General features: G+C 52.4%; 2 protein-coding genes across 3 annotated transcripts; both read right to left on the reverse strand.

The window, feature by feature from the left end:
• Positions 1-13,031: 13,031 nt before the first annotated feature.
• Positions 13,032-16,521, reverse strand: SRXN1 (sulfiredoxin 1). The gene is made up of 2 exons (XM_054573930.1): positions 16,304-16,521; positions 13,032-13,633 (listed from the first exon to the last, which is right to left on the reverse strand). Exons 1-2 carry the CDS (start codon positions 16,511-16,513, stop codon positions 13,430-13,432), a joined length of 414 nt encoding a protein of 137 aa, XP_054429905.1. The 5' UTR covers positions 16,514-16,521; the 3' UTR covers positions 13,032-13,429.
• A 10,012-nt stretch (positions 16,522-26,533) lies between these two features.
• On the reverse strand, positions 26,534-40,143 carry SCRT2 (scratch family transcriptional repressor 2). Of its 2 annotated transcripts, XR_008529137.1 has the most exons (3): positions 39,935-40,143; positions 27,648-29,293; positions 26,534-27,500 (listed from the first exon to the last, which is right to left on the reverse strand). XR_008529137.1 is itself a non-coding variant. In XM_054573460.1 (2 exons), the coding sequence occupies exons 1-2, from the start codon at positions 40,065-40,067 to the stop codon at positions 28,503-28,505; spliced, it is 924 nt and encodes a 307-aa protein (XP_054429435.1). In that variant the 5' UTR covers positions 40,068-40,143; the 3' UTR covers positions 26,534-28,502. The 2 variants fall into 2 exon arrangements, 1 of the variants encoding a protein (XP_054429435.1); XM_054573460.1 differs by having other exon boundaries at positions 26,534-29,293.
• Positions 40,144-69,892: the final 29,749 nt, after the last annotated feature.

Raw genomic sequence — 69,892 nt, forward strand, 5'->3', positions numbered from 1 at the left:
CCAGGCTCACGGCTCTGTTCCCAGCCTGGCTTCTCCTCGCTGCCCCCCCACCTGGTTTGCTCTCGTTAGGGACTTCCCTGCGGCTTCCTGCTGGGCCGGGGCTTGGAAGCCCCATTGATCCTCTGACAGCCCAAGACAGATCGTTGGAGACTGTGTATTCAGGTGCAGGCCAAGCACATGGAGGCCAGATGAGAATGGGGTGGTGGGGTGAGGGGCCCACTTGGGTGGGGGATAGAGAGCTGAGGGGGGCGAGGGCAGAGGATCCCACAGACACCTGCCTCCTCTCCCCCTTCCCGCCATTCCCGCCCTCCTTGCAGCTTCTACTCCCCCAGCTTCTTCTCACGGGGGTGGGGTTCGCCCCTGTCCTCTCCTTGGCCTGGGAGGCCTCTGGGTGTAGCAGAGAGAAGTTGGGATAAGGAGTAAGCCCTGCTTGGTGGTTTGAGCACAGCCCGGCCCCCCCGTGAGAGTCAGGCAGAGGATAGCTCCTCCTGAGTCTCAGTTTCCTGGGGACAATGAGAAGGGCTCATGCTTTGCATGGGTCCAGCAGGCAGTGAGGTGTGTCCCGGAAATGTCTCCATGGCCTCTTAAAACTCCCACGGCTAGGCCCCTCTCTGGTTATGGAAGCCCTTAGCTGTTTTCCGCAACGTATCCACCCCCCAGAAGGAATCAGGGTCGAGCCGTTTGACTCCTGGATTCCTGGAACAGGCAGGCGCCTGGGGCTGCTGAGTTGTCTGCTAGCTGGAGCCTGGCTGCTGCCCCTGGGCCTCAGGCGACCGGTGCTCACTCCCTCTCGAGGTGGCCCTCAGCTCTGCCTGTCGCAAGTTCTCCCTGCTCCTTCCAGAAATGAGTTCCCTGAGGTTTCTGCAGGGTAGTGTGGTCCCCACCGTGGAGGGCTCTGCCTGGATGCCCTGTGACTGCCCCCTCAAAAGCCTTTAGATGGCATGTGCATCTCCAATAAGTACCTGAGCCTTGCGTGGTGTGCGAGGGGGTAGCGGTGGGTGAGGGGGAGGTTGGGGGTGTGTAGGCTCAGAAAGGGAGGCAGGCTGAGTGGGAGTCTGCTCAGAGAGGGGGACGGGGGTAGAAGAAAGGGGCTTGCGCGGGGAGCTCAAAGGAGAGGTGAGCACCAGAGGGAACAAGGATTCAGTGAGAGAGACAGACTTGGTGCGTGACAGTGTCTCAGAGAGGCTGGCGGAACGGAGAGAGGAAGGGCTTCAGAAGGGGGAGGGCGCAGACTCAGACCAGGGGGATGCAGGCTCAGGTTCGGGGTGAGGGGCAGAGGGGGGCCAAGTTGGGGAGCGGTGGTGCACCTAGGCCGCTGCAGCCAGAGAGGAAGAGGAGCGCTGTGCCTGCGAGGTGGCACCAGAACAAAGCCCCAGGAGCAGCCTGGGCTCCTGCAGCTCCTTCTCAGCTGACAGACCCCAAGCTAATTATCATTAATGAGCAGCTGGGCCCAGCTTCCTGGGATTTGTATTGGCAGCGACAATCGGCACAGGAGCACCTCTTCTGCGGACGGCAGCGGGGGCCAGCCTCCCAGGGGGTGACAGGTCAGGGAGCTGAGGTTCCCTGGCCTTGAGTGGGTCTGAGGAGGCATAGTTTGCCTTCCCTGCAGATTAGGAGACGGCTGGAGGGCGGTCTCCACCAGAGGCAGGGGGCGGGCATCAATCCCTCATCCTAGGCCAGGGCCAGGGGAGAGGGCCCTGGGGAGGGGCAGGCGTTGTAGCCCTTCAGAACTCTAGGACATTAGGTTTGGAGCCCCTCAGAGCTTGTGGCTAGCTGACCATTGCAGAGACGAAGGAATAGGCCAGAGAGGGGTAGTGTGTTTTTCAAGGTCACATAGAACGACAGAAACACTTGTTGAGCCTGTCTGTGCCAGAGGCCTGCCATCGGAAGCACTTCACTCCATCCTCACTACCAACTCCAGGTGGTGACTACTATTATTGACCCCATTTTACAGATAAGGAGATGAAGGCACAGAGAGGTCAACAGCCAGGAAGTCCCACAGTTGGGCGGTGAACCTAGCCCCCGGGCGGGCCCCTGCAGGGGCAGCAGTGCTCGGGAGCTCTCAGACCCGGGCTTCCCCTGGCCGCAGGGGCTGACAGCGCCCCTCTCCCCCCATTCCCCTCTCTGCAGGGATGCCGGTTTGTTTGGTGCCCCCGGCAGGGTTGGGAGGTGAGACTTAAGTATAAATAAATAAATAGGGAGCAGATGGTGGTGGTGGGGGGGCGGGACAGGGAGGGGCAGGGCCAGGGCCTCCCACTTCTGCCTGGGAAAACATTGCTGGCCGGAGCAAATGGATTCCAGACTCGGGGCCCAGGGGCTCCCTCCCCAGGCCTGCGCTGCTGTCCGCTGGTCTGGATGTGGCCCAGCACTTGGAGAAATGGTGAGCTCGGGCCCTGAGTCCTAGGTTCTGCCCCTCTCTCATTTCCTTCTCTTCTTCCCACGCAGCCTTGAGCAAGTCACTTTACCCCCGTGTGCCTCCATTTCCCCATCTGTCCAATGAGGGGAAAAAGAATGAGTGGAAGGAGGTGGTCAAGTGTCTGCTCCAGGGCCAGCTCTTCAGGGAAGCCTTCCCTCATTGCTCCAGGAAGACTTTGTTAGAGCAAGAGCTTAGGGTATCAAGGAGGATATGGGCATTTGTGTCTTTCATTTCACAGCAACGCATTCAACAGGTATTTGTTCCGAGTTCACTATGTGCTGGGCACTATGCCACCCTCAAGGCTGACAGAGTAACCAGGGGGTAGTTTTTCTCTGCAGCTCCAGCAGCTGGTCCAGAGGAGCTCCTAATAAACACTTGTCATGTGAAGGAATGAACGAACGAGTAGGTGGATGTTAGAGGAAATGAGGTGCTGCCGTGTGGAATCTGCATCCCTGGGGTGAGGGCAGAAGTGGACAAAAGATAATGTGGGTGAATAGCAGCAAGGAACAGCCAGCCTTCTGTATCCATGGGTCCCGCATCCACAGGTTCAACCAAATGCAGATTTTAAAAACTTCCAGAAAGTTAATCCCTAAACAATACAGTGCAACAACTATTTATAGAGCATTTACATTGCGGTTAGGTATTATCAGTAATCCCGAGAAGATTTAAAGTGTATGGGAGGGTGTATGTAGGTTATATGCAAACACTATGCCATTTTATTTAAAGGACTTGAGCATCCGAGGATTTCAGTATCCTCGGGGTCCGGGAACCAATTGTGGATACTGAGGGAGGACTATATTAAATAACAACAAATCCAAAGTGAGAAAGTGATTCTTTTTTCAATATTCCCAAGTTCTTCCAATAGGCCAAGCAGAGAGTCCCCAAGGATGTCAGTAACTCCTTTCTAATACTGGTGGGTTTCTCTCTCTTTTTTCCCCTTTAAAAAATGGTATTTTTCAACTACAGTTGACATTCAATATTATTTTGCATTAGTTTCAGGTGCACAACATAGTAGTTAGACAATCATATGCTTTACAAAGCGTTCCTCCCAAAATTGAATCAATTTCCTTTTTTAAAAAATTGAATTTATTTTTTAATAAATACATACAAATTCTGAGTATACAACTCAAACTCAATAAACCATCATCTGCATACCGCATCATGCGCCCGTGGCCCCAAGCAAAGGCTCTTTTCATCCCCTTTTTTGCTCCCTTTGCCCACCTCCACCTACCCCCACCCCCTTTCCCTCTGGCGGTCACCACACTGCTATCTGTGTCTATGTGAGATGTGTACGTGTTTTTTGGCTCATCCCTTTTTTCACCCCTTCCCTCTGACAGCTGTCAGTCTGTTCCATGTATCCATGCCTCTGTTTCTATTTCCTTTATCAGCTTATTTTCTGTTCATTAGATTCCACATATGAGTGAAAATCTATGGTATGTCTTTCTCTGACTGGCTTATTTCACTTAGCATAATGTTGTCCAGGTCCATCCATGTCATCGCAAAAGGTAAGATTTTCCTCTTTTTTTTTTTTTTTACAGCTGTGTAGTATTCCATTGTGTAAAATGTACCACAGCGTTTTTTTTATCCACTCATCTATTGATGGGCACTAATGTGAAGAAAGCTAGTCTTAGGCTCAGAGCTTCTACAGGCAATGATACCAAGCTAGAATTTGAGGATATTATTTTGTTTCCACTTTATTCATTTTGGTCAGTTACTTTTTAGTTGTGGGAATTCTGATTTTTCGTGTATGTGTGGACATTGCTGGTGGGAAGCAAACTGGTCTTGGAGAAAGTCTGGAGATGCGTTTGGCACTTTCTGATAAAGTGATTGTTTGGCACAAGGGTGGCAATGGGGGTCTGACTGAAAAAGGGCACAAGGCAACTCGCGGCAGTGATGGAATGTTCTATGTGTTGATTGAGGTGGCGGTTACGTGGGTGTGCATATTTGTCGAATCATAATGCACTGTACACTTTAAATGGATTTACTTTGTTGTATGTGAATTAAACCTCAATGAAGCTCACATAAAAACATGTATTTAAGTCAGACTCTGAAGGCTGACTTAAGACGTTATATACATATGATGTACATACTTAAGCTATTAAGTACAGATGCCATGTGCGTGTGATCAAAATCATGAGGCTGTCCATGACACAGTAAATTTGGGAAACACAGAGGCAATAAACAAATGGATAGATAGGAGACAGAGTGAATGAACAAATGGGTAAATGAGCAAGTCAATGAACATCTGCCCCACCTATGGTAATAAGTTCATTCTGCACAGCCCCAACACATTGGGGGGTCCTGATCGAGGGTTGCCTCAGCTTCCATAACACCTGTGATGGGGTCCTCACTACCTCATGACATAGTCCTTTCCATTGCCTGGTCACTAGGACTGTGTCAAAGACTTTTCCTTGTATTAAGTGGATCTTCCTGGTGACCCCCTGCCCTCTGCAGCTCCACAGGCACATCTGCTCCCCCACCTGGGGACAGCCCAAATGCTGCCTCCCCAAGTTGGCTTTTCTGTGGGATCTTCATCCCAGATGCTTAGCTGCTCTCTCCACCTGGTTCTGGTTACACAGGCCTTACATCATGGTGAGGCAGTAGGAAAAAGGACAAGTATACAGGCAAATAAGCAATACAACTGCAAGCCATGAGGAAACAGGGTAAGAATAGGCGGAAGACCATGGGAGGGATGAGGGAGCAGGAGAAGCCTAAGGAGTTGACATTGAGCTGAGTACGGAAGGATGTAAAGGAACTGGGAGAATCAGCAGAAGAGCATTCTAGCAGAGGCAAGGGCAAGTGCAAAGGCCCTGAGGTCAGAAAGCATTTGAGAACAGTGAAGCAACCAGCCTGGCTAGAGTGGGCTGAGCTGGGGAAGAGCAGGTCATTCAGGGCATTGATGGTGAGGAGCTTGGAACTTTTAACTATTATTATTATTACTTATTTTTAAACCTCACCCGAGAATATGTTTATTGATTTTAGAGTGCAGAAGGGAGAGAGAGTGTGAGAGTGAGAGAGACAAACATCGATGTGAGAGAGAAACATGGATCGGTTGCCTCCTGGACACACCCTGACTGGAGATTGAACTTGTAACCTAGGTACGTGCCCTGACCAGGGATCAAACCCCCAGCTTTTTTGGTGCACAGGATGATGCTCCAACCCACTGAGCCACCCAGCCAGGGCTGGAATTGTTTTCTAAATTTGATCCTTAGACATTTGTAAGCAAGGGGTGATAAGATATGACTTCAATTTAAGTAGAAACTCAGTAAATACTTACTGAATTAAGTGAATTGAAGGCCCTCCTTGTTCCAGTAGTTTGGCACTTCCAAAATCAAAGTGATGTGCTTGACTGGGTTTGAATCTTGGCTCTGCCTCATCCCTGCTGTGTGACTGTGGGCAAGGGATTTCATCTCTCTGAGCCTCAGTTTCCTCATCTGCAAAGTGGGGGGAAGAACCTCACGGGGTTGTTGTAAGGATCAAATAACTTTATGTTCGGGAAGCATTTAAATACTATCCTAAGTGTTTTGTGTTTGTTAAATAAAATATAAAAGGGTGAGGATGCAGAGAGCAAGATGATCCTGACTCCTGCGCAGAGAGTCCCGAGTTGGCGGGGGTTGGGGACGGTTCTCAAACATTTGCTAAATAAAGAGAGAGCCCCCTCAGCCCGATCTGGAGGAAATTCAGAACAGTGTTATCTTTACATTGTTTATATTGTCAGTGGCATTTATTTATGTCACATGATACTGATTTTCCACTTGGGCTGCCTATCTCATTTCCTTAAAAAAACTTTAAGCAAAACAAAAGCAGATAAATGATTCAAAACCCATGGTCCCTGAAGTTGGTACCAGGCCCGCCTGTCCCAAAAAGTGGCCCAAATTGTGAAGGAAGCTCTTGATGGGATTTTTAGAAAACTTTTTCTAAGCTCATTTCCTCATTGTGCTCTCAGGGACCTGGGGCCCTACTATGAAATTTCTGGTGAAGTCCCAAATCTGGAATCCCGTTTGGGGTCCCCCTCTTTGTCATCTCTCTGATCCAGTTCCATCCACTGGAAAATTCTGGAGCTCCTTCTTCAGATTACATCTGGGTTCTGATCACTTCTCACCACCCTGGCCCAAGCCACCAACCATCACCTGGGGCCCCGGTGACAGCAACAGCTTTCCCCTTCACCCTCCTTCCTGTCCCTCTCCACTCTGCAGCCTCACCTGTCCCCCAGGTCACTTGGAGGAAAAGGCAGAGTCCTCACCACCTAGCAGGTCCCTGCCAAATTAATGCCCACCTCTCCTGCTTTGTCACCTGCCAGCCCCAGCCCTGTCTCACCCAGCCTGCCCCACCACACTGGCCTCTTTGCTGTTTCTTGGACGCTCCACGTGGCTCCCACCTTGGTGCTCTTGCCCGTGCCATTCCTTCTGCTTGAAACATGCTTCCTTCTGAAATCCAATGGACTCCGTTCCTCTCTGCTGAGGTCAGTGCTCCCTCCTCACAGAGGCCCAACTACCTTAACGGAATCAATATTTCCTAAGTCGTTCTTTCTCTTTCGCCTGCTTTTCCCTCAGAGTATCATGTGATACTGCCTTTTAAATTTTATACATATTTCATGTGTGTGTGTTTCTTGCCTGTCCCCCCTGAGTGGATGCCAAGAAGACAGGAGTTTCCATCTGTTTTGTACTCTGATGGCCCCAGCGCCTGGTCCAGTGCCTGGCGCACAGGAGACACCTGGTAGCAGTTTGCAGAGTGAACAGCCAGGGAGGCATGTGAAGGGTGGGAGGGGGCAGACACTCCCACCCAGGCCTCTCTGTGGCCCCTTGGTCCCCTACCGGGGCATGGCTTGTCTCTCCTCCTGCCCTCACGCCATTAACCCTTATGGGCACAACAGGACAGAGAAGGTGGTCTCTCAGGGGAAAGGTTTCCAGCTGTGGCAGACCCTCCTCCTCCTCCTTCCTCCTTACACGCTGGGTGGGAGCCACGGCCGCAGCTGCCCCCAGCAGACGAGGGCCCTGGCTGCAGACGCATGCCGGGTGTCCCAGGGCACGCCAGGGATCTGCCCCCAGTCCCTGCACCTTCATCTGGACAGATGTTAAAACTAACAGGGTGACCAGCCCTTGGGAGGCTACGCTGCTTGTCTCTACACACAGGCAAGGAAACAGGCTCAGAGAGGTGAGTTTGTCTCCAGGACAGGGGGAGCCACGGTGCCCTCCTCTGCAGAATGAGGACAGTAACCTCTCCCTCCTAAGGTGGTCGTGAGGATTTAGTGAGTTAAATGAAGTCTTTAATAAGCACTTAGAGTCTGGCACACAGTAGGTGCTCAGGAAATGTTGGTTACTATTGCTGTTGTTCCCAGAGGTGAACTTACCTCCCAAGGTCCCACGGCCAGTAGGTGGCAAAGCCAAGATTCAAACCCCGGTCTGTCCTAAAGTGACTCCCCTTTGCTTCCACAAAATAATAACAACAATAGTAATGACAACAACGACGACAACAGTAACAGCACCATCAATAACAGCATTTTCCACCCCGTTTGGTGGCACTCAGGGTCCGCACGAGGGTATCAGGTGACAGCACCTGCCCTGCGCCCAGAGCCAGGGCCGCAGCGCCGATTCCTCCTGCCCTCTGGCTTCCTCCACAGGGACAGGTGGGCAGGCGGCACAGCCTCCTGTTGGGGCGCCCCCAATCTCGCTGCCTAGGGGGCCAAGCGGGGACCTGGGGGGCCCGGAGAGCCCCCCGGGGGAGGCGAACGTGGCTCCGGGCTCTGGACGGAGCTGCGCGGCCTGGAAGACATTACACGGCTGTCGGCCGGGGGGCGTCGCTCGGAGTTCCGGAGGGGGTCCCGGCGGCGGACGCGCCGGGTGAGGGGACGGCCCCGCCACAAAGCGCGCTTTGTTCTGCGCTCCCCCCGGGAGCTGGAACCAATGGATTGGCGGCAGCTGAGGTCATCTGTCAGGCAGAGCCGGGGGTCAGGCCCGGGGAAGGGGCCGCGAGGGCGGGCGGGGCGGAGGAGCCGGCGGGGTCGGTGTGTGCGGGCCCATTAACCGGGCTGCTCTCGCCAGGGGCTCTGCAGCAGGTCGCGGCTCCTCTAGAGGCCTCATCTTATTCATCTGTCCCACAGGAAGGGTCATTTCTGTCCTGCCCACCTCTCGAGACCACTGTGTCAAGGATGGAAGGGACAATGATGATGGTGGGGGGGGTGGGGGAGTGAGAGGGGCTCTGTAAGGAGCTCTCCCCGCCTTCCTATTCTGTTGAAGTGCTACAGTCCGACCGGAACCCCGAAGGTTGGAAGCAAATGTGGTTTGCAGCACACAGTGCCTGTGTCTCAGGGCCTCTTCCTGGTTCCCTGCTTTGACCCGGGACGCCAGACTGGTCTGCCTTTTGCCAGGGCTGATAGGGGGAGCGGTCAAACCTGAGTCCTGGGACCCCCTTGATGAGCATCCTGGTGGGGGGGTCTGTTCCAGGGAAAGCAGGGCGAGGACCCTTTCCCCTGGCGCCCACCTAGATGTTGTTGCTGCCGGGAGGTACATCTGAGTCCCAATACTTTTTCCACCTCCCGTAAAACTAGATCTCCTTTATTCTGTCATTCACACCCCCTCAGCATGCACCTCGGTGTTCCCATCCATATCATGAGGCTATTAGGCTTTTTGATACCCTACACAGGGTCCCCTGGGGGGCAAAGCAGTCAAGTCCAGGGAGCCTGAGAAATTGCCCAAAATATCTGCATGTGTGCATTTATGGAGAAAGGACTCCTTAGGATTCTCAACTGTCATCATGACCCAAAAATGGTTAAGAAGAAGCACTGGTTGGGTGTAGGGGAGGCAAGAAGCCCCCCAAACAACTCTGCCACTCTGGACAACAGTTTGCCAGTGTCTAGAAGTTGCAAATTGAGCCATGTGTTGGCCAGGCTGTCCAGTCCTAGGGGTACAGCTGAGAGAGCACAGAGAGTGATGAGTGAAGGTGTTCACAGCAGCAAAATAACCGTAAACCCTCCAATGTCCATCAACAGGAGAATGACTAGTAAGTGATCATATTCAGACCATGGAAGGCCGTGCAACAATGAAAAGAATGAGGTCAACCTATATGGAACTCACTCATTCAACAGGTATTTTTGAACACTTATTACGTACTACTCATTGTTTTTGGCACTGGGCCTGCAGTGATAAACAAGACGGATCAAGTCCTGTCTCAAGGAGTTACATTTTGGGTGAGATAGTCGTAAACAGACACAGAAGATGATGTCACAGAATGTGATAAAGGCCAGGAAGAAAATGTAACTGAGTAAGGTGACAGAATGTTGGGGGACGGGGCTGTTTTAGACAGTATGGTCAGGGAAGGCCCCTCTGAGGAAGTGACCAGAATGGGAGACTTTGGGAGACCAAAGACACTAATGAGATAGATAGCTAGGGCACGTTGACAGGGAGGAAATGCAATCTGAGAAATAAAGTGAAAAAGAAAAACATTCTTTACTTACACACTAACACTACTAGAAAAGTTCTGGGAGGATATATGCCAAATTGATGATGGTAACTGTCCCAGCCAGGTAGGCAAAGGGACAGCCAAGACTAGGACTCATGGCAGACTTCAGCTTGCCTCTAATATTTTAATTTTTAAATATTTAATTACTTAGCATTTTAATATCTCAAAGTTTTAAAGGTGAATATATTCATGTATAATTTGTGAAATTTAAAAAGTGTTTAAATCTACCATGGTGAAGAGGTTTGGTTCTAGGGCAGTGAAGAGAAAAAGGGGTCCCTACACTACCTTCATTGGGCCCAAGCTCCTGGGGACAGTGGTTTGTTTGAGGAGGGGACCCCATAAGAGACATGTGGCTCAGCCTAGAGGATCAGGAAGCTTTTTGGAGGAGGTGCCACCTTTGCTGAGCCTGAGACTGGCTGGCTCAGCATCCCCAGACTATAAGACAGGCCTAGAGAAGTCATGACGTGTCCAAATACACAGAGCAAGAGTGGTTAGAATAAGGAGAACCGGAAACTATAAACTCCCAGCTTAGTCTCCTCATGCCTGGACCCTCTGCTTCTTCTGGTACCCGATGGGCCTTCTCTCAGCCAGGCCTCTCTGCCCACCCCACTTCCCACACACAGGCCTGTGGCCTAGAGGCCCAGCCTGGCTCCAGCAGGCCGGGAAGCATCGCCACCTGCTGGCCTAAAAGGGAAACGCTGCTCTCCGCCTCCACTGAAAACAACTAGGTCTCACCCTTCAAAACCCACCTCCTCTTCCTTAAGAATGACCAACCCCTCCCCGTCCAAGTCTGTTCTGCACCCCCAAACAGTATCTAGCAGGGCTCCTAGTGTTGCTTGCTTGAGTCTTATCTGCAAGAAGAGAAAACCCTTTCGGGAAGGGGCAACCATTGTGTCACTCTAGCCAATCCGTGCAGGTCATTACTCCAGTGAGACGGTGGCACCTCATGACAGCATAGTCTACAAATCAAGTCCTTTGATTCCTGACCCTTGCTACCAACCTTGGGGATAAACAGTCCATTCGACAGCTTGGAAAAAGCCCCCAGGGAAGGGCTTGTCCAACGCCACAGTGGAATGTGTGTGCAAGCTGGCCCTAGAACACGGGTCTGCTGGGAGCCAGCCTCGTGAGGGTGGAGGGGTGTCTCCATGTTTGAAAATAACTGACTCCCTCTAGATCAGGAATTCCCAGCCTACGGTCCCTGAACAGCAGCAGCAACAGTACCTGGGAACTTGTTAGAAAAGCAAATCCTCTTCCCTCAGTGGTGTGGCTCACAGCTGGCTGGGCATTGCCCCGCAAAGCAAAAGGTCACTGGTTCGATTCCAGATTAGGGCACATGTCTTGGGGGTTGAGGTGTGCATGAGAGGCAACTGTTCAATGTTTCTCTCCCTCACTTTCTCCACCCCTTTACCCTCTCTCTAAAAATAAATAAAATCTCTCTTAAAAAAAAAGCAACCTACCGAAATAGAAACTCTGGGGGTGGGGCCTAGCCATCTGTTTTAACAAACTAGTTTGAGAACCTGAACCACTGGTCTAAAGCAATTACACCCCTCTTTTTATTAAATAAACTTTTATTTTGGAATGATTTTCGATTTACAGAAAAGCTGCCAGGATAGTACAGAGAATTCCCAGCCTCCCGCAACGTCAATATCTTACATGGTACTAAGTTGTCAAAGCTAAGAGACTGACATTGGCGTGTTATTATCAACTAAAATCCAGGCCTTATTCAAAGTTCCAGTTTTTCCCACTAATGTCCTTTTTTTGTTCTAAGATCCAATCCAGGATATTACACTGCATTTAGGACTACATTCCTCTTAAATTCTATTGAAATTGTATCTTTCCCTGGGAGAGGGAATGGGCAGGAGAGTTGTTGTCTCCATTACTGAACTGGGGAGACTGAGGCTTGAAAATGCCACGTAACCAAGATCCCTTAGCAGGGTAGGGCCTGCCTCAATCTCTGCCCTTCCTCTAAGTCTTTCCTTCCCCCCAGGATTCTTGGCTTTCAGATGCCCCTTTGGGAGGTCGCACTTGACCTACCCCATCTCACCAGCACAGATAACGAGATGCCCCTCCTAGAGTGGGCCCCGCCCTGGGAGCAATCCACCCCACCCTGATCAACTCTTCCCCTAGATCTGAGGGCTGGAACAATGTCTAGTGACTTCAGCCTGGGCAGAGCAAGAGAGAGAAACACTGCTATGTGCCCATGCAAATCATTTAGGATAGATGAAAAATGCCACCATTTTCAGTTTCTCTAGGGGGAATAGTCTCTCTCCCCACCCCTTGAATCTGGGCCAGCCTTATGATTTGCTCTGACCCAAAGAACTTAGCATAAGTGATGTTGTACCAATTCTGGACCTAGAACTCAAGGAGCCTTGCAGCTCCTACTCTCATTCTCTTGGAATCCTGAGGCCACCCTGTGATTAAGCCTGAGCTAACCTGCTGGAGAAGCCACACAGAGAACTAGTCACCCAGCCGACAGCCCGCCAACTGCCAGGCAAGTGAGTTAGACCATCCGAGACCCATCTGAGGTGACAGCTGACTGCACGCGGTCCCAGGAGTCACCCTAGGTGACATCAGAACTATCCAGGTGAACCCAGTCCAAAATGCCAAACCACAGGATTGTGGGCAAATAAATGACTTGTTTCTAGCTGCTACGTTTGAGGATGGTATGTTAGACAGCAAAGGCTAACTGGTAACAATTACTCATTTCCCTCTCGGTAGTGGGATTCCAATTTTATTTCAGGAGGCAGTGTGCCAGTCCCAGGAGATGGGATGTGATCAGTCCACTCAACTGTGACAGTTTTGTTCCCTGCTGTCTTAGCTTTCTTTACTTCTGGGTGTGACAATGGTAGCTGGTTTGTGTCAAGGAATCCTAAGTGGAAATGTGTAGGGAATAGATCAGGAAAAAGACCTCCGAGAAAGGTTTGACTTTAGGATAGAAGTTGACAGGTCCCGCTGGCTCAGCCCTTCCTTCTCCCCACTACTTGCTTCCTTGAACATGGCCATGATCCCTAGAGGCACAGCAGCCATCCTGTGACCGTGAGCAACAAGTAATGAGGGAAAGTCTGAAGGGACTACAGAGATGCGCGCCGTACCTTCGCTGAGTTGTTAAACCAGTGCTGTTAGTCACCTGTCTCTAGAATTGATAGGAAAAAAAAAACTTCTCCTTGTTACACTACATTTTCCTTTGCTTAGAGCTCAATGTATTTCACATAATTGGATATACAAAGATGAAAATGCAAAGGATCTTGTCCTTGAGAATCTGGAGCCAGCAGCCTGTGGTTCTCCAAACCCATCTCCTTTCTCATTTCATCCTCTCAATAATCCCTCAAAAGCAAAGACATGACCCATTTTCACAGTGGTGGGAACTGAAGCTCCCGCACCGTTTGGCAGTAAATCCAAGGTCTTGCAGCTTAGCAAAGAGGGCGCTTAGTGTCAGACCCTCTTCCCTCCAGGCAGAGAACGCTCCCCTGCCACACCGTTGGCATGGTCCAGCTTGCTGGAAGCGAGGTATGTCTCCTGGGCTTTTGGGACTGGTGGCAGGTGCCAAGGAGCCTGCTACTGCAAGTCTGGTGTGGAAGCACCCAGGTACACCCTTAGGTCCGAGATGGTGGACTGGACAAGCTTGGCAGGGATGGTCTCTCGCTGTAGCTGCTGGTAGGCCGCATACCGGTGGCAGCCCCCGAAGGAGTAGAAATAGTCACCACCCTGGGCTCCTTTGATCCAGAGGACATCGATGGGGGGCACACTGTCTGGGTCCTCCTGGGGAGAAGGGGGCACAGGGTAGATGAGTACGGAACAACGCTCGATAGTTTACAAAGCAGACTTTGTTAATCTATGTTGAGCTCCTACACGGTGAGCACACTGGCTCACGCTAGCTTGTGAGACACTAACAAATGTTCAGGAATTTTGTGAGTTGGTTGACATCACCTTGGTAGCTTGAAATTCAGCCATGGTGAGGGTATTTACACCAGGGAAATGGGCAGATGCTACAAATCAGGGCTCTTCCTCCCTAGATTCCAGGTTGTTGAATATTTATCAACACACCACATGCATATATATCTGCATATATATACACACATACCATATAGCTATGGCACTGTTCTAGACTCTGGGAATAAAGCACAACCAGAATGAGACAGACACAGCCCCTGCCTTCATGGGTTTTGGTCTAGTGGGACAAATGGAATGCAGAAGTGAGTGTTAGAGAGAGAAATGCTAGGAAGACAATAACACCATGCCATGCCACGACAGGGATGGGGGCCCACAAGGCCTCTCTGAGGTGACGGTGGAGCAGAGAACTGAAGACAGAGAAGCCCACTTGGAAAGGAAGAGAATTGGAATAGCTTAGAGTAAAAGCCTGACTGCCAGGTTTAAATCTCAGCTCTGCTACTTAGCCCCTATGTGACCTTGGACAATTAATCTCTTTGTGCCTAAATTGCCCCATCTATCAAATGGGGATGAAGAAAAAAATATATATACACCCCCCCCCCCCCAACACATTGCACTTCAAACAATGCCTGGCGGTACAGGCAAAGCTACGAGCCAGGGCTCTGGAACCAGGCAAACCTGAGTTTGAATCTCAGTTCCTCCAAAGAGCAGCAGCGGACCCTGAGCAAGGGGGAGTAAGACACTCCACAGGGCTGCTGATGAAGGGTTAAGAAGCTGATGCACAGAAGGCACAGAGCACAGCCCGCCCGGTAGTGGAGCCCTAACGAGGGGCAGCTGTGCTGGGTGCTGGTGGCACAGTGGTGGGTGGATGGGCAGAATAACAGCCCCCCCAAATGGCCACATCCTACTCCCTGGAGCCTGTGAATATGTTACTTACATGGCATAAGGGACTTGACAGATGCAATTAAGGATCTTGACAAGGGAGATGTTGCTGGCTTTGAAGACTGAGCAAAGATGCTGTGAGCCAAGGATTGTGGTGGCTTCTAGAAGCTGAGAAAGGCAAGGAAGTGGATTCTGCCCTAGGGACTCTAGAGAGGAATGTAGCCCTGCTGACAACTTGGTTTCAGCCCAGTAAGACCCATTTGGACTTCTGATTAGAGAATAACAAACTATATTGTTTTAAGCCACTAAGTTTCTGGTACTTTGTTACAACAGGCACAGAAAACTAACACCTATGGTGAGGAAAGACAGGTCTGATTCTCACCCTCATAGAGCATATGGTTCTAGCATGGAAGACAGGTTTTTAAATAGCTCATGAAAAGCCAGTGGGTTCAGAACTATGCTGGTGGGCATGCAGGAGGCCAGGGGCCCACGGGAGGCCCCTAACCCAGAGGGGAGCCATCAGGGAAGACGCTGGCCTTAAGAGAGGAAGACTAAGGAGTTGAAAATAATGAAGAGATGGCAGAGTGTCCCCACCAGGGTAAAAAGCCTGTGCAAAGGCCCAGGGTGGGACACAGTACGCAAGACTACATCCTCCATAAACAGCCAGGCACTGGGCTAGTGTTGAGGGAACAGCCATGAGGTGGGGCAGACAAGGGAACACGAACAAATAAATGTATCATATAATTTCATGTGGACATAAGTGCTTCATGGGGAAATATCTCAGGTTAAGGGGACAGATGGAGAGGCCAGGGTTCCCTTAACCCAGATGGACAGGGAGGCGGAGGCCTGAGCCAAGCACCAGCGCGGGCCCTGGAGCTACCTGGGGAAGCAGTTCAGGCAGCGGAGCAGCAGTGCAAACTCTAGGACTGAGAGACATTTGGGGGAGCTTATAGAGGTGTTTGGTGCAGCCCCGGGTCTCACACAGTCACCTTCCAAGGGCCTGAGGGAAGGGGACAAGCTGCCATGCAGGCTTCACCTGACACATACGTCCCCTCCCTTCTCAAAAGTTCCTTCCAGGGTCACGCCTGCATTCTCGAACATCCCCCTTCATTGATGGGGCCGCCCCCATCAAGGGGGCTGTCCTCTCCCTGTTCTGATTCAAACAAGGCCCTCCCAGCAGACGTGACATGCCGGCATCCCCTGCCACTCACTTGTACAGCCAGAAGTGACAGCACAGCTTATCTCCAGATAGTATGGTGGCCATGCTGCTGGGCACCAGGGCCGGGCTGTGTCACTTTTTAAGTGTCTGACCTTGAAAAAGTTGCTTAAATCTTCCCGTGCCTCAGTTTCCTCATCTGTAAAAGAGGAACAATGGTAGTATCTACCTCATAGGGTTGGCATGAACAAGCTAAGGCACTTAAAACTGCTCTTGGGACACTGAAAGTGCTATCGTTATGTTATCGATCCTTATTTTAATCATCCTGTCAATCCCCTGCTTGCTCAAGTAAGGCAACTGAGGCCCAGAGAGGCCCAGCCAGTTGCTCAAGGTCACACAGGAAAGGCAGTGCTCCAGCGGAGCCGGGAACCAGCCCCCTCTAGCGTCCTGTGAGACTTGGTTCCTCCGGCACCTCCCTCCGACGGACGTTCCCGGGGCCTCACCCGGATCGTGTCCACAAGGCTCTGCACCTTGGCCGGATCCAGCACAGACGGCAGCGGCCGGATCAGCACGCTCAGCGGCACGTTGTGCACCGCGGAGATGCAGCCCGAGTGGATGCTGCCGCCCTGTGCGCCGCCGCTGGGCCCGGGTCCCTCGGGCGTCCCCCGGCCCGCCCCGGCCCTACCCAGTGCTCTTCCTGCTCGCAGGCCCATCGCGCCGCCGCCGCCGCCGCCGCCGGCCGTGCCGCCTCCGCCCCCACCCTCCCCACCCGGGACTTTAACCCGGCTGGGCCATACCATTCTGTGCAGGCGGGCGGGGGCTCGGGCCAGGGTGCCTTTCTTCCCAGACTCGGTTGGTGGTCCGGTCGCATCCCGGAGCCCCAACACCCGACGTCGGCTCGGCTCGCGGGGAGCGGCGGAAGCCGTGCGGGTCTCCGGCTCTCCGCTGGGGGGCGCCTCGTCCTCTCCCCTCTGCCGCGTGGAGTCCCGGGAGTGGAAGCGCCCGGACCGGCTGACTCAGGGTGAGTCTGCAAGTCGTGGGGCGGGAGAGCGCGGGTGACGCACAGTCCGGGGTGACTCAGGTCCGCGGGGTCCGGGGCGGGGACAAGGGGGGGCGGTGACCGAATATGTGGAGCGAGGATGAGTCGGCAAAACCCACAGTACTTGGCTTCCCGACATTCAAAATCCTATGGATAATAGCCCTGGAGGTGGTAATGACGCCGACGACAGTAAAACCACGAATCTAGTACTGTATCAGACACTGTTCTAAACACTTTGCTTGTATATCAACTTACGTACACCTCAAAACAGTCCTGTAAGTTAGGTAGGACTATTATTCCCTTTTTCCATGTGAGGAAACTGAGACACAGTGAGTGATTTGCCGAAGTTCATGGAGCTAGAAAGTGACTGAAACAGGGTTCAAATCCAGACAGGCTGGCTCCCGGTGCGCTCCCTACACCACCGCTGGTTGCCTCCGTTCAGCAAAAGTGACTGTCACAAGGAGCCTTCTGGGATCGTGCTGACAGTGTGTGGACACTGCCCTGAAGTTCCACATTGTCTCATCAAATCCCGACAGCACTGCTAGTGGTTATTGTACCCCTTGTCTAAGGTACAGCAGTCAAAAATGGAAGGTCACCTGAGGCCAGAGCCCCGAGCCACTGAACCACAAACGCCTGCTTACAGAGGAGGACCTTGAACCTTCAGAGGATGGTGGTAATGACTTAGATCCAGACATGCTGACTGCCTGACCCATTCTCCTCTCTTTAGAGTCCTCTGTCCCCTTGGGCCCATGTTCAGCATTGAGTGTCCTCTGGGGCCAAGGAGAGGTATGCAGAGGCTCCTGGTTTAAATTCCAGGTTCTTATCAGCCTCTATGTTAATATTAAGACTTTGGCACAGATTCGGCTCTTCTGTAAAGTAGTTGTTTTGGGGACACGCAGAGATAATGGCTGATGGAGGGCAGCGTGGGGGTTAAATTAGGGCATAGTAGTTGGCCAAGTACATAGTGATAACCAAAGAAGGTGACTGGTTTTATCATGAACACCCAGGATGCTTAAGGAGAGGCTATGTTTGACTGAGAGCATCAGGGAAGGTTCCCTGGAGGAGGTGCATTCAGACTGGAAAATGGCTTGGTCCTGGAGAGGGAGAGGAAGAGGGAAGAAGTGGGTGATGTATAGGCTCCAGAATCACTGGAATTGCATGGATTTGAATCCTGGCTGGACCACCAGCTGTGGTATCTGGGGACAGGGGTGGTTATTCAACTTTTCTGTGCCTCAGTTTCTTCCCTGAATTTCCAGGGGGAGTAAATGAGAATAGCACAGTAAGTATTTAGAAAGGTACCTGACACCTGACACTAGAAAGTACTGGATGAAGGTAGATGTGAAGGACATTCCAGCCACAAGATCAGCTGAGCAAAAGCAGGGAGGTGGGACCATTGCAGATCCGGTTGAAGACAGGCAGGTCTGGCTTGGTTGTCCTCCTCACCCTGATCGGCACCGGCCTGGGGAATGCATAGCCACCCTCTCAGCTGGCGAAAACAAGGAATGGTACCCACTGGGCCGGGGCGCTGCTACATGGGCCAGTTGCTGACACTTTCTGAACCCTCTACAAAATGAGGTAATGTCGCCCATCACTCAAAGTTGTTACGAGTGTGAATTGAGAAGGTGTACATAGTAAGTGCTCAGTGTGTAATACCCATTTTACTGTTGAAGATTGTTTGTGTTGGGTTCTTAGTCTCTTGCAAACCCTGGAATGCTGAGGCCATCAAAATGGAACCCCTGTGAACAACCTAATCATACTTTGCTTTTGGAAGGAGAACCAACACCCATACCGCAGCCCCAGAATTACTGAGAATTAGAGAATTTCATCAAGAGGGAAGTTGTCCCTTCTAGAATCACTTCCTCATTACTTCCTCAATAAGAAGAGGCAGGAGAACAGCATCTGGAATGGGAAAAAATGGAGATTTGACCCAAATCTCTCATTGTGGTAGGCCCAGTGAGGCCCCCACTCTTGGTACCAAGTTCTGTATGGTAAGATGCCTGTCGTTCAACTCAAAAATGGCTTAAACAGTAATTAAAATTTGTTTATTTCCAAAAATGTTTGGTGGTAGGTGTATCCATGGTTGGTAGAGTAGTTGATCAGTGTCATCAAAGACCCAGGTTCTTTCCACCTTTTCGTACCGTTGTGCTCCACACTCTGGTTTTTATCCTCAGGCTTGCCCGCCGTGGTCCCAAGATGGCTGCTGTAGCTCCAAACATCACATCACTGTAAAACAACTTTCAAAGGTAGAAGGTAGGATATCCCGTTGTGCCTCTTCAGAGTGAAGGAACCTTTACTAATCACTGCCTTCCCTCCTACCCGCTAGCCCAGGAGCCTTTTCCTCATAACTCACTGGCAAGAATTACATCATGTCTGTGTCTAAACCACTCCCTGGCAAGGGGAGTAGAGTTACCAAGGCAGGCTTGGCTTAACTGTCATTCACCTACGGACTTGAGAAGGTTTACCTTCCATGGAAGTTCATGGGCCCTGATCTCTGAACACAGCTGGCCAGGCCTGGTGGCTGCAATCTCGTTTTCCTGTGGGGAACTTCCTTTCCCCACTCTCCAGACTGTGTGGTTAGTGGGCCAGACCCCATGGCCAGGGAGTGGGGAGGGGGGGGCAAAAAGAAAGGAGCACCTGACCAGGCCTACCCAATCAGCAGTTGCATTGTATTGGCCTAGCTGTCCCTGAGTCGGTGAGATTGAGACTTAAGCCTCTTGTTGAGATTAATATGAGGTGCCTTCCACTGGAGCTAACGTAAGTCTGGAACTGGAAGCTGGAGCAATTTTGAGATATATGCAATATCCTTTTGTTTTAGTTTGGATTCTCTCAAAAGTAGACCCTGAGATAAAAACTTGTGCGAAGCTAGTTTACTTGGGAGATGTTCTAGTTATTATTGCTGTGAAACAAACCACTCCAAAATTTAGTGGCATAAAACATCCGTTTTATTATCCTCACAAATTCTGGGTCACGAAATCAGTCAGGGCACAGTGGGGACGGCTTGTCTCTTCTCTGCAATATCTGGGCCATCAGCTGGGAGGTGACTTGATAGCTGGGGCTGGAATCATCCGGAGGTGACTTCATTTACACGTCTGGCAGATGGTCCTGCCTGTCAGCCAGAACACCTCCATGTGGCCTCTCCATGTGGCCTGGGCTTCCTCACAGCATGGTACCAGCTTCCAAGAGCTACTTCCCCAAGAAAACCTGGCAAAGACTTCATGGGCTTTTCCAGCCTAGTCTTGGGAGTCATACAGAATCATTTCTGCAGCATTCTATTTATGGGAACTGTCACAAACCCACCCTGTACCCCCAGGCTCAAGGGACAGAACAGAGACTCTGTTTCTTAATGGTAGAGTTGCAAGGTTCTAAAAGAGCTTGTGAGTGGGAAGTATTGTTGTGACCATCTTAGAAGACGCATCTGTTGTAGGAGCTGATCCCAGCAATGACTGGGGAAGGGGGAGTGGCAATGAAGGGCACGCGGATGGGCAGGTTAACTTGGTGGCAACTGGGGCTTACCCCTCCTGGGGACTCTGAGAAGAACATCGTGGATCATGTATCAATCAGTATTGTCCCTTGGAGGAAGAAATGGGGGTGGGACTGGACCTCTTTTATTCACTGACTCCTGTCTCTCATTGGTTGAGGGAGGCCTGAGAATGTTAAATCTGCCATTTCTGGGCTGCCCTGTACTTAAACTGCGCAAGCATCTGAGGACCCAGAGGATGACGCTGCCAGCTTATAGTGACCTCAGAGGTGGCCTAAGGGAATAAGGGGCAAGACATTGATACATTTCTTTTCTGTCCAGATCAGCTGGATTCATGTGTGTGGTTTGCAACAAAAGGCCCTAACTGCCTGTTCTCCCCATCCTGTTCCTAGGCTCCTGGCTCCTCCCTTCCCCCTTCACTTTTGATAAAAAATCTAGTCCCTCAGGCATTTATTTGGGTATGCAAAAGACTTCTGAGTGTGGGGGAGATGAAAGGGTTTGTGTGCCAGAAAAGGAACATTAAAATCTTATATTCCGCGACCCTTGAAATTCCCTAGTTCATTTCTACAACTTGGCTTACAGGGTTGTGCCCTGTTGCTTGGTGCCATTTTTTTCTGTTTTTTTCCTCCATCTTCTCTTTGTCCTCTCTACCAACCCATAAGTTCGTGTACTTATTTTAGGCAGAAAATTCGTCTCTTTCTTCTGTAGCTTCGGTGCTTGCTAGCCATCTCCTTAGGGGTCGAGAGGCAACTCTGCACTTAAATTACTCCTCCTCATAGTCACAGAATGACTGCTAGTGCCCACTGGGACAACCTTCTTCTTTGTTCATGCGTTAGCATAGGCTGCTATACCAAAATTCCATAGATTGGGTGGCTTAAACAACAAACACTTATTTATCACAGTTCTGTAGGCTGAAGTCTGAGATCAAGGTGCCAACAGATTTGGTGTCTGGTGAGGTTCCATTTCCTGGTTCTTCTTGCCATGTTCTCACATGGTGGAAGGGGTGAGAGAGCTCTCTGGGGTCTCTGCTTACAAGGGCACTAACCCCATTCATGAGGGCTCCACCTTCATCACCTTAAACACCTCCCCAAAGCTCCACCTCCAAGTACCATTATATTGGGAGTTAGGATTTCAACATAGAACTTTATTGGGACACAGACATTCAGTCCATGGCAGTTCACATCCAAGAGAAAAGAAAGAGACCCTCTCCCCCAGCAATGATGGAATTAAAGCTTTTCTCTTTGGTCTGATTGGGCTAGCTTGAGTCACATGACTACCTGGGGATTAACATTCTTCAGGGACCAGCCACAGGCTCAGCTGCTTAAACAGAGGTGCTGGAACCTGTCATCCTACTGGGACACTGTGATTGGCTTAGAGGAGACCCATCAGCCACAGCACAGGCGCCACAACTTCTTCCAGACACTCGGACCTTTCTGGGCCCCTCTCAGAGACCAGGAGCACCCAGTCCCCCTGTGGCAGCAGCAGCGGCGCTAACGCACCCCTGTCTCGTTCTTCTTGCCCCCTTACTCCTGCTTCCTGGAACCAGCACCCAATAAACCACCTGCACTCAAGTCTCAGACTGCTGTTGGGGAACCAAAACTAAGGCAAAGGCGGAATGTCACAGGTCGTGCCAATAGTCCTGCACCTTGCCTGGGTTAAAATTACACACATCTTAGATGTGTGAGCTTGGTCTGGTCACCTGTCTGTGCCCCAGTTTCCTAACCTGAAAAATGGCCATAATAATGGCACTTCGTTTGTAGGGTTGTTGGAAGAATGAAAAGAAATGATGTAGGTGAAGTCCTTAGAACAATGCCCAACACGTTTTGAGCGCTCAATAAATATGAGTGGTTTGGTTACATTCAGGGATGTCCAACCATTTGGTGTCTCTGTGCCACACTGGAAGAAGAGTTGTCTTGGGTCACACATTAAATACATTGTGACACATAGTCACACAAAAAAAAAAAAATCTCATAATGTTTTAAGTAAATTTACGGTTTTCTGTTGGGCTGCATTCACAGCCATCCTGGGCCGCAGGTTGGACACCCCTTTATGAATACATCTTCCATGCCTGCACTTCTAGACTAGTCTCAATGGATTAGCCAAGACTCGCTTGTTTGCAAGCGAAGAAAGCCGATGTAAATTAGTTTAATGGAAATGGGAACACCCAGCTACTCCCTTTACTGGGGGGCGAAGCGGGGCCTCGGGGCTGGGGTGGCTGTGGGGTGAAGCTGGGGTGGCTGCTCCATGGTCACCAAGGGCATGGGCCCTTTCGGTCTGTATACTATATCATTTTAGAGTAGGGCTTTCTTTCTCAGGGTCACCTTCTGGTCCAAGATTGCGGCTGAAGTGCCAGCCTGGAAGGAGGTGGAGAAAGGGAAAGGCAAAAGGTTATGGCCTCCTCCTCTTTAGGCTGTTGTCTCTTAAGTTTCATATAACACTTTCTCTTTCAAGTCATTGGCCAGAATTTGGTCACATAGCCCCTCCTGGCTGCAAGGGCAGCTGGGATATGTAGTCTTCATTCAATGAAGCCATATGCTCAGCTAAAGTTGGAGTTGTCTTACTAAGGAAGGAGAGAATGGAGACGGATAGGTAGCTATTAGTCTAAGCCACAGCTGTCAAGTTACAAGTTTTATGTCTCAGAGAAAGGGAGACAGAAAATTTCCGAGTTCTAGTCAGATGACCACATCTGAACCAATCAGCCATTAGGGAAACCAGTGGCCATTAGGGAAACTTTTTTTAAAAAAGCATAAGCCACCATAGTTGCTTATCACTTAAATATAGGTTGTTTATTTAAAAATGATTACTGGTCATCTGCTCTTGGCTGGGCCACTGTGCTACACCCAGGGGACTTAATGATGAGCAAAAAGACTCTTCAGTTTCTGCCTCATGAAACTCACAGTCTAGTGGGGGAGACAGAGGTGACCAGATAATCCTACTGACTAATGGAAAAGTGTACGTTGATGGTAAGTGCTGAGAACAAGCAGCATGTGGTTCCTGAGGAAGTGAGCACCCAGCTGGGAGATGAAGGATGAAGAGACATTACCTAGTGAAGGGTGGCGATGCTGGCAATGCAGATGGAGTATGTTACTAAGGGAGACAACAGCTTATGAAGGGCCCTGTGGCAGGAGGGAGCAACATTGCTGAAAAGTGGCAGCAGGAGCTCAGAGAGCAAAGGGCACTGGTTGAAGATGCAGCTGGACCAGTGGAAGGAGCCAGACCGGGTAGGGCTTCAAAAGCTGCCCTAAGCAAGTTCCATTTTTCCCACACACAGTGGGAGGTCGTGGAAGTGTTTTAAGCAGAGAATAGGGCTAAGAGTGACATGATAAGATCTACACTTTAAACAAGATTCCTGTGGCTGCTGTGGAGAGAAGATGGAAGGTGTGGGAGCCAAAATGGACCCAGGGAGACCAAGGGGAAGGCTGGTCCATTTGTCCAGGTAAGAGATGATGGCAGCTATGGACTAGGCTGGAGACTGAGAAGATAGGAAAAATCAACAGAACTGGGTGATGGATTGGATGGGAGGGTGGGCGAGGTAGAGCAGGGAGAGGTGACTTCTGGGTTCTGTGGCTGAAAGATGAGGTGGGTGCTGGTGCCATTCATGGAGGTGGAAATCCCTGGAGAAGACCAAGTCGTGTCTTCAGACTTGGCCTGGTCTGTGGTGCTTCTGGGACATTCTTGTGGAGGTGGCCTGCTGGCAGATAGGGATTTGCAGCTCAGAGAGGAGGTTGGACTTGAAAATGTAAATTTGTGAGTCATCTGCATGTGGTTGGAAATGGAAGCCATGGGCGGAATGAGATGGCTTCACCAGAGTGTACAATGGGAAGGGGAGAGCGTCTAGGAGAGAGAACCTTGAGGAACACAGACTAGAACACAAGGAGGAACAGGAAGTGGGTGCCGTCCTTGGGTACAGGCGAGGTGGAGCAGCCAGACAGGTGAGAGGAGAACCAGAGGGTTGCATGACGGAGATCTTCCTCTGTGAGGAGTGGGAAAAGCAAAGTGGATTGATGCGCCCGTTGAGATGCCCTGGGCTGCCGGCAACAGCAACCGGAGTCAACGGACTTAAACAATAAAAACACTTGTGTCACAGACCGTGAAGTACAGAGGCAGCACACGGAGTGGCTTTTCCCCATGACTCCTGGATGCCGTCAGGGGCGTGCACTTTCCCCACCTCTTTGCTCTGCCATCCAGCTCGTGAGTTCGTGCTACCAGCCCCGACTGTGGTTCCCTTCGTGGCCACAAGATAACACGCTTCTCTGTTCATGTTCATGGAGGAAAAGAGACCCCATTCTCTTCCTTTCTCTTAATAGATGGGAAGAAGCAAAATTTCCCATAAGCTTCCAGTGAACCTCTCAAGTCTAATTGGCCAGAATAGAGACATATCCCCATTTCTCAACGTGTAGGGGATGAGATTACTCTTGGACCAATTAAGACCACCCCTAAAGCTGATGTCCCCAAATTGCATGGCTCCCAATCAAGGAGGGAAGGATGGGATGGACGACAGACAGGTAACTGGGTTGGATATTGTCAGTGGGCACCCAACATCCATTCCCATCTCCCTCTAGGGTGCCTTCTGCATTGTGTGTTAGAGAGTTAAAAGCTACATTTCTCAGACCTCCTTGCAGCAAGGATACTGACAGTGAATTAGGTCCTGTCAGTTAGAGGCGCTTCTGTGGGATTTGGATGGCAGAAGTGGGCAGGGGCCATTTTCTTATTGCCTTGTCTTCTCCTACCGGCAGGATGGTTGTGGAGGTGCTAAGTTTTCCTGCGACATTGTTCCAGTGTGAGCCACCAGGGTAGTAGGAGACAGGGGATAGTTACAGAGGCCGTGGCAGGGACCTCTTGATCCCTAGGTCACACCTACTGTGCTGTGTTCTGGAACTCAGTAGTGCAGCCTCCTGACTGCCCCCGTGTGGTTGTGGAAGAAGCAGCAGCTCCCTTCGTGGGCCAGTTCTGGGCGATGACCTGGGATCCCGCTGAGGGTCTTCAGCCCTTGCAACGATTTTTCCAGCAGCCAATTCCCTGTGTTAACTACTTTCCACTTCAATGAGATTTAATACAGGATTAGATGTGTATAAAATGCTGATATAGAGTGGGTTTTGTTCCAACCTGCACCTGAAACAAATGCAATTGATGCAACAGCTGCCCAGATGCAGTGCGTCATAGCCACAGAAGAGTGTGTGCATGGCTAGGGAAGGCAACGGGTGCCTCGCCCCCTCAAAATCCCACTGGAGACTTTCTGGGGGTTCTCACACTGCCGTTGTTGATGGAGACACCTAGAGCACAGCTCAGGATGCAGCTGCCTGTCCAGAGGTGTGTGGAGGGAAGGGTGGGCAGACACCTGGGGCTAAGGGTGGACAGGATGAGGGTCTCGACATTTAGTGCACTGCCTACAAAAGGCAGCTCCAGGGGAGATGGGGTTCCTACTTCCAGCCCTAGTCCCACAGCCTGGCAGAGGCCCCGCCTCTCAATGAATCTGTGTTGAGGGCTGGAATTAAATGGCGTGGTGTTGGTGGTCCCCAGTTTTGAGTAAGGCAAGGACAGATTTGCCTTTTAAAAGAGCACCAAGGCTGCTAGCACAGAAGGTGGCTTGGTCGTGCATTGTCTTCCTGAACAGGTAATGACAGGTAGCCCATGAACTCTAGCGGCAGTTCACTGTGGTTGGATAACTTTCAGCCAAAGTCAGTTTTTTTGCAATGCATGCATGTGCTGCTGTGTGACCAGTAGGACTGGCCAGAAACCTGGCCAGAGCAGTAAGCCTTGTGCTGGGGGAGCATACAGGGCTTGTAAGCAGGCTGTCAAGGGACAAGTCTGGCTCTTTGTTTTGGAGGTGTAATTAGAATTGCAGTTCTTCAGGCTGAGACACATTCTTTCCTGCCCGTCACAGGCTCCGCCATTCCCCAGTGTATTAGGGCCACCTGCTTTATTCACTTATGTTATTAATCCAGTTCTTGAACTCTTTGAGTTTGCGATCCCAGTATTTGAGGACTGTTTAGCACTGGAGGTGCCTGGGATCTTGTGGATGGCATGGGGCCCCTGGGTGTGTGCGACCCCTGCTGGCAGCTACAGGCTGCTCAGGCTACGGGGAGGGAAATGGAGTGGAAAAAAATTCCGCTTCCCTTCAGAAGCACTGCCCTGGCCCCACCCCCGCCCCCGCCCCCGCCCCCGCCCCCATCACAAGGTCTAGAGGCATTGAATGAGTGGCCAAAGTCCCTTTAATATCCCTGAATTGCGTTACAAGTAATACTGCTGGAGGTGAGGAAGGAATGGGGCGTCTGGGTCAGGAGACGGGGAGGAGGAGGGAGGGGGAGCGCCAAGCGCTCATACAAAATATGGCCAAAAGGCTAGCATGCATGGAAAATTATTGCTGTCGGAAGTTCCTATTTACAGGGTCAACACCCTCCGTAATTGCTTCTGCGACGCCTTTTCCTCCCCCCCATCCCTGCTGCCTTCTCTCCGGGTGGGCCTGGAGCCGGGAAGCCCTAGAGAAGGGGCCCTGCGGCAGGGCCCCCTCCAGTCTCCACCCTCCTTTGTGGATAGGGGCAGAGGGGGAGGGTCGGAGGCTCCAGGACTCCTGTCCCGGGGTGGGCGCCTAGCGATGGGGCAGAGGCGTGTGCTTAAAGCCGAGAGGGCCGGCCCCGTAAGCGCGGAGGTGTGTGCTTCGGTCCTCGCCCGGGCATGCCAAAGCGCGGCTGGGGAGGTAGTGGCGGCCGACGGGGGGCGACTGGCAGCCCCGGCCCCTCTGCCCAGGAGAGTTGCATAGACGTGGCCGGGAGGGAGCGCTCCTCCCGGGGAGCGAAGCGGGAGGGAGGCCCCAGCGGGGTCCGGGGCTCAGTCGGTCCCTGGAACCTGGGGTCCCTCGACAAGAGGAATACATAGGAAACAAAAGAGGAGGCTCCTCTCTCCGGTCTCCCTGGAGCGGGAGTGGAAGGCTCAGGAGGGAGGGGACCTGCCCCATGCCTGGACCTCCTGACACCTCCCCCTCCCCCCAGCTGAGGGTCAGCAGGCCAGCCTCCCATTTTTGTGCCTCCTTCCGCAGTGAGTTCAGGCTCTCATGAGGGTGGGGCTGCACCCTCACTCCCCAAGACGGGGTGGGGTGGGGTGGACAGCCCTCTATGGCCTTCGCTGTCCCTCTCCCTGTCTGGCTCCCTGACCTCCCAGTCCAGCTGGGGAAGCCAGACCGTCCCTGGGTGAGGACAAGAGATTAAATAGAATAATAAATAGATAAATAAATAAATACACAAATAAATAACGGGGGAGGCCCAGACAGACAGGGGAAGGGCATTTGTGAGGTGCCCCAGACCTCCCTGCAACAAATAAGGGGGGGGGGTACCTGCAGTCCTAGGGGTGGGAAAGTGCTCAGAGAATCGGGATCGGGCAGCGTGAGTCTGGAAGCCCAGGGAGAGGCTGTCCTGGGGTGAAAGAGGGGCTACTTTAGGGGGTGGGGCCTGAACTGCCCCTCCAGTCTGCCCCAGGTCAGGAGAACTCTGAGGGGTGAGAGATGCTAGAGGGATGCGGGGTCTGGAGGGAGCAGGGGATGGTTGGGAAGGACCCCCGGGATTGAAGAGGGTGGGTGGGTGGCGGCTGTGTCTGAACGTTTGGCCCAAGGCCCGGGTGTGGAGGGGATGAGGGCTGACACGGAAGAGACTCAGCAAAGAGGCCCGAGGGATGGCCGGGCGTTGGAATGTGGCTTAAAGGCTGCAGGCCCTGCATCCGAGTGTGGATGGAAGACGAAGGCAGGCGGCAGGCGTGACAGTCAAGGGTAGGTTTGGGCCTTAGGCTGGGGCCTCCCATAGAAGAGTGGTCACAGCGACTCAGCTGAGAAGTGAGAGGAAAGGTCTGAACGTTAGAAGGGGAAAGCTGCAGAGTCTGGGTGGGAGAAAATTCCGGCTCCGAGCCCCGGGAGGGGCACGGACCTGGTGCCTGAGTTGGGAGCCTTGAGGGGGCGGACAGGGGGATCAAGGTCCGAGTGTTGGGAGCCGGAAAGGACATTCGGGTCAGGATGCGCTGGGGAAGACAGTGCCGGGAGAGTTATGGGTCTAGGACAGGAGAGAAAAGTTCGGGGCGGGGAGGGGGTACCCCACGAGGGTAGTGGGCAGGGAAACGCAGCTGGGGGTTGGAGACGGCACAGGTAGGGGGCCCGGGCGCGTGGAGAGCGAGTTCCGGGCGCAGGGGTGATGCGGGAGGCTCAGCTGGCGGGGCCGGCTGGGGGCGGCGGGGGCGGCTCGGCTCCCTTGACGCAGGCGGCCTCGCAGTGCTTGTGGAGGTAGGACTTGAGCGCGAAGCTCTTGTCGCACTGGCGACAGCGGTAGTGTTTGAAGGCCGAGTGCGTCTGCATGTGCGCGCGCAGGTTGGAGCGGTCGGCGAAGGCCTTGCCGCAGTGCGCGCAGCCGAAGGGCTTCTCCCCCGTGTGCGAGCGCATGTGGCCCTGCAGTAGCCAGGGCCGCGAGAAGGCCTTGCCGCACACGCCGCACTTGTGGCGCAGGTTGTGTGTGAGCACGTGCATGGCCAGCGCGGGCATGGACACGTATGCCTTGCCACACGTCGGGCACTTACGCGCCTGCTGGCTGTCCAGGCTGCGGTGCGTCTGCTTGTGGCGGCTCAGGTTCGAGGACGTGGCGTACGTCTTGCCGCACTCGGCGCACGCGTGCCGGTGCCCACCGCCCGCCGGCGCCCCCGCACGCCCCGCGCGCCCCGCGGCTGTCGGGGCATCCCCCGCACCCCCTGCGTCCCCGCCGCCCCCGCCCCGCCGCCGCCGCGAGCGCCCGTCCGAGATGAAGAAGGCGTCCATGGAGTAGCTGTCGGTCACGGCCGCCTCCCCGCGAAAGTAGCGCGCCGACAGGCTGGACTGCGGGCTTTCGGGGTCGCTGTACTCTTCCGGCGCCGCCGGCGGGTACGGAGGCTCGGCGGGTGCCAGCTCCAGGCCCGGCTTCTGGTCCACATCGTAGCTGCTGGGAGGAAGGCAGTGCGGGGCATAACCTGGAGGGGCGAGAAGGGAGCGCGAGGAAGGTGAGGTGCGGAAGGCGGCTTTCCCCTTGGGGCAGATCGGTCCTCAGGCCCTCCACCTGTTGGAAGATGATGGCTGCTGGTAAGGTAGTGGCTGCTGTCAGGCGTCCTTGCTCTTGGTGTCAGGCTGGATGGGTTCAAATCCTTTTTGCATGGACTGCAGTAAAAGTAATCCCCACCCTACCTCCTGGAGCACAGTGTCCTCGCCCGTTCTACTGGCTTTGTTTTCACTAGCTTCTTAAGTGCTTACAGCCAAACAGTGAAGGTCGTATTTTTATAATTACATCCACCTTCCATATAGAAAAATTGAGGCACATCAAGTCTAACCTCACCACTAGTAAATGATGGAGCCAGGGTTCAAACCTTGGCGGCCTGATGCCAAAGTTCATGCTTTCTCTATTCTGACATCATTCTGCCATTCCAGGTCTGTAATTCCTCCGAATCCCAGTTTCCTCATCTACAAAATAGAGCTTATAACCGGACACTCCATCCCAGGGTTTTGGAAATACTTAGTAAAGTGATGAGTAGAACCATGTATTAAGCTTTTACTGTGCGCCGGGTTCTGCCTCAACGCTTTACCCATGTTAACTCATTTAATCGTCTCAGAACCTACCAAGTAGGTACTATTATAATCCCTATTTTACATGTAAAGAAATTGAGAAAGAGAGAAAGGGAGCACACAGTAATTGCTATATAAATATTAGCTATTATAATTGTGCATTTTACTTGCTTGAAAGAGTGATTTCACTGAAGATTATTTAATTGTCTGCCTCCCTCACCAGACTGAGCTAACCAGGGATGGATTTGTGTGCCCAGCCTGTGCCTGGCTCAAAAGAGGTATGTGATGAGTAGATGCTGCATGAATGAATCACATACCTGTTAGACAAGAGCTGCCGCCCCCCCCCCCCGCCCCACCCCGCCTGGATTGCTGGAGGATTTGAGGTCAAGTGTGTGGCATGTAATAGGTGCTGGAGGAAGGGGACTTCCTTGTATTGTGCTTACTCTGGAACCTGCTCTGCTCCCTGCTCCACTAGATGCCTTCTGATGTCTCCCTGTGAGAGTTCACCTTCTCCTCCTCCTCCTCCTCCCTCCTCTCTAGAATTGGATCAGAAATTCTGTCCATGTAGGGTTTGAGTGACTGGTGAGTGGGCAGGTTGGGGCTCTCCCAGCAGTTTCCCCAGGGCAGGGGACACCCCAATTTGTCTCTGCCCCACCCCAGGGCCTAGCATGGCCTTAGCACTTTCCCTGAGGACTCTGGGACTGGGGCTCTCAGGGGAGTTTCTGGCATACATACACAAACTTAGCAACCTAATACTAAATTAACGAATGTTTCCATTGTCCTCTAATTCCAGAGAGCAGTAGAGTTTAGGCCTCCTTTCCCTCTCATCTGGCAGTTAGGGCGGTCACAAGGTGAAATCTGTGCAGACTCTCTGCCAACCCTGAAGACAGGATGTATCCTTGTTTTTACCTCTATCCTTTCAGCTGCTTGCGTAGGACCCTCTGCACACAGATGTGACTGGGGATTGTCTGGGCAGAGGACGCAGTAGGGAGGGGCTCTGTGGTCAGATGCAGACAGGGCAGTGGCGGTAGCCGTTTTTTAACTGGGGGTTTGCACAGTCTCTCAGCACCCCGTTCCTCCCCTCTCACATGCCTTCAGTCTGGAGATTCTTCCACTCCCCCACTCCAGGAATCAGGCCTAGTACTCAGGTCCCCAGAAGTTCAGGGAATATTGTTTCAGACTGAGTTAAATGCCTGGTGGGCACTCCCAGACCCTCTCCTTCTCCTTCAGTATTTCTTCCCATTGTAATTACTGATGGTAATACTAATAGCTAATATTTGTTAAGCACTTATTATGTGCCAGGCTCTGGGCTAAGTGCTTCACTTCCATCACCTACCTCATTGAATTATCACAAAAATTCTTGTATTTCAGGTAAGGAAACTGAGGTGCAGAGTGGTGATGGTACTTGCTCAAGAGATGGAGCAAGAAGTAGAACTCACTGCATTGGTCCCCAGTGGGAGGCCGCTGAGGAAGGGGCTGCGGCTAGGTTGTTCACTACCTATAACCAGCGGCCAGGCTAGTGGGCATTCAATGTTTGTGGAATGGGTGGTAAAGATTTGCCAGGCCAGCCCAACAGGGTTTGCTACAGGCTAGTCTGTCTGCCTGGTTTGGGGGTGACTTGATTCTCTACAGATTCTAGCTGGGTGTCCTTGAGCAAGTCATGCATCTTTCTGTGCCTCAGGTCCTTTCACTGGATATGGGAATAGAGTACAACCTATTTGTAGGCGGTCGCTGATTATATGACCAGTGCCTTGCATGTTCTTTTTGTGAAGCAAGGATGGCATACTGGTTAAGTGTCCACTGTAGTGCCAGGCTGCCAGGGTTGAGTTCCAGCTTTACTATTCCCAGCTGGGTGATCTTGGACAAACTACCTGACTTCTCTTTGCCTCATCTTTCCTAGCTGGAAAATGAGGGATAATAAAAGCATCTAATTCATACAGTTGTGGTAAGGAGTCCACCAGTAAACAACAATTGAAAAGTAAATAATAACCAATACTGTACTTATGTGTCAGACACTGTTTTAAGGGCCTTACACGCATGAATGCATTTTACCCGCATGACTCTAAGGTTGCTACCATATTACAGATGAGGAAACTGAGGTACAAGGTAGTTAAGTAACATGCCCAGGGTCGCACAGCCAGTAACTTAGAGTCAGGATTCCAGCTCAGTGCCTGGCACATTGCAAACCCACAATACATGTTGGCCATTATTATTAAGTAAGAATAACAGTCTCCCCAGAGGGGTTTCTGTGCTGCAGTTTTCTTGGCGCCTGCCTGGATATATTTTGCTGCTCTTCTCTGTTTCCTCACCCAGGATATGTTATTTCTACTTCATGTTCTGGTGAGAAAACTTCTGGCAGGTAATAGGAATTCAGTGAACCAGGCAGTCCTCACCCAAGCTGGGCTCTCTGCTTGCAGCGCCCTCTGGTGGTGGCCTACAGCACTGCAGCACCTTACTCCTGTCTATGGGAGGTTCTTTATATAGAAATAGAGGTACCTTCAAGAAAGGTTGCTCCTCTGCCTAAGGACAGATGTGGAATTGCCTTTGGGACAGGAATTTGTGATGCCACACCTGATGCCCAGAAGCTGTGGAGTTTGGCCTGGGCTGTGGGGATGGAGTGGGGCCGTTAGAAGGATGTGGTCTAACTTGCTTTGTGATCTTGGCCAGGTTGTTTAACCTCTCTGGACTTGGTCTGTAAGGATGAAGGTTGACTGGGGTGCTTTAAAGACCCCCTCTGCATTGTGCTGAGTGGATTCTTCCGTGATGCCCATTGTCCTGTCCCTCAGCCCCCATCAAGCCCACTTCATTCTTCTCAGCTCCACAGACTGCTCCTTAGCTCTGTGACCTTTGGCAAGTTATTTAACCTTTTCATGTCAAATGTGTGTAAGGAAGCTCATAATAAGATTGAATGAATTAATGCATGTAAAGTCCTTAGTACAATGCCTGGCACACAATAGCCTCTCAAGCTGTTATTACTAACATTATTATTATCCCTTTATTTCCTGGTGATAGCCTTCCAATATGCCAGAGAGGAGGAGACACGTAAGTGTCTCAGGCACAAGGTAGTTAAGTAACATGCCCAGAGTCTCTCTGTGGCCTTGCACAAAGCGCCTTACCTGTCTGGGCCTCACCTCTGGAGATTTCTTTAGGACGCTATGAGCCATGCTCTAACTCTGCGTGTGGAGCCCAGGTGGGTTTTGGGTGCCTTCCTCTGCCCCACAGGTGACTATGGAAGGCTGAGCTGGCTGTCTGTCAGCTGACAGGGTGAGATGGGCTCTATTGTTTGGTTCCGCACAGAGGCAGGGAGGCCCAGAGACCCAGAGAGAAGAGGCCTGGCTTCCATCCTGGCCCTTGTACTCAAACCCTAGATCTGTGATCTCAGGCAAGTCATGAAGCCGCTCTGGGCTCCAACTCCCCCGTTGCAGGGTAGGAACCAGAGCCATCCCTGCCATGTGGGGTGATGGGGAAGGCTCAGAAACACTTGGGTGATATGGAGGAAAACCTGAGAATGACTTCTGGTTTTCCCTAAGAGTCTTGATAGTTCAGATTGGAGGTCCAGAATCCATTTTTTAAAAATCCTGCACCCAAAGGAGTGGTAGGAAGGGGATTTTATGAGAAGCAAAGTGCTGGACCCTCTCAGACACCGTCTCGTCCAGCACTCTGACCCATGGGGGTGAGCGTGGGGGGGTTTTTGGTCACTGCCACTGGGACCGCTATGGCTCCAGCTCCCTCTGAGCCCCTCCTGGGCTCCAGGGCCGAGCACTGCACTAACAAGCCCAGAGGCCCAGTGAGGGGAGAGGAGGTGTTAGGGCTGAAACCCTCCAAAACCTGTGTTTTTTTTTTCCTGAAACACCTGAGCAGGCATGGAGACCGGCTGGGGGAGGAGAGGTTTTCTAATCAGTGGGGTGGTGAATTTCTTCAAATAATATCCACCAGTTGGCCTGTGTCTGAAGGGATGATGGCGTGTTTGGGGTGGGGAGAAGCTCTCGTTCTAGAAAATGCTGCAGCCCCTTGTGAATTTTTATAAATAATTAATAAAAGTGGTGGCTGACACTTACTGAGCACTTACTGTATACAGGGTCCCTTGTTCAGTCTTTAGTTTGTGTCATAGGGAGCATGATGGTCGCTTCCCCTGGTGGCCTAGTTCTGCAGACACCGAGGCCCAGAGAGGGACCTTGGTCCTCAGGTCACAAAGCGGACTGAAGTCAGAGCTCCTGCCTCCCAGTCCAGGGCTGCTTTTGTCAGTCTCTCCCAGGTTCCCAGGGTCCCAAACCTCCTCCAGGGCACTTCCAGCCCGAACCCCACTTGCCTGTCTCGAGATGGGCAGAAAAAGAGAGGGCTGGGTGGTGGGCCCGCTTCCCAGGTGGCCCAGTTTCTTGAGGAGGGCCCAGCCCTGCTTGGTGGTGGGGGCTGGAGGGGCTGCTGCCTGGGTATATTTAGAGCTGCTTCTTGCTGTGCCAGGGCCTCGGGCCTCGAGAATCAGCTCCAGCCAGCTGAGCAGAAAGCCAGGTCTGTCAGCAGCAAAGCGGGATAAAAATAGTTTCTCCTGTCTGCTCACAGAGCTGGGCAAAGGGGCTGGTACCTCCCCCTCCCCTTATAGCATCTTTGTTAGCGGTTCCCTGGGCACTGGACCAGAAGTGACACCCACCTTCTCCGAGGGCCTGGCAGCTGGTACACCTGCTCACTGGGGAGGGTCCCTGAGTCCAGATGAGCAGAGGCAGAGTGAGGCCTGGCCCAACATGACCAGGGCTGTAGGACGTGGTACTCATGACCCCTGACCCAGACCCAGCAAGTGCCTAGGGGATTCCAGGGCCCCTCCCCACCATCCTCACCTCCTGAAATCCCCCATATTCTGGTTTTTCCTGGCTGTGACCCAGTTCTTGTGGCCCACAGGGAGGTGCACAGCTCCGCAGGAATCAATAGGAAAGATTTTTCAGGGGGTCGGGAGGTAGGAGTGGGTGGTTGAGGATCTTGAATTGCCCAGCACTGGTGATGGAGCAGCGTCTTGCTCCCTCGGGGAGTCTTTGACAGGCCATTTCTGGGCCTCCTTCTGGAGACCAGGTGTCTTGCACAGTGTGTGCCGTCTCTCAGGCTCTTGCTTCCTGCCCTACCCTCTCTCTGCCCCGGAAGGGTGCAATCAGAGAGCCCGTTTCAGCCTCCTTTCCTGCTCAGAGGGTGACAGTGGGCCCTCCAGGGGAGACCACAGCTGGGAAGGAGGCCAGGAGTTTGGGGGCCTCACCTCTCACCAAGCATAGGGGACACCAGCAGTATCTCTCTATACCTGCCACAGGCTTTCAAGCTGTGGGGGCCCCTAGAATGTGGAGGAAGCACCCACCAGGGAGGTGTGACAGGGCCCACCATTTATGTCTTTGTGACCTGGGGCAAGTCATGGGCCCTCCCTGGTCCTCGGTTTGCCTCTGGAGGTCAGAGCTAATACTCCCGTGTGCTCATTGCCTTTTGCCCAGCGTGCGTGTGTGTGCACGTGTGTATGCACACGTGTGGGAAGTCCTTGGGATGTATAAACTGCTGTGCTGATGTAGGGACTCGATGTACTCTCCTGCCCTCCCTCAGGAACCACAAACTGAGACTGTCCAAAGAGTGGAGGCTCGGCTTGGGCCCCTCATGTACCCCTTTTGACCCCAGGCTTTAGGGAGGACCACGGGCCCCCAATTCTGTATTTCACATGGGCCTTGTTATTCTGTACTCTCATTGACTAGTTCTTAGGAAAATCAGATTTCTGGATCCCTAGAAAGTCAGAGCTGAAAGAGATCAAGTTCAACTGCTCGATTTAATGAGAGGCAAACTGAGGCTGGGGTAGGGAAGATTAGTACAAAGCCACAGAGAAAGCTAACGATGGGTCTAAGACTTGAACCTAGACCGCCTTGAGAATGAATGGACCTGGACATAACCTTGAACTAAAAATTGGACCTGGATTTTGATTCTGGACCCTGAATGTTGACCTGGGCTTGATCCCAGATGTTGAAACTTGAACTTGGACATGGATTTGTTCTGAATCTTGGACTGGACCTATAATTTCAGACATTGACCCTGGACCTAGACCTTGGACCTAGTCCTAGACTTCAGGTTGGCTGTGGACACTGGACCTTAGATCTGGACCTGGACATTGGGACTGGACTGGACTCTGGGCCTGGACCTAGACCAAGATGCTAGGGAAAGTCATGGTTAAAGAAGACTCAGATGGGCCTGCTGTGTGTCATTGGGCACCTCCCCAACGTTCTCTGGGCTCCCTTGGCCAAGGAATTGGGCAGCCCTTTTGTACCGCTCCTCCCCAGACCGACTTTTTAAGGTGTGGGGTGGATGTGTTGAGGCCTTTCAGCCAGGCTCCAGGGCCTGGCTGGGAGCGACTCCTGGCGCCATCAGAGGGAGTGAGAGGAAGCAGGCACTGGTGTAATGTGGTCAGCTAGATCAGCCCACGGGCAGAAGTCGGAGTGCCTCCTCAGCCTGCTAGCAGGGAGACTTAATGTAGCTGTGGAGGGCAGACAACTGCGTTATTGGATTGGCATTGATCCCTCATCTCCCCGGGTCGAAAGCACCGTAAAGGAGTAGGAGAGCAGGACCAGGAAGGGGTGCAGAGGCAGGGGGACCTGGGGCCCAGCTGGAGTTCGCAGATGAGGCATGAGGAAGGTAGACACTTAGCTGGGGTCCAGAGAGACCACTGCCGTGCAGAGGGTGGGCGGCAATCTTCTCCGGGAAGGTGAGTGTCCCTGGTGTCCCCCAGGAAGGAAGCCCAGGCCTGTGACGGGGTGCACTTGGTGGAATTGGAGGGCTAGTTTCTGAAGGGGTTAGGAAGGTGTGAGTTGGCATCTCACCCACAGGCTGAATCAGCGCTCAGAATCACCCAGGAGAGAGGAGGGGAAGGGAGGCTCCGAGGAGGCAGAAAGGAGTCGAGGAGGAGGGGAGCAGGAGGGAAGAAAAGAGGCATTGTATCGGAGAGGATGGTGAAATGAGAGCTGGTCTTCCCTCTTTGGGGAGCTCTGTGGAGCTTCCCCCATTTGGGGGGCGGCCCCTCCCCATTTATGGGGTCTGTGGTTTGGGGGGAGCCTCAAGACCAGACACACCTGCTGCACCCTATGCTCAGACCATGGAAGCTGAAAAGGAACAGTGTAGGGAGGCAAAGAAGAGCATTGCTCTGTGTGTGCGTGCGTGCGTGCGTGTGTGTGTGTGTGTGTAAGAGTCCTCCAGGAATTCTCCAGCTCTCCCAGGCATCCCCTCAGCTGGGGGTACACCTCTTTCACTTGGGGGCTTGCATCTTCATCAGTTAGGGGCCTTTGATTCCCTTGACCTCTGCTTTCACAGGCCCCCTCCTCACCCCTCGTGCTCCCCTCCCACCATCCTTCTGACCCTGCAGCCCTTGCTGCAAGAACGGCTGTAAGAGGATCTTTCTAATAACTGGAACTATCTCCAGCCCCAGGCCCTCCCTCTCTCCCTCCCTTCTCCTCCCTCCCGCCTTTCCTCCCTCACTCTCCTCACCTCCCCCCTCCTCTCTTTCTCCTTGTTTACCCAGCACACTTACACACGCTGGGAGAGAAAAAACGTCAGCTCAGCAATTTTTCACACTTCCCTCAAACGCTCAGCAAGGTTATTTCCGGCAGAGCAGAGACAACAGACCACTAGGAGCTGGCAGGCTCTCTGAGGACCCCAGCACCCCTTCCAGCCATGGAATGAGGGAGCCCTAGCTGCCCAGTCCGGCCACACCCCAGGGATGGGAGAGGCCCCGGAAAACAGGATGAGGCAGACCCTGTGTTTCCTGGTCACACCCAGCTTGAAGGGTCACCCCTTGGTCTCTGGCACCAGCTGTCTGCTGCAGACACTGCCAAGGCTGCCAGGCCAGGATGCCCGTCTTCACTGTGGGGCAGCCTGCAAAGACGGAAGCCAAGAAAAATGCCGGATCGCAGAAACTCTGCCACCCTCAGCCAGGCATTGGTTGGTAAATAGAGCCCTACAAAACCCCCGGCAATGGCCCTCTGCATTCTTTTAGACCCTCGTCCGGGCCTCTCCGGTTCTTCCCACATCACACTTGACCTCCGTAGAAATCGAGATTGTCAAAGTTGGAAGGATACGTAGTTCACGCTACCCAAACTCTCTCACTGCTGGGGAGACGGAGGACCAGAGATGGAAGGCACTTGCCCAAGGTTGCAGAGCGAGTCAGAGATGTAGAGCCCAGGCCTCCCAGAGTTCCAGGCCATGTAGCCGACTGTCAGGACAGTTCGGGGATTCTCATGAGGTCAGGGAGCTGGCCTGGGGCCCTTTGGGGAAAGGGCCAAAGATAAGAGCGGTTCTAGGGTGTCACATCTGGTAGAACCTCCACAGGGACACCTCTGCTGATGGCTTTCCCCGATCCCGCCCCCCACCATTCACTCAGGGGCTTCTTTTAAAGCTTTCTTGGACTGAATTCAAGACGAGGCACTCCTGCCTTCCTCCTGAGGAACAGCCTGCAGTTCTGGCTGTGCATGAGAAAAGTCTCTGGGCTTCTCTGGGTTTCCTTAGCTGGCCTGGGGACAGAACTGAGGGCGCCTCAAGGGGCGGGAGCCCGGGCTTCTGTCAGTCCCCCCAGGGATCCCCATTGTAGGCTTGCAGGCATTTCAGTTTCTGCCCAGCCCCCAGCACACGCTCCCCAGTCCTGGCGTGGCCCCAGTTCCACCCTCTGCCCTGCCAGCACTCAACCAAGCCCCGCCATGCCCCTGGGCTTCTGTCCTGGACCCCGAGAGACCCTAGGGTCAAGAAAAGAGGACAGGAGAATAAGGGGCATGTGGGCAACAAGAAAGGGAGGTGGTTCTCTTGGAGATCTGGGTGAGGCTAGGGGCTGAGGGGCTGTAGTTGTATTCCCGATCACTCCCTAATTTCTTTGACCTTGATGAGGTCACAGAGCCCTTTGCCCAGCGCCCTCTTGCTACGGGGCTTGGCAGAGTGATGGAATGTGGGTGAAGTGCTTGGAAATCCCCAAAGCAGGAGCTCCCACTCTCTTGGGCTCCTGCCTTTGCCAGACCAGCTCCCCCCTCATCCTCAACCTTTTCTTCTCCTCTGCTCTCCTCTCCTCTCCACTCTCCCCTTCTCTCTCTCTCCCCCCCACACACACACCAAAGCTGATGCCACATGTGATGTCAGATTTCTCATTGCCAAAGGGATGCCTCCTTTCCAGATACCTGCCCTGGTGGTTGCCAGCTGAGACTGGTTCTGTGAGCCCTTTGATGGGTCCACAGAAGCAATCTTTGGTTCTTCCCCACCCCCTCCAGAGATCACCCTGTTCTGGGCCTGAATGACCTCTCTTGTCCCCCAAACCCTTGTCCCTGCAGGAACTTGCTCTGAGAAGAGATGGAGTGTGTTGGGGATGGGGGACTTAGAAGGAGCAGCAGGGCTGGTTGTGGAGGCAGGTGACAAGCTGGAGTGGGGAGGGATTGCAGCCCAGGGGACCAGGAGTCACTTTTGGGAAACCCCTCCTAGAAGTGTCTTCTTCACAGTCCCCCGGACAGGCCCAGCCTTTGGCAGGCATGTGGCTGAGGGTAACAAAAGAGTTGCTGAGAGAAGGGGCCTGAGAACACTTGTCTGGCATCGCCAGGGGGAGCAGGTTGGAAGGGAAGGAGGGCGTCTCAGCCACCCCCTGGGAGCCAACCCCATCTCCCGGGAGAATGGTAGTCTAGGTCCGCTTACCTTCCCCACAAGGGGAGCACGCTCAGGCAGCCAGTTTCCTTCACTCAACCCGGGAGAGGGGGCCCTCGGACTGCCTTCTGCGTTAGCCCCCCAGCATTAGCCCTTCATGGACGCCTTTCGCTCTTTCTCTCACCACCCCTCACTCTAGCCCCGTTCCGGGGCCACAACTTTCAGAGTCCGGTCTGGCGCATGGCTTCGACCCTGCGACTTTCCCTTTGTAGAGACCTAGCCCCTGCCCCGCCCGCCCGGCCCTCCGGAACCCCGGGAGGCGCACACCGCCAGGGAAGTCTCCTCTCGGGGTTCTCCTCCGGCGCACCCCTCCTCGTAGCTCGAGTTGGTGAGGGTCCGAACCCCGTCCCCCCGGCCCCCACGCCGGTCCCACTCACCGTTGTCCCCGGGCGGCCCCCGGGCGCCAGGCAGCACGTAGGCGGTCTCCAAAGGGTGGTAAGTGGGGGCTGGTACCCCGCTGCACTGGAAGCCATCCCCTTTGATCTTCTTTACCAGGAAGGAGCGCGGCATGTTGCGACTGGCGGGGGGCTCGGCGGGGGCACTTGCGTGGGGCCCCGGTGGGGGGAGGCGGCCAGCCGGGCGCGATTGGCTGTCTGCGCGGGGTTTCAGCACTGGACAGCTCCCAGCGGGCGGGCGGGCGGACAGCAGCGCCGAGCCGGCCCCAGCGGCAGCCGCCCGGCTCGGCTCGGGCTTGGCGGCGGCGGCGGCGGCGGCGGCGGCGGCACGCAGACAGGCGATCGCTGGAGCTGTGCTCAGCACTCCGGCTGCCGGCTTTATATGGGACGCAAGCTGGAGGAGATCAGGTGGTCCCCTAGCAATGGAACTGTTCAGCGCTCTAATCCATCAAATGTCCCCCAGGACAATCGCTCCGCACACGTTCCCCTGAACCGGCGGCGGTGGGGGCAGGCCAGGCGCAGGGAGCAGCGGGCAGGCAGGCAGGAGGGGAGAAAGTGAGGGCGAGAAAGGCGCGGAGACAGACACAGAGAAAGAGGAGTATGTATGGGGTGGGGGGAAGAGAGAGAGAGAGAGAGGAGAGAGGAGATACACGGAGAAAGACAGAAAGAGACATGCAGAGAAAGAGACACACACACTGAAGGAGGTAGAAATAGAAACAGAGAGACCGAGATAAGGACAAAAAGACACAAGAGAAACAGAAGAAGGACAGAGACGGAGAGAAGTAGCAACATACAGTCACACACCCACGGGAGGCAGAGAGAGATCCAGACACACAAAAAGAAAGCCCTCCAGCGATGCAAAGAAAGGAAAAGTGCGAGATAGAGGGAGAAGCCCAGGGGAGAGGAGGGAGAGCGGTCCAAGCAGGTGGGGTTCAGGCACATGAGGACACAGAGAAGGGGTGCAAAGAAGAAAGTGTGAGCTCGCCAGCGGCGACCTTCCTGCCTCCAGCCCTCTCCCTCGCCCTCAGTTTTGAAGCGGCCAGTGTGGACACTCAGCTTTCACTAGAGGAAGCCCTCCCCCCACTCCAGCTCAGTTTCCCACTGAAGCCTCCTTTTGGGATTGGGGTTCAACTTTCTTTTCCCAGTCTGGTGGGGGGACCAAGTCCTCCATGCCGATGCCTGCCCCGCTCAGCCGGTCCTGTTCCGGTGCCTAGCTCAGGCAGGCGCTGCCAGAGGAAGTGAAAATCGTCCAGTAATTAATTTCCCTGCTGCTGGGGGGTGGTGGTTTTGACACATCCGAGGCTGTGTCTTTCCCTGAAGCGGGGAGCAGACAATAGAGACACGTGGACTGGGAAGGGAGAGGGGGGAGGGAGGGGGGAGCGGGGCTCCTGCTGGAACTCTTTGCAGGTCAGCTCCTTTGTCTCCTGGAGGATCGGAGTAGACCCCCCAAGCCCAATCCAGCCGAAACCTGAGGGAGCTCCCATATCTTGGCAGGACTGAGGAGCAGAGGAGCTCAGCCCCCAGCCCAGAGCTGCTTGGCAGAGTGCCGTGGTGGTGGGCCGGCCTCAGCAGTCTGGGATGGCCAGTACACCAGAGTCCCAGAATCAGACTCTGGGAATGCCAGGCTCTCATTGGCCAACAGTATCCTGTTTATGGTTTGCAAGGATGTGCTTTTGGGACTGGGTCATCCAATACCAGTTGGGAGACTCAGACACAAGGAGGGCCTGGAGGTGCCCAAGGTCCCACAGTGAGTCAGCAGAAATTTCCAGAGACCCCTGTGGTCTTTGGGCATTGCTGAGTTAGGGGCTCATACAGGCTTTTAGGTATGGCCTAGAAACCTCAGGATAAAATTCGGGTCCCTGATCTGGTCAAGGCCCTGTGTGATCCTCCCAGCCGTAGTGCCTCAACTTTTGTCTGCTGGAACCTTTTTTTTAACCTCAGTCAGTGAGGGTTGAGGTGACCACGCCCCCTGACTCAAAGCGTACCCCATAGTCCCTGCTCCAGCCACACAGTCTTCCTCCCAGTCCCTCAGGTCTCCTGCTCTCTCGTTTGCCTCTTGGCCTCCATTCGGTTCAGATTGCCCTCCCTCCACTTCACCCTAGCGCAGTCCCCCTTGCCCTCGGGACTTAGCTGAGGCACCCCTTCCTCCGGGAAGAGGCCTTGACTTCCCACGCTGTGGGCAAGGCCAGCTTGCCCAAGAGCCCCTGAGCTTCTTGAGGACAGGGACTCTGTCCCATGTTGGTTCAGCATATTCTTACAGTGTGCAGTAGGGTGTCCCAGTTTGCCTGCATGCTAGCCATGGGACCTTGGGCAAATTATTCAACTGCTCTGTGCCTCAGTTACCACATTTATAAAATGTTAGTAATGTCACTATCTCAGGGGTTGTTGGGAGTATTACAGAGTCGCTCTATATAAAAGGCTTGGCATGGTGCCTGGCACACAGTAGGTGCTCTATTCATGTGGGTTTTAGATGTACTGTTGTGCCCAGAGCACCCAGGACTCATTTATCATGTGTTTGTGGGGTTCTATGGGATAAGTGGTAAACTAGACAGTCCTTGTCCCTGTTCTTTTGGAGGTGGCATTCAGTGGTTGCTGGACAACGAAACACTGAAGTCAACAATATCCTTTCAAATACTTATTTAGTGCTTTTATGAATATAAAACTGGGTAGGTAGTGGAAAGAGATGGCACCTTTGTACAGGGTGATCAGGGTCTCCTGAGGTGACATCTGAGCTGAGACTTGAGGGATCAGATGGACCCGCCGTGAGAGGAGCTGAGGAAAGACTGCTCCAGGCGGCGGCTCCGTGAATTCAAAGGCTCTAAGACAGGAATGAGCTTGGGCCGTAGAGGAAGTTGTTGGTAGTTTTTGTGGTCTATTCATGTTTTGGAATTTGGGATCTGGGGTCTCTGTCCTCTGGGGGTGCGTAGTCCAGTAGGGTAAGTAAGAGAAGGGGGTGCCCATGAGCTCACTTCTGCCTGCCTGATGGTTCTTCTGTTTCAGCCTCCTACAAAGAGATGGTAAAACAGAGCCCAGAGGGTCTCACAAGACACTGAGGGTCCATGGTGACTTAGGGGCAGAGCTGACACAGGACTGTCCTTCAGGTCTTCTCACTGGGCAGGATGGAGAGGTACCACACCCCTGAGCTCACAGGTAGAGGCCCCACAGAAGTGACGTATCCAAGGTCTGTCCTGTAGCCCCGCAGCATCAGGTCGAGGATAAGGTCCTAGGTCTCTGACTTCCAGTTGGAAGATGGTGTGGGCATCTTTAGCAGATAAGAAACCTTCAGCCCTGGCTGGTGTGGCTCAGTGGATTGAGTGCCAGCCTGCGAACCAAACAGAGGGCCACCGATTCAATTCTCAGTCAGGGCACATGCCTGGGTTGTGGGCCTGGTCTCCAGTTGGGGGCATGTGAGAGGCAACCACACATCGATTTTTCTTTCCCTCTCTTTCTCCCTCCCTTCCTCTCTCTCTAAAAATAAATAAATCCAATCTTTAAAAAAACAAAAGAAAGAAACCTTCAGCCCAGAAGGTGAGGTTCAAAAATACCTATGGGGGAGGGGGAAGCCTTAAGCATGAATGAGATACGTAATGGCCAGAACAGTTTCATCACCTGGACGTTGAGAAGGGCATTCTGTTCCCAAGCCTTCTCTAACACCGGCTTACTGGTTTCAGAAAGTTTACTGTTAGGCATTTATTTCTTCAGGTCACATAGAATAAAGTCCCCAAACTGGAGCAAACAGGAAGGGGTTGTGAAGGAGACCTCTGCTGGATGGAATAGTCTGCAGCCATTAAAAATTATCTTATGGGGGAAAGCTCATGGAATCATGTTAAGTGGAGGTTGCAGAATCCAGAAATCTCTCACAACATGTTAGCAATTAGGAACCAAAATAAAAAATAAACATGCATAGGAAAGTGAAAGGAAGGTGGTAGGACTATAGGTCCTCCCCCTCTTCTTTTTGTGTTTTCCAAAAAGACCATAAAATATTTTGGTTCATCAAGAATTTATCTTGAGCCCTGGCTGGTGTGCCTCAGCGGATTGAGTGCCAGCTTGCGAACCAAAGGGTCGCTGGTTCGATTCCCAGTCAGGGCGCATGCCTAGTTTGCGGGCCAGGTCCCCAGTTTAGGAGCATATGAGAGGCAACCACACATTGATGTGTCTCTCCTTCTCTTTCTCCCACCCTTCCTCTCTCTCTAAGAATAAATAAATAAATAAAATCTTTTTTTTTTTTTAAGAATTTATCTCAAGCACTTGCTAACTATTCTCTTACTTCTTAGAAGAAATGATAAAAGTTTTGAAAAACACATCAGGGTATTCCTTCTTCTGACTTTGGGGCAGATGGCACTGCTGGTGGCAGATTTCCCCAGGAACCACAATAATTATTATTATATCAGCAGCAACTTTACCAAGCAGCTCCATGTGCCTGGCACTGCGCTGACCACTTACCCCTCACAGAAGTGACTTTGCCAAGGGCTTTAGACAGAGGGGCTTGGAATCAGCCTGTGCTGGAATCAGTCCATGCTCTGCCACTTACCAGCCGTGATTCTCGGTGCCTTCATTTTCTCATCTGGACAGTGGGGATATTCATAGGGCCTGTCTCACAACATCACAGTGATGATTAAATACACCTGGAAAGAGCTCCGAGCGGGGCCTGGCCTGTGGGAAACTGACTTGGTAATTGTTGAGTATTTTTATTTACTTCTCTTATCTAAGCCCTATCACAGCCTCATGGGAGAAGGCTCTACTATTGGCCTGTTCAATAGATGGAAATAAAATGACCGTTTCAAGGCCCCATGGTCACTGTTTGGAGGAACGGGGGAGAGCCCTGCGGCCTGTCTTCCCAGGAGCAGGGCCTGGCACAGGGGGCCCCGCTGGCAGGGGCTGTAGGCTCGGCCGTCCTCACACTGCCTGGTTTGCTCCTGTATCTTCCAGATTTTAGCTCTGTCCTGCCTATTAAGAAGGAGGTAGCTACCCGTGTCCCAGTGCGAACCCCAAGTGTCTGGCAGAGCTGCCAGAACCTCTCCCTCTGCATCTCTGTAAAGGGGGCATGAGGTACCATATTTGTAGGCCTCACTCCGTGGTGTTAGGACGGAGAACTGCCCTGGCTGTCAGGGGCCCGTTTCCAGCCTGGCCTCTCCTTCCTGTGCTTCTCCTGGCTTTCTCATCTGTCCAATGGGTATGGGATGAGACGGTCCCTGAGCTGCTGTCCATGGCCGGTAATGGAATTCTGTATGAATTCCAAGGAGGAGAGTGGCTACAAATGCATCCACTCCACTCTGATGGGGCTCTTTCTCTGGTGAGCGTCACTCTCTCTGCCCCGTTTCTCCGGTGTTGTTTATCCAGGCCCTCTTCTGAGCCAAAGGAAAGAGGGTAGAAGAAAGATGAAACAAGCGATTTCACAGCTCTGTACACCAAGACTCACAGAGATGACTTGCCCAAAAGAGGCGGCGGGTCTTCTGGCATCTGATAAATGCTGTGTTCTCTCTTGGGTCAGTTTGGCCCTCTGGAAGGCAGGGGTGCCAATGGAGGTGGAAGTGCTAAAGATTTATTGCAGATAACACCTGTGAAGGAGAGAGGCGCGCCTTCAGCCCAGGGTGCGCAGGTCATCAGGTCAGACACAGGGAGAAAGGAAGGTTGGGTACGAGGAGCCTTGGGCAGCGGTGCTGCTCTAAGGAAGTCTGGCCAACCCTGCAGGGAGCTCCAGTGCAAAGAGGAGTCCCCTGCTGGACAGAATGGCCAGGCCCTAGTTTCCTGCTGTGCCCAGTCATTGGCCAGGGCTGGCCTGGGGCTCAAACACTGGCAGACTGAGAGGGTGCTGCAGCTGGAGGCTCTCCGTGACTGCGGTCCATAGGAAAGCCAAGCAGCAGGCCCCGCCCCATGGCTGCTGCGTGTTTTTCTTTACTTTATTCATTTAATACATACTTACAGCTCTGGGCTCTGTGCCAGGTACTGATCTATACACTTTACACGTATTACCTTCGTTAATCCTCACACTCGCTCTTAGGCAGAAAGTATTGTTAGCCCCACTTGACAGAGGAGCACACTGAGCCCAGAGAGGTTCACTTGTCCGAGGTTTCACAGCTAATAGGCGGTGAGCCATGGGTCCAACCCACTCTGCTCCAGAGGCTGTGCTCCAGCCTCCCCACCACGCGGCCTCTTCTCCAGCTGCGGAGACTCCTGGGGGCTTTTCCATTTTCCTTCCTCATGGGCTCAGGACTTCAGAGCCTCAGCAGCCTTTGGGAGGGGGCTGACTGGGTCGGCTGGGGCTGTTGCAGGGTCCTAGATGCTCCTAAAGCTTCTGCCCTGCTACCCAGAACACGCTTCCCTCCCCTCTTTGCCTGGTTAACCCCTCCTTTGCTCCCTTGCTTGGCCCCAGATCTAGCCCAGAACAAAGATGATATGTGGCAGCAAGAAACATGTTTCAAAGCCCCAGGTTATAATAGCGCTAGTTGATATTTATTGAGCACTTATTACATGCTGGGAGCCAAATCCAACCCTTCATGTGGATTAGCTCATTTAACCATCACAGCAAGTCGGCCAGACGCTACCCCCATTTTACAGTTGCAGAAACTAAGGCCCAGAGAGGCAAGGCGATTGGTCCAAGGAGACACAGCAAAGTGTCAGGATTCAAACCAGACTCTATGGCTGCAAAGCCTTAATTTTAAACCAGAGTCTCTCTAAGAGATGGGGCGGGTAGGAAAGGGCCCTCCAAAGGGGGTCGCCCTCTTCCTCTTCCCCCCCCTGCCAGGGCTGAGTGCTCCTCATTCACTGCCCATCACCTGCACAATGTGGAGCAAATTATAAGTGCTCAGCGAATAGATCTCTTGAATGAGTGAATAAACTAATGAATGAAAAACCTCCTTCTGACCCTCATTCACCTTGGTCCCTTTTGGCCTGAGCGCGGGTTGATTTGTCAATGCTCAAGATTTCCCTTTGCTTTTGCAGGTAATTGAGTCCCGCTCCTGATGGCCACAGACCTTGATGTTCCCCCGGTAGTGTCTTCCCTTCAAAGCTGGAGATATTTCTGAAAATGCTAACCTCTGTCCCTGACAAGGTCACACCTGAAGCAGCTCCCTGAAAGCTCTGAAAGGACAGGTTGAAGGAATCGGATCACCAGGCTCACTGCTGGGTTAGGAGACTTGGCAACTGGACACCAGTATGGACTGGGCGTAGTGGCTAAAAGGCCCTTACTCACTAGCCCCACATTCAAGCAAGTGGGCTGGCTCAGAGTTTGGGCCTGGCTCACCCTGAGGCAAGTTTTAATCCCAGCTTTGCCTCTTCAAGATGTGCCACTTTGGGCAAGTCGCTTCCCTTTTTGCGTCTCTGTTTCACCTCTGTAAACTGAGGCCAAGAATAGCACCCACTGAAGAAGGCTGTAAGAGGCCTGGAGCATAGTTTGCCCTCGATAAATAGAAGCTATAACTTGAACAGCATTTGGGATATCAGCCTCATTCCTTCCCCACTTCCATTTGACAGTTGGGGAAACTGAGGTGCAGAACAGGGAAGTGTCTTCTTTGGGACTTTCAAGCTCCTGCTTGCCAGGTCAGGGCTGGCTCCCTCATCCCACAGTGGCCTCTCCTGTTTCCCCCTCCTCCTCACCAGCCAAACCCAGAACTGTCTCTAGCAGATGCTGAGGCGGCTGTCAGAGCTGCAGAGTTGGCATTTCCAGGCTCCCAGGGCTCCTGGAACAGAGGAATCAACCCCTCTCAGCACCCCCGGCTCTGCCTCCTGCTCCCTGCCTCTACTCATACACCAGCTGGGACCCACCAGCTTCTAGAGAAAGCCAGGAGGCGGCCCAGGTGTATGGAGGCAGAGGGCTGTCAATATCGACCTGTGCCTGACCCCAGGCTTGGTGGGTGGACAGACTCCTAAAGAGTCAGAACATCCACATGCCCCCAGTGCACACCTTCCCAGCCTTCCCTCCATCTCCCCTAGCTGCAGGGGGGCAGGGGAGCAGAGAGGTTAAAAGCATGGAAAGCCTGGGTTCAAATCCCTCCTCTGCTACTTACTAAAAGTTATCTATCCTGGGCAACTTACCTGTCCTTTTTGTACCTCAGTGTCTTTGGCTGCCCAACGGAGATGCTGATACTAAGGGTACCTACCTCACAGAGCAGGTGGGGAATGAGTGAGGTGTTCAGGATTGCACACAGCTGGTGCTCAGTAATGCCAGTCATTGTTAACCTTGAGTCCACCCTCCTCCAGTTGACCTCTGGGATCCTTTGGCCCGAAGGAGCATCTCCTTGCTGATTCCTGTGGCTCCAATGGTCAAGGCCCTGCAGTGAAACCCTGCTGGCCCTCGTTGCTCACAGGGATGCGTTAAAAGGTCTGCTTGGCCCTGGCTGGTGTCGCTCAGTGGGTTGAATGCCGGCCTGTGAACCAAAGGGTCGCCGGTTTGATTCCCAGTTTGGGCACAGGCCTGGGTTGTAGGCCAGGTCCCCACTGGGGGAGCGTGTGAGAGACAACTGCATATGATGTTTTCTCTCCCTCTCTTTCTCCCTTTCCCTCTCTCTAAAAATACATAAATAAAATCTTTATTTTTTAAAAAAAGGTCTGCTTGGCTATGATACCACATGAACTTACAGAATCCTCACAACCATTTTGGAGGTAAACAGTATGATTACACCCATTTTATAAAGGAGGACACCACAGAGAGGTCAAGAAATTACCCAAGGGTGCCCAGCCAGTAAGTCCACAGAGATTTACAGAGCATGTAGTATGTGCCAGGCACTGTGCTGAGGGGACACGGCAGCGAAAAGACAATGACCTGCTCTCATGCAGCTCACATCCTAATGTGCCAACAGGTAATAAACAAGTTAAGTAGATATGCCAGCTTCCTGTTTACAAAGCACTGGGAAGATAAGTGACATGGGACAGAGATAGGACGGTGGGGGGTGTTTTAGGTGGGGTGGTCAAGGAAGACCTCCCTGAGGAGATGACTTTTGTGCAGAGTCCAGAAGCAACAGGTCCTTGGTTGGGACATGGGGAGCCATCCTAGCACTGCTGCGGCAGGTGCCGTCTGAAATCCTACAGATTGCAGGACTGGTGGCACCCAGGGCTCAGTGGCCTGGGTCAGCTTCAAAGTGGGTAATGATGCCCCCCCACCCTCGCTGGCCCATCTGTGTGGAGCAGTTAAAAGAACAGGGCAGATGTTGTAGAATCTCTGAGCCTCATTTTTCTCATCTGTAAGATGGGCGCTAATAGGCACCCTCCAGAGAACTGAGATGATTAACAGAGACAATCCATGGGAGGTGCTGGCCACAGAGCCAAGCCCACCGGAAGCACCTGATCGTGGGCTTGGACGGAGTGGCTGGTGACCTTCCTTTCAGTTGTGCAGCACTTTCAAAACACCTTTACCTGACGAGTCCCCTCCTCCCACTGGTGGGGTTCATACTGACCTCCCCTGCTGCTTCTGCAGCCAGACCAACCCTGTGCCATTTTGCTAGAGTGTGGCAGCCGGTGTCCATTGAGTGCCCAAAAGCAGTAGAGACAAAAGTCCAAGTGTCGGCCTACAGCCTCAGTGTTGGCAGCATGAGCTCTGGCCTTGGGGCCTCATGGGATGGCAGTAAATCTCTCCCAGGCCAGGACTGGGACATAGTTGGGGGCTTTTATTTATATTTTTTCTGGATGGGAAGTCTCCAGTCCTGGTTTCTAGCTCTCTTAGAGATTCTTAAGCATGTTTGCTGTGGTGGATCCTGGATGATTCAGCCATTGTGCTATTGTCTAGACACTCCAGTAGTAATGCTCTTTCTCAGGCTAAGTGGAATCCCACAGACTCCATCCTTCTGCCTAGGAGGCCTTGGGGAATAATATGCAGACACCCAGTTCTTTCCACTCTCTTCACCCCAAGGGCAGGGGCCTGGGCGTATCCACATTCGTGTTCTCGGCTCCTAACACAGTGTGGCTCAGAGGAAAGTCTTGATAACATGTTCGTGATATGAACAAATAAATGACCCAGGATATGGTTTTCACACATCTGCTCATCCAGGTTGCTTCCCTGAACTATGTTCCAGTTTTCCAATGTTTTTCTGAAAGTTACCCAGAACTGAACACAGAAATATATGAGCAGAGCTGAGCAGGAAGGGACTGTCACCTCTCTCACTCTAGATATTGGGCTTTTAATAACATGACCAGACATTTCAAAAGCTTGTTAGTGACTGTTTGCCTTGATTGCATTCATTAAGCTACAGTTGAGTGTTCTGCCTTTAGGCTCCCTCCGTATTGTTGCTAAACCTCGCTTTGCCACCTTTCTCCCATATCTCATTCTCAGTATGACATTGCCTCCACCCCAACCCCCCTGAAACGACAAATTGATTATAGCTGAAGAGCCCCCTTTGGTTGGTCTCAGTTGCCTGGAGCATGGTGTTGAGAGGGATTCTGGAGCTGAGCTTGGGCTGAGTGAGAAAGACTGCTGCAATTGACTAATGATGTCTGCCAGGATCCAGGAAGGGAGCGCTAGTATGTTCTTGATGTACTTGTCATTTTCAGTCACAGGTGCTCCTAACCTGGGGTCCATAGAAAGAGTTCAGGAGGTCCGTTATTCACCTGAATAGGAAAACGATGATGTCTTCAATTTCACTAGGCTGTATCTGAAATTTAACATTCCTTCAATGACAAATGCAGGCAACAGACCACGGTGGTATTAGCAGGGCCTGTGACTTTGTCACTAACAGCAATCACAGATATTTTCTTATCACATTACAGATGTTCCAGATATTTTGAGATATCATTCACACTCATGATGACTTGGAAATTATAATAGTTACTTGCTAAATCATGTGTTACTTAAGAAAGAAGCACATGTATTACTGTAGTGTAAATATATTTTTGATATTTTGATAACTGCTCCAATATAATTGGCTTTCTTTGTAATACTATGTATTTTATTAATTTAAAAACATCATTCTGAAAAGAGGTCCACAGGCTTCATCAGGTACCAGAGGCTTCCATGAACTCTGGCCTGTTGGTTTGAGGAGCTCTCTTCCCACTTTTCCAACTTCCCTCTCTTTCCATGGATCAGGGAGGGGAGCAGGAAGGTTAGACAAAGTCTTCCAGACCAGGAGAAGCCACCACACAGCCCGCGCCTGTGCCAGCTCCTGTGCCAGCTTCCCTGAGGTGACATGGACCAGTCTTTGTAGCTGATGGAGAAGAGGCTATGCAGGATGCTTCTAGGCCAAGGCTGGACTTTCTCATGACAGAGTAGAGAAGCTGGTGTTTTCCAAGGTGATACAAGGGAAGGAGGCTGGGCCTCACATCCTCCACCCTTCTGAGCTTAGAGGCCCTGCTCACTAGGAGCCTCTTGCATGGGAAGGAAGAGGCCCATGGGGAAGGGAGGCCTTGAGCCCCTTCATCCCATGTATGCAGCTTACCAGTTGTCACCTTGTTCTTTTACTTATTCATTCACTCACAGTTACTTAGTGCCTAGTAAATGGCCTAGTGATGTGTCAGGGCCTGGTCACTAGGCAAAGGAAGATGTATAAGACTCATTTGCCCCTTCAAAAGACACAGCAAAAAGACAGTGACAACATAAAGGCTTGATGCTTTGATGGGAGGAAGACCATGAGGTCCCTAATCCAGCCCAGAGGGATCAGGGAGGGATCCCCAGAGGTGGTGACTTCTCAAATGCATAGGAATTAACCAGGCTCTTGGGTGCTCAGGGAGAGTGTTCAGGAAGCAGGAATGGTGGCATGTGCAAAGGAGCTGGGGAAGAAGGAAGGCGTGGGATTTGCAAAACATTCGCTCAGGGGACGGAGGTGGTGAGAAACGGCTCGAGGCGTCACGCAGGAAGCCCGGAAGCCATGCTTGGCCAGTGCCCGGGCTGTGGTGAGGAAGGGGTGTGGGCCCCCGCTGCCCCATCTGCCAGTGGCACTGAGCTGTGACTTCAGTGGCCGGGGGAAGTTCAAGGTCACTGTCTGGGGTAGCGGAGGTGGAGACCATTTCATCAGGGCTGGCAGAGGCCAACTGGGAAGCTGGGACCCGTGCCTGCCTCTCACGGCAGCGCCGCGAAGGTCCTTCTGCTGCGAAGGCTTGAGTGGGCCCTGTTCCTTTATTTATGGGCTGTGTGAGCAATTTGCTCCTTGCCGGCCGGCTGGCTGGGTGTGTGATGCGGAGATTACTCACGCCCCAGTTGTGGTCCGGCCTCTGCAGGCTGCGGGGTAATGAGTGAGGTAATTAAGTGTAAAAGACAGGAGCGGGCAGGGGAGGGCTGGGGGGGGTGGCGAGCAGTCACTGGTTCTTTTCAGGAGCAGGGGAGTGAGATAATGTGGGATAATAGCCCAGCCAGGCCCTGCCCAGGCAGCCCGGCCTGTGCCGAGAGGTGCCCCCCAAATGGCCAAGACAATTCAGCCTTTTCAGGGAAAATGGGGGGGCTCAGGCAGGCCTCGGCTCCTGGGGACAGCTGTATGGAAATGACAGCTCCTCGCCTTGGTCCTGTCCTGTGCTGGCTGAGGGTGGGGAGCAGGCGCCTTTGGATGGGGGTGAGGCTGAGAAGAAGTGGATGGGACCGTGAAAGTGTGACAGGCAAGATGAGGGGTCCATGAGGGGCTGCGAGACTGAGCTGTGTGTGGGGAGAGAAGAAACGTGTTGAGAGCAGTAGGCGAGATTGTTCGTGGCTCCAGAGCCTGCCTCGCTGGGTGGGTGCTGTGGCATGGCCACTGGCTGGCTGCGTGACCTCAGCCTAGCCGTGCTCCCTCTTGGGGCCTCCGGGCTCTCATCTTTAAAGTGAGGCTGTCAGAACAGTCGCTACCTCACAGGGGAGTTTGGAGGACTGGCGAGATGACACATAGCACCTAGCACACCGTGAGTGCCATGTACATGTTCGAGACAGTCAAGTTCAGAATCAGAGAGCATTGGTCATTCATTCATTTATGGAACATGTTTTATTGAGTGCCTACCATAGTCTAATAGTTTCTGGTGCTGGGGAAATAGCAGGGAATAGATCATACATACATACATATGCATGGAGAAAGAGAGCGCTTCCTGACAGTAGAATGTCTAATAACAAAGCTAGAAAGAAGGATGGAAATATGGTAATAACTGATTCTGGCAAGAATCATCACTGGATGCTGTTCAACAAAAGCCGTTGAGTGAGAATTTTGGGGGGACAAGATATTAATAGAGTCTTAAAGTATCTCACTACAGCTAAAGCGTTAATGACGAAGGGAAGGAGAATAGCTTTACAGTGAACAAACAAGGCAGATACTACCTGAGATCGAGTGATCCAAGGTAACACGACCTGTTATGGGACAAACTGGCATGTGCCTCCTGGTAGGCTGCACAAAGAAGAGCACAAAGTCACTTCTGCGATGTCCCTGCTGAAGATGCAAAACCTAAATCTAATCATGAGGCCCCATCAGATAAACTCCAATTGAAGAACCTTCTACAGAATAACTGGCCCGTAATCTTGGTAAGTGTCAAGATAATGAAAGGCAAGAAAAAAACTGAGGGACTGTTCCAGATGAAAGGAGACAAAAGAGATAAGACAGCTAAATACAAGGAGCGTTTCTGGATGGATCTTCTGGCTTATTTTAAAAGACATTGTTATGGGGACAATTGACAACATTTGACTGGCTTCTGAAGATTAGGTGATGGTGATGTATCAATGTCAGTGTTCTGATTTGAATGATTTTATTGTGGTTATTATGTAGGAGAATTTCCTTGTTTGTAGAACATACAGACAAAAGTATTGGGGGGAGGGCATGGGGAATTGGATCAGCAACTTACAAATGGTTCAGAAAAAAACCTCCACACAAAGAGAGAATGATAAAGCAAACATATTTAAATGTCAACATTTGGGGATTCTAGGCGAAGGATATATGGGAATTCTTTGTACGACGTTTGCAACTCTTCTTCAAAATAAAGTTAAAAAGTTACTCAGATGAAACTTAAACCATGTAATGTCGGGTAGTGATAAGTGATATATAGAAAAATAAAGTGGGCAGGGGAATAGCATGGAAGGTGCTATTCCAGATGGTGTGGTCAGGCGGGCCTCTCTGGGGAGGGACATTTGAGCAGAAACCTGGGTGAGGGGAGGGAGTGAGCCCTCTGGGTATGTGTGGGGAGAATCTTCCAGGCTGAGGGACCCCTCAGAGAAAAGGCCCAGAGAAGAGCCAGCTTAGCACAGGTATTAGTTTCTATTACTACGTAACAAATTACCGCATACTTTGTGGCTTAAAACAGCAGCCATTTAGCTTACAGTTCTGTAAGTCACAGGTCTCTCACAGTAGCCTGTGCTGTATAACTTCATCACAGGAGTAAACGCCATCGTATTCACAGTTCAGGGCACTGTGCTGACGGGCACACCTGGGGGCGCTGGAAATCATGGGGGCCGTCTCTGCGCTTTCTGCCCGCCACCGTCGGGGGTCGGCAGAACATGGAAGCTGTGTGCCTAGAGAAGGACAAGCAAGGAGGTGAGCGGTAGGAGAGAGCAGGGAGTCTTAGGTGGAGGTATAGCCCAATGGGAGACTGAGGTTCAGAAAGTGACCTTGTGCATTTTGGCTCCTGAGTAAGGGGAGGACCCATGCCAATTTCCTGCGGACTCACTTGAATTAAAGAGCAACCCCAGAGTAGGACCCTGGCAGGGGTGCCCAACCTTTTCGTGTCTCTGGGCCACACTGGAAGAAGAAGAGTTGTTTTGGGCCACACATTAAATACACAGACACTAATGAAAACAGAACAAAACAAAATCTCACGTTTTAAGTAAATTTATGATTTTGTCTTGGGCTGCATTCCTAGCCACCCTGGGCCGCCTGTGGCCCACAGGCCACGGGTTGGACACCCCTGCTAGATGAGTCAAGTCAATGCAGTGCCTACCTGCGAGTGGCCGTGGGGAAACTGGGGGCTGCTGGGCGTGGGTGGCGATGATGTGCATTTGGCCCGGCGGGCACAATGAGGGAAGCTGCAGGCTCTTCCAGGGTCTGTGGAAAAGTCTGGAACCTTAAAAAAAAAAAAAACTGAGAAAGAACAAAAAGCAAAAACAAAAAAACCAGAGTTGAAAGCAATATGATTTCATTATCAACTAAGTAGCATTATACCAACTGGTGACCAACAACCGATTCAACTTTCACAGTAGTTGTATATGTGTTATATCTAACAGGACTGCATTGTGTCCTCGTTTTTTAAATGGCTACATTTTCCATAGCACTACATGCAGTGAACAAAATGAAAAGGTACAAGAGGGGATGCTGTGAAAAGCCCCCCTCTCACCCCGACCACCCCTTACCTTTCTTCCTTCCCCTCGGGCCAATTTCCTGTGCTCAAAAGTATTTTGTGCACATCCAAGTGAATATGTGTATACGTGCTTAGCTCCACCCCGCTTTTCACAGCGGTAGTGGCTCTGCCTGCTTTTTTCCCCTTGGCAGTGTATCTTGGAGATGCTCTGGACTGGCTCCTATGGAGCTGCCATTCTTTGGTGCTGCGGCAGAGCAGTCTGCTCTTTGGATGAACTGTCATTTATGAACTGGCCCTACCTGCACCCCTGCCACCTCTTCTCCTAACACCCTGAGCACTCTTGGCCTCACCCTGGCCCCCAGGATAGTCCCTGAAGCTTAACCCATCCTGCTACTTCCACTCAAATGATGAGCATGGGATCTGGCTTGCCCGATGGCTGCCCCATAGGGCTGGGCCACACTACCCAGAGGATGGGAGAGTTCAAGTCCCAGCCCTGGGAAAAACATTGTCCAAAAAGTCAGTAGGCACAGCGGAAAGAAGGTGAATTTATCAGGCGCCCAAGGGCAGGGGGGCTGAGGGACGGGCTCAGTCCTGCCAGTATGAGCGTTGTTTGCCCACATCTCCTGCGCTCACACGCAAGTTTCTCTAGAACATCTCCAGGAAGCGGCTTGCTGGGTTGTAGAGTAAGTGTAAAATAATGCCGTGTTGTTCTCCACAGTGGTTGTCCAAGGTGACCCCTGTCACCAGTGTCACAGACTCCTGCTTGTTCCACATAAGTGATTACATTTGAATTTGTTCAGCTTTTAGTTTTGCCAATCTAGTTGACACAAAATGAGCTTTTAACTTGGACTTCTGTAATTACTAAGAGGGTAAGCATTTATTCATATGTTTATTGGCTGTTCAGGTTTTCTATTCTCTGTTTAAATCTTTAGACTGTTTTTCTTTTTGATTGTTTGTCTTTATTTCATTGATTTGTAGGAGCTCTTTATATATTTTGGATACTGATCTCTGTCAGTTAGCTTGTTAGAAACATCTCCCAGCTTGTGGCTTATCTTTTTATTTTATTTTTTTTTATGGTGAACGTTTGAACAGTCTTAATTCTAAGGTAGATTAACTTATTGCTTGCCTTTATGGTTTGACATTTTTGTTTCTTGTTTAAGAAATTCTCTGCAACCCAAATCCACCCCAGTCTTTCATATACAGGGTCTGGCAGAAGCAATGCCGTTGAGTGTGGTTGGTGGGGTATGCGAATGTCTTGCACAAGATGGACAGCAATTTGAACATTTCTCCTAAAATGTCGTATGGTGTGCTTGAGTGTGATATTGTTATGTACAGAATCACATGCTTATGATTTTGTAATAAAAGATTTTTATGTAATAAAAAGGGGCACTGTTTGTGCTGGACTCTGAATATGTATATATAATGGGACACATTTTACATTCTATTTTGTAGCTGCTTTTCTCCTTAACAGTACAACATGAACGTTTTCCCACATCAGAATGTTGCGCAGCATCGTTGGTCAATGGTTGCATGGTTTTCCATTGTATGGAATATACTGTTTCCGAACCCCTTTGGATGAACATTGAGGTTTTCAACTTTTCCCTCTTATCAACGATGCTGCCAAGAACGGATATCCTGCAGCTATTGTGGTCCGCATTTGTGACGATTTCTTTTAGATAAATTCTTAGGAGAGAAATTGCCTGTCTGATTAAAGGTTTCTGATATGTTTTACCAAATTTGCAGGGGTCTCACTTTTGATACCTTTCCCGGAAACCATAGACCATTGTTTGAAACTGCCCTTCCCGAGAGCCGAGAATCAGCAAAGTGGACAGACGGCATAGGGTTGGGGCCTGCGTGGGAGCAGTGAGCAGGCATGTTCAGTTGCACATGTATGTGTGGTGATGGCCACCCTGATGGATAGAGACTGTCCCCACTCTCTTCCCTCCCAGGCCCCACAGGTAAGATGCCTTTATTAGGTGGTGTTGAGAGGAAAGAGCCAAGAAATGCCCAGTGAGGCTAGTATGGTGGTGACTCTCTGCTAGTTAATTTTGTATTTTGAAGGGCACAAGTTGCCACCTCAGCTAGGCCCTCTGCATTGAGGGCTGGAACTGGGGCTGCTTACAGCTGCGGCCACCTGGGCTGGGCGCATAGGTTTCACATGAAATGTTTGTCCAATGAACGAGGGAATTTTAAAAAGCTCCCCAGAGAGCTCTCAGGCTGAGAACTTGAAAACCTTGCTAGGACTATCAGACTTTTAGTCCTTAGGCATTTATTTTAGTGAGTATCAACACATATCCTTTTTTAAAAGTAGTAATTGACAGTAATTTTAATTTATGGCAGTGGTGTAAAGTTTCCCATTAGCATGAATTGGCTTTATTTTTTTAAATGAGGCAATTCAAAGAAATATTAATTTTAATGAAATATAGACAGAATGCAAATGGGAGGGGGAAGGGGAGGAGGTATGATTATGGAGAAACCTCGAGAAACCTTGCCTCACTGGAATCTTCCCCCTTGGAAGAAGCCTAAAACGCAGCTGGGTTGGGTCGGGGGAAGGCAAGGCCTGGGGGTTCTGGGTGGGGGGCTCTGGGAGGCCCTGGAGAAGGAAGAGGTCACATTTAGGGGGCCGGGCAGCTGGGAGTGGTGTGCAGAACACTTCGGGGTATTGAAATCACATTTAGAGATTAAGAAGTGTTTTTCTCTTTACATCACTTGACGTAGCAACTTTGAAGTTTTAGGCAACAAGGAGCCCACCTCATCACTTTACAGAGGGAAACTGAGGCACAAAGAGAAGCAGCAATTTGCCTGTGGTCATGGGACGAGTGAAGCGGGGCGGAGGACTTGGCCCAGTGGCGGGTTTGGAGTTCATGAAGGAGCGTGTCCAGACCTGGGCTCCTGGCACCGGGACACTGCAGCCCTTTCATGGTGGCGGTAACAGCCGGATCCATTAGCATTTATTGAGCGCTTACTGTGTGCTGGCTGTCTGCTAAGCAAATTCTGCTCTGTCCGTGAAGGCTTTACACTAACCCTATAGCAGGGCATCCGTCACTATCTCCCAGGAAGTGTCGAGGGAGGAGTTATTGATTCATGGTGCCTGTCCTTGTAGAAACTTGAATTCCAATAAGGGAGAGGGGAGATGGAAAATAACCACGGGAAGACATAAATAAATGAGATAATTTCATATAACGATAAATGCCATGAAGAGAACCAACAGGGTAATGTGATATGGTCTCTGGCAGTAGGGGAGGGGACTGCTCCCTAGGAGACAGGGGAGGCTTCTCTGAGAAGGTGCCGTTAGAACTGGAGCCAGGAATGAATGGGATTTGAACCTGGACCATTTGAGGGCTCTGCTCATGACTCTAAACCTCCCCCATCTCTGTCTCCTGTGGATCGCAGACGCTCCTGCCAGAGATGCCTCCCTCCCTTGTTAAGAGTCCTGGAGTCATGGCTTAAACGTGGCCACGTCTGGGACTGAGGAATGGAAGGATGGGTAGGCTATGAGAGTCAGAAGAGGTCTTACCCTTGGGGCTGCCCTGCCCACTTCCAGGGGCTCTGTGCTCCTGACCTAAACAGAAGAGCTGTGCACACTTGGAGGCCTCTCTAGGAGGTTCCCCAGGTCAGAGGGGAAACGAGGTCCTGGAGAGGAGCCTGGCCCTGCCAAGAGCTGCGGCTTACGGTGCTGCAAGCTGTGCTGGGCTCGCGGGTGCCCTGCTGGAGCAAAGAGGCTGCCGTGCATCGCGCTGGGGGGCTGCCTTGCTCCAGGAGGAAGGGGTGCCCATTTCTAATTCACACAAAGGAATTCTCTGGGCTAGTGGCGGCCCTGAGCCTGGTGGAGGGTGGTGGTAGAGGTGGGCCCCCAGGCCACCGTTCCTTTCTCTAATCTGCCTCCAGGCTTTGTCCCTGCCAGCCCAGGAGGGTAGGAGGGTGGAGTATCATCATTGTATGAGGATTGCGGCTTTCTGTGATTGCAGCAAGGGGGACTTTGCAGGCCCATCACAGGCCTTATGGGGCAGCAAAGAGGAAGGGCTGGGACTCCCTGGGGCCTTTGTGGAGCTGACTGGCTGAGGAGTGGGCGGGGCTGAGGGAGGGGGTGGCTCAGAAACGCCTTATCTCCTCTGGGCCAGTGTCAGCTCAAGTCCCCAGCCTGCAGCACAGGCTGGAGCTGCCAGCCTGAGACTGGGGACCGCAATGAATTTGCATTTATATTGGAGACTTCTGTTTCCAGGGCCTGCGGGGAGGAGGTGGCCACCGTGGTCAGCTGAGCAAGATGCGGGAGAGGAGGGGCCTGCAGCCTTGTCCTGCCAGGGGCACGGGAAGTGGCCGGTGGGCTGGGCCTGCCTGGCCGAGGAACAGTGGCACAGAAGGTTCTCTGGGCACCAGGCCGGCCCTGACAGCCTGCCTGTCCACCCTCCCAGCCGCTTGCCAACATCAGCTGAGAGTTGGCTCTGCCCCACTGGCCTAGGAGAAAGGTCAGAGGCCTGTGCCAGCAAAGGACTGGGCAAGGCAGAAGCCCTCCTGTGACTAAGTGCAACTGTATGTCTTCGGTCTTACCCTCCGCTCAATCCGGAAACTTGTTTCAGCCAAGAAAACCAGGGCTCAGAGGGGCTTAGCAATTAGTCCACGGTGATGCGGCTCGTAATCCAGTGCCCCATGGAGCTGCCTCCCAGTGACACTCAGGAGATGCATGTGTTCTGGGAGACACCCTCTCACTTTGGGGCACAGAGGAGTTGACAACCCTTTGTATCTAAGAGTCAAAGGAACTCATCACAGATTCATGACATTGTTAGGACTGGTTTTATGATGGCTTAGAAATCACGTTTCATTTTATGAAGTCCATGGTCATGACTAAGTTCCTCCTGAGCTAGGGGAATGCAGCTTCTCCCTGTGAGACTACATAATGGGGAAGGAATGGAAGGAAGGAAGGGGAAAAGAAACAGAAGGAGGGAATGGGTGGCGGGAAGGAGGGAAGGAAGGGAAAGGGAGCAGTGGAGAGTAGAAGGGAAGCCAAGGGCAGAGGGTGCCGGGGAGAACCGCCATCCCAGCCCCTACAAGTGTGCTGGTTACCCTTGTGGACCTGGAGCTGTTGGGAGTACGTGCTATGACCCTTCCTGGCTGTTACATGGATTGGTGCTCCCCGCTCTGTCCTCCTGCTCCTCCCCCTACAGCTGAGGCCTCCATATCGCCAGTAACAGGCTGCAAGCCCTGCTCCAGGTGGGGGAGCAGTGACAGAGGTCAGGGCCCCTTGTGACTGGCGACCAGGCTTTATCTCCATCCCTCAGTGCTTAGCTGCCTCTGGAGGAGGGGCTCAGCCTTGCTTTCTGGGTTCTCGTCACTCCCTCCCTCTTCCATCCCACCAGACGGAGGGCTTGGCCCCATTCCCCCAGCCTGTGACTGTGGGCTTGCAGCTGACACACCTCCTGGTCCTGGCTCTCCATCCTGCAGTACAAGCCCTCCCTGTCTGTCACCAAACAGTCAGGACGTCCTGTTCCACCTGGCAGGCTGGCTATTGCCCAGCTTAGTCTTAGGAAGTGAGGACCAGCTCTGAAACCCACTGCTTAGGTTCTAATGCTGGCTGAGCCTTTTCCTAGCTGTGTGGCCTAGGGCAAGATCCTTTGCCTCTCTGAGCCTCTGGCTCCCCATCAATAAATGGGCAGAATGATAGGACCTGCCTCTTGGGTTACTGTGTGGATTATGTAAGATCATGCATAGAAAGTGCTTGGCTTGGTGCCTGGCCTCTAGTAAGCACTCAAGACATATTAGCTTTTATTATCCGAGCTCCATCTTTCAGTGCCTCTTAGAGAGTAGTGGGGATGTCAGGTTTCAGGGAACCTGCCCTTGTGCCTCCTCCATTAACCCCTTTACGGCCAGTGTCGCCTCACATGTCTGTTTCAACACATATAGGATTGAACCCTGTTACTATTATAATATTGCTTCTTCTCCCAGGTAACATTCAATGAGTGTTTATAATGAACCAGGCATTGTTCAAGCCATTCTAAAGTATGGCTCTGAATTCCTTGACACGCCTCCTGCCAAGAGGTGGGGCTTATGTCCCTTCCTGTGATTGCTTCCGGGAATAAAATGGGGCAGAAATGACATTGTGTGACTTCCGAGACTAGGTTAGACGTGGCCGTGCCACTTGTGCTGGGGTCTCAGGGGCCTCTCACTCTTGGAATCCTGCCGCCGCGCTGTGAGGAACCCCAGGATCCAGGGAGACCATACATGACTGTTTTGGCCTGTAGGCTCAGCCAAGCTAGTCTTGACTGACGGATATGCAAGGGAAGACATCTCTAGATGATTCCAATCCCCAGCCTTCAACTCCTTTTAGCTGAGGCCCCCCAATTGTAGAACAGAAGGAAGCCATTGTCAATGTGCTCTGAGTTCCTGGCCCGTAGGGATCTGTGAGCATGAGAAACTGGTTAGTAGGCACTATGTTTTAGGGTGGTTTGTTCTGTAGCAGTAAATAACTGGAATCACCATGCAGACTCATCGAAACTTCATGACAATAGTAAATAGTTGTTAAAATCATCTCCATTCATAGATGAGGAAATGAAGGCCCGAAATGCTTCAGCAAGTTGCCCTAAGTCACAGAACTCGTAAGAGCTGGAAGCTGTGCCCATGGGTGCGCTCAAAGCTGGGTACCGAAGAACCAGCCCCATCCTACAGGACCCGGTGGGCCGGACAGGTGACTGGTTGTCTGTTTCAGGGCCCTGGGGGGCTGCGGAAGGGCCCTGGCATGGGGCCTGTGAGATCAGAAGCTCTCTTGGGTGCCACGTGGAGGGTGAGTGAGAAGGGACGGGAGGTGGCCCATGAGGATGGGCAATGCCATCCTGCCGTTGTCCACCATCCTCTCTGCTCCGCCTCTCAGAGCCGCAAAGGCAGCAGCAGGAGCCCTGGTCTTCGGCCCCCGTGTGCTTTGCACCTGTCACAGCTTGGCCCAGCCAGGGATGCCAGCCAACTGGACTAACCTGGGTGGTGCCCTCAGATGGGCAGAGCTGGGTGGTAAAGGCCAGCAGCTCCAGGGCCAGTGTGAGCAGAAAGAATTCCCAGGAGAGCCCTCTGCGCTCACACCTCAAGGTGGGCCAGAGCCACAAGATCATCTGTACCAGCTGTATCTGTTTGTTCTGGAGTTGGCTGTGAGTGGCAGAGAACCCAGAAGAAGAGTGACTCCGGTGAGACAAATACTGATTTCTCTTTGTTATAATCAGTCTCAGTCTGGAGGCAGGCAGTCCTAGGCTAGCAAGGTGGCTCCTTGATTCCCAGGGTCCCAGGCCTCTTCTCTTGTTGTTCCATCCTTTTCAATACCTCATGGCTCAAAATGACTGCTCATCCTCCAGCCATCATGTCCACATTCCATCCAGAGGGAAGGAGGAAGCGGCCAAGAACGTTCCCCTCTCTTTAAAGACTCCTCCCAGAAATTGCACGTGATGCTCTATTGAACCTTCTCTTGGCCAGAATGGAGACACATGGCCACACAAAACTTAGAGAAGCCAGAGAATGTGGTCTCTGTCCTGGGTGTCCGTGTGTTCAGCTACATCTGGGTGTTCGAATACTGAAGGAAAGGGAGGTAATGGACATGGGAAACCACCAGCAATGCCCCGCCATACCTGGCAACTTGGCAGACAGAATATTTTGACACTCAGATTGGATCATTTTATTTCCTTGCTTAAGACCATTTTGAAGCTCCCATTGCTCTCCCGATAAAGGCTAAATCCTCACGCAGCCCTCGGGGCTGCCTGTTTCCCCCATGGCCCACTTCACGAGCCTCATCCTCCCCAGCACTGAACTTGAACCCTGCCCTCCCTCACCCTGGTCTCCACTGCGCTCTGGTTATTTGGGAAACCCGTGATCAGACAGGCTCAGCCACAGAAGCAGTTACTGTGGATCAGCCCTGTGGTCATGCAGCCCCTCCTACGTGCCAGGTACATACACACATTTTCTCATTTTAATCCTCACAAGAGCCCTTTGAGGTCAGTATGATCGGGAGCCCCTTTTACAGATAAACAGAAAATGCTGTGTTGTGACTGCCTTACTGCGCTGCTTTGCTGATGAGAATGACATCTTACGAGCATGGCGTGTCACGTCTGAACTACACTTTCCCTTTGAGTGTCTCATGCAGTCCCACAGCTTCTGTGCCCCTTTTGCAAATAAAGAAATGGAGGTTCAGAGAGGAACAGTGGTAGCTCCATCCTGATTGGAGCTCAGGTTTGCTTGCCCTTCGCCTCCTGGCAGCTGCCCCATTTGTCTCTCCTGGGGAATTGAGTGAGGATGGGCCACACTTGGGACTCCGTGGTCCTGGTGAGGGTGGCAGGGATTCCTACGACCCAGTTTTCATATGAAGAAACTGAGGTTCCTTCCCCTCAGAGGGAAGGAGCTTGCCCAGGGTGCTACACACCACCAGGGACACTCTGGGAAGGGACCGCAGTCTCCTGACTCCCAGTGCAGAGATATTGCACACTTGGCTCATTTATGCAACAAATATTTCTTGAGCACCTACTGTGTGCCAGGCACTGAGCGAGCCTCTGCAATCACAGCGGTGAATGTGGAGCTACTGTTTCAGGGCAGGGTAGGGGCGGGGGAGACAGACACTAAGCAAATAAGTCTTCAATAGCTGCTGTATTTCTCTTTATTTCTTCCCTTCAACAAATATTTATTGAGAACTATATTTCTCTAAGACAGACACGGTCCTGACTCTAGCGGTGGAGACAGGCACTAAATGAGGAGACACATAAATAAAGAAGATAAATTCAGAAGGGGAGGGAATGGTAGTTTACTTTAGATGAGGTGGTCAGGGAGGGCCTCTCCGAGGAAGTGACTTGAGCTGGGACCTGAAGGCTGTGAAGGGGCCAAGCAGGGTGTTCCTAGTGGAGGGAACAGCAAATGCAAAGGTGCAGAGGCAGGACTGAGCTTGGGACGGGGAAGGAGCTGAGAGAATGCCGCGGAGCGGGGCGCAGGGTGAGAGCAGTTCAGTGGGGGAGGTTGGCAGGAGGGAGGGGGCTTGGGAAAGGCTGGGGTGCCATTGAGGGGCACTGAATAGAGAGAAGAGATGACTAGCCCCCCCCACCACTGGGGCATCCCTCTGGGAGGCCAGTCTTCCCTGCATCTGGGGGTTTCCCAGCCAGACCCCCGAGGGGCTGGGGCCGAGCACCTGCTGGCCTGGCACTGCCTGCCTCCGCGGAGATAAAGGCCCGCGGCCCCCTGCCGTGGAGCCCCCTCAGCAGTGCCTCCACCTGCGCAGCCGGGCAGGGCATTGTGTGCGGGCTCTGCCGGGCACACCTGGCGTTCCCACTAGCCTGCTGGCTGTCCTGATTTAGGAGGTTGTTCTCACTAGTTCCGGGGCCTGTTTCCTGAAGTCCACCAGCTGGGACTAGGCTGGCTGAGAAGGAGGAAGCAGGCTGTGGCGGTGGCCGGGGAAGAAGGCACCCTTCACCCTGGCAAGCCCAGACCGCCCTTCTGTGGCCATCCTTCCCCAGGTAGCAAAGAGCATGGGGCTTGGGTAGAAAGCAAAGTTCAAGTGTCTGTTTAGCTGCTGTGCTTAGCATGTCTCCCTTTCAGGGTCTCAGTTTCCTTATGTGTAAGGCGGTGGGTGGGGGGGACCTGACTAAACTCACGGTGTGGACTCTACAGCCAGGCCATCTGAAGCTTCATTCTGCCGTGTACTGGCTGTTTGGACCTGGCTGAGTTACTTTCAGTGCCTCAGTTCACCCATTTTTAAAGTGGGAGGTATAATAATAGCACCTATATCAAGGGTTGTGTGAAGGTGGAGTGTGTATATCTGGTACTTAGAACAGTTCCTGCCCCATTGTAAGTGCTATATTTTAACTCTGATTGTTATTCTCTTTGGAGAACTATACCAGAAAGACAGTGGGGATAACTGGGTCCATTTGTTTGCCAACTTTTTGGTCTTTGTTTTTAACAGAGAATCTCTGCATTGCTCAAGAGAAATTTTACTCAGAATCCCAGCTGTTAGGAGAGGATGGAAGGGGGGCGCCTGCCCCACCTGCTCCCCCGTCTCTATGTCAGTAGCCCCAAGGGGGCACTGGAGCATAATATGAAAACTCTTGTTCAGTTTGTCTCCTTTGGCTCACAGTCAGGGAAACTGAGACTAAGAGAGGGGCAGAGACCAGGCCCCAAAGGGAGCGAGTAGCGCAGCCTAGCCTAGAACCTAGGTCTCCTGGTTTTCTCAATGCCAGACAATGGGCAGGGCTGGGAGAAAAGCAAGGACCAGAAGCCGCTTGGGGGACTGGGTGCATTGTGGTGTCAAGTCATTAGCATGCAAATGACATGCAAACAAATGCAAAACAGCATGTTTTATGCTAATTTGCAGAGTCGAGAGCGACGACATTTTTGGTAATAGGGCAGCAGTCCTGGTCCCTGGGCATTGCCGAACATGCGTCCCTTTTTTCTTTCTTTCTTTCATTATTATGATTGGGCTCATAAATCTTGGTTTGGCTGTGATCCCACCCCTTCTCACAAGCCTGGCTCTTGTCACCTTCAAGTTCTGGTCCTTTCTGAGCCCCGGGACAGGCCTGGGCAGTGGGTCAGAGAACCAGGACTGAGAAGCCACCAGTCAGTGCCCAGGGTGAGCCTGTCCTGGAAGCTGCTTCTTGGGAAATGGGCCTTGGCCAGAGTCCAATGGGGCTGGGGACCAGGGCAGGTGCTACTCTGTGTCACCTGGCCTGTGGTCAGGTGGGACATGACTGCCAGACCTCCCAAAAGCTGTCCCTAACCCCAGGTTTGGCTTCCTCTGAGGTCCAAGGGCCATTGTAGGTTCTGTGCCATTGTCTGTTTTGGGCTGCCTTGCTTCTCCCGATGAGCTGCTCAGGGAGGGCAGGGCCTGTTCCTTTTCTTGTCAGGATGCCCAGTGACTGGGACACAGGTTTGGGATGTGTTTGGTGCTGGAAGGCTGAAAGAATACATAGAGATCTGGCAGTGTACCTGGGGGTGAGTGTGCAGTCTCTGAAACCAGGCGGCTTGAATTCAAATCCTGACATCATTGCTTTCCGGGGTTGGGGGAGGGAAGTGGCGAAGTCTCCGAGCTAACATGATCGTAGCACCTACCACGTTCCACGTGCTTGCTTTGTGCTTGCTGTTTCTGCTCTCACTGGTAATAGTACCCTGTAAGGTATTATTATGGCTTCCGTGTTATGCAGGATATGGTAAATGACTTGCCCAAGGTAACATCCTGGGGTGGGGGGGGGGATGACTGAGGGGCATTTATATTTACTGAGGATGAGCTTCTCACTAGATAGACACTGTAAGCCACTCAGTAAAGCTGCTGTCACAGGGTACCTGGGCTCTACCTGTGCTATCAGCAGACCTTTCCACAATGTTAAACCTGATCTGAGCCCAGGGCTCCTGGGAAAACGGGGACGGTTGAGAAATGCCCCAACCTTTTGTTTTCTGGAATGCCGCTACCGTTTTGTCTTCAGGGAAATGGCTGACCCCAAGGAACCACCGGCCCATGGGACGGCGTTACTGTCTGTCTTTCTCATGACTCCCATGTAAGACTCAGGGGGGACTCCCTTGTCTGCCTGTGACCTTTCCCCTTTTGCATGAACCTGCTGATAAGGCCAGACAGCCCCTCCCCACGTCCTGTTCTTTGTCCTGTGGTTGACTGGCTGAGATTAGAACTGTTTGTCCGGTCTGAAACTAGACACTGCAACAAACATTTCCTGTTGCCCTGACTGATGAGATCTTCCCTGATTGCAAGACGATTCCAACTCTAAATTCCCCCACCTGTAATTTGTCTACACCTCCCTACGAAAGTCTAAGGCAAATCTGCCTTGCCCACACACTGTGGTCTGGGGATCCGGTGTGCTGCCCTTATTGCGAGAGCTTGAATAAAATCAACTTCCCCATTTTCCGACGTATTTTGTCTTTGATACATCCACCGTGCCGTTTCCCACTTAGAGCCAGGGGGCCGCGTGAGGGCCCTGTGTGTGACCTTAGAGCACTTCCTTAGCATCACTGTTCCTCCGGTACCTCCTTTGCAAAGCGGGATGCTCACTGGCCCTACCTTCTTAGGTTGCGACCAAAGGAGAGCACGCCAGAAAACACTTGGCGTACAGCCCGACCCAGAGTGAGCGCTCCAGAAATGTCAACCATTGTGCGTGTAGGAGAGTGGAGAGGAAACTGGACGGGACCTGCGAGGGAACTCGGCGGGGCGAAGTTGGGGGTGAACGTGCGTCTGGAGACCTCCGCCCCTGCGGGGCTGGAGGGTGCCCCGTGCTCCCACATCCCCGTCCTCGGATCGCAAGCTGGGTTTGGGGGCACATTCCCCATTCCTCCCCTCCTCGCCGCCTGCCTTTGATTGTGGCGAGCAGCGAGTCGCGGAGCAAATTAACTTTTTGCACACTTCATTATGCGCCGCCCCGCGTCCCCCGGGGCCGCGGCCCCGCCCCCGCCCTGCGCCGACAACTTGATTGGGCAATTAATCTTCGCGCCCCCCTCCCCCACGCTCGGCCCCGGGCTTTTGTGCGCCCGGTCGCGGGCCGCGGGCGCCCGCCCGGCCGAGCGGTCTGCTAACGCTGATAAGGCGCCCAGCGCCGCCCGGCCCCCGCCTTTGTCAGGGCGCCGCGAGGCCCGGCTGCGGCGCTGCCGTCTCGCACCCATCAGTGCGCCCCCGCCCCTCCGGCTCGGTCCATCTGTTTGAGCTCACAATCCTCCAGCGGCTGGGGCTGGGGGAGGGGGCTCGCTCTTGGGCAGGGAGCCAGCACCCCCTCCAACCGGGCGCCCCATGTGTGAGGAGTGCACCCCCCCTCCGACACACACGTGCGCGCGCGCGGTTTGCCCAATTAAGCAGCGCGGCAGTAATTAAGAAGGGTGGGGGCACGAAGCACTGAGGAATAGGGAGGTGGGCTTCCCAGCAGTGTCCAAAAAAGAGGGGACCCGGCCACCCATCCTGTACCCCAGGTGTGTAATGCCTGGCTCCTGGATTGAGGGTTTACAGGCTCCAATGACCGCGGTGGTGGTGATGGGGAGTGGGAGGAGAGGAGGGAGGGAGAATCCCTGGGAATTTGCCTGATAATTCGTGCCTCTTTGTGCATTTTTCTGGGGTTTTACCCGCAGCTGACCCAGCCTCATAAAGGCAGTCTGTGATTCCAGTGAGGCTGAGGGCCTGGGTCCTAAATGGAGGGTCAATCTGGGGCTATTGTAGAGGGTGGTCAGAAAGAGGCTCAGAAAGTGCTCCCCACCCACTGTGTGCGGTTGTATGTCCCGTGACAGATCTGTGCCTGGGATGGGGGAAATGATGGGCTGACACTACCCTGGTGCAGCACTGGAAGTACAGCATGTGCCCACAGGTGTTGGTTCTTGGTATTTTCTGTGGTTTTCCCAGCACAGGACCAGGGGTGAAAACTGACGCTGAAAAATGGTCCTGAGAATGGGTCAGGGGTAGAGTGGTGCCTGAGCAAGAGCTGAAAACTTGTGGTCTCTGCAGAGCTTGGGGCCTGCAGTGCGTGTGTGTGGTCCTTGGGAAGTGCCTGCACCAGCGTTTGAAGGTGTGTGAGTTTTGGATAGAGAATTGACAGCCTTCACTTGTTCTGGTAAGAGGGGTGTGGCCCAGTGTGCGCAGAATCTTTGTGTGCAGGGCAGGAACCGCCTCACCTGTGCAGTCCACCGGCAGCGCCAACCGGACACTCCCTGAACGGGGAGGCTCCGCCGTAGTGCGGTTCCCTGTGTTGGCTGCCCTCACAGACTCACAGTCTTGTTTGGAAGATGGATGAGAAGATCAACATATGAGACATGAGGTTCAGAGGGTGCTAAGAGCAGTAGATAAAAACAAAGCAGGACAACTGATTTGGTGTGTGTGACCCACTTGCTGGACACCCCCACCCACACCAGGATGCCCCATTGCCACGGTAATGAGGGTTACACTCCTGGGTCTACAGATGTGAGGCCACCCCGATTATGAGCAGCCTATCTCTCCACTCCCTAGGACCCAGTCTCCCTAGCCAGTTCTGTGGCCATGGGGTCCCTGGGGTGATAGGCAGACCTCAGGCTGCTGTGGCTTCTCCCCCTTATTCCTGTGGAGGTGGTGGTGGTTCCTTCTGCTAATGACAACCTCCAGTCTTGCATGACGGAAAGGCCTTATGGGCCCACAGTCCAGAAGGGGCCCTGTCAGCAGGAGCTGAATTAAAATGGAGAAATACAGCCTCCCTTCCCCCTCGCCCTCTCCTCACTTCCCTCATTCCCACAGCCCCTGAGGCCATGGGTGAGCAGTTTCTCAGTCCTTCTGCCTTGCTGAACTGAGTTACTTAGCTGGGCGTGGTACTCCCTGTGGGTACTAAAGTTAGGGGACACCCAGAACCAGAAGGTGGAATAAAAAAGTGCTCTTTGACTCTGACCCCCTCCCTGTCAGACACCCTCCAGGTTTAGATCCCTCATCAACTCTGGCCCCTGATTCTAATGTTCTGGCTTTAATTACCCCAGAATTCAACATAGTAGGCTTCTGACTTCCTAGAATATTAACATCCTATACATCTTACATGAACATTCTAGATTCATATGATTTATGCCCTTGTGCTCTAGAATTCTGGGTCCCCGATATTGATTTTATCGGGGTCTATCCCTTGAAATGACAACAGGGGAAGACTACATGCAGTTACATAATATGAGCCATCAGAGCAGCAATGAACAGTTTTTCAATCATGTTTTTATTTAAGCTTTTTTTTTTTTTAGAATCTTCTAAGTATCAGACACTGTTGTAGGCATTATACAAATAAGTTAATTTAAATAAATAAACATTTTGTTACAAGGTGTTGTGTGCCAATGAGAGGGATA

Source organism: Pteronotus mesoamericanus, unplaced genomic scaffold (assembly GCF_021234165.1).
Source record: "Pteronotus mesoamericanus isolate MK-2021 breed Mesoamerican mustached bat unplaced genomic scaffold, CSHL_Meso_final contig_25, whole genome shotgun sequence".
Lineage (NCBI taxonomy): Eukaryota > Metazoa > Chordata > Mammalia > Chiroptera > Mormoopidae > Pteronotus > Pteronotus mesoamericanus.

What these genes read in the sequence shown, in the direction of transcription:
- SRXN1 (XM_054573930.1), bottom strand. Translation starts at nt 16,513, where the DNA reads ATGGGCCTGCGAGCAGGAAGAGCACTGGGTAGGGCCGGGGCGGGCCGG. An exon ending in GCCTTGTGGACACGATCCGG is followed by an intron (nt 13,634 to 16,303) that starts GTGAGGCCCCGG and finishes CCTTCTCCCCAG; the next exon opens with GAGGACCCAGACAGTGTGCC.
- SCRT2 (XM_054573460.1), bottom strand. Translation starts at nt 40,067, where the DNA reads ATGCCGCGCTCCTTCCTGGTAAAGAAGATCAAAGGGGATGGCTTCCAG. An exon ending in GGGGCCGCCCGGGGACAACG is followed by an intron (nt 29,294 to 39,934) that starts GTGAGTGGGACC and finishes TCGCCCCTCCAG; the next exon opens with GTTATGCCCCGCACTGCCTT.